The 72089-nt window shown below is 35.8% G+C and overlaps 4 protein-coding genes and 1 long non-coding RNA gene across 7 annotated transcripts; 4 read left to right on the top strand and 1 right to left on the bottom strand.

The window, feature by feature from the left end:
• The first annotated feature begins 2407 nt into the window (after window positions 1-2407).
• LOC110714632 lies at window positions 2408-4459 on the top strand. The gene has a single exon (XM_021893187.1). It carries the CDS (start codon window positions 2408-2410, stop codon window positions 4457-4459), a length of 2052 nt encoding a protein of 683 aa, XP_021748879.1.
• A 12320-nt stretch (window positions 4460-16779) lies between these two features.
• On the bottom strand, window positions 16780-23864 carry LOC110713398 (tRNA-dihydrouridine(20) synthase [NAD(P)+]-like). 3 transcript variants are annotated; one of them, XR_002509911.1, is made up of 11 exons: window positions 23706-23864; window positions 23409-23514; window positions 23174-23312; window positions 21076-21184; window positions 20773-20909; window positions 20408-20544; window positions 19904-20010; window positions 18979-19106; window positions 18312-18402; window positions 17794-17932; window positions 16780-17632 (listed from the first exon to the last, which is right to left on the bottom strand). XR_002509911.1 is itself a non-coding variant. In XM_021891858.1 (10 exons), the coding sequence occupies exons 1-9, from the start codon at window positions 23748-23750 to the stop codon at window positions 18351-18353; spliced, it is 960 nt and encodes a 319-aa protein (XP_021747550.1). In that variant the 5' UTR covers window positions 23751-23864; the 3' UTR covers window positions 16785-17632; window positions 18312-18350. The 3 variants fall into 3 exon arrangements, 2 of the variants coding, with proteins under 2 accessions (XP_021747550.1, XP_021747545.1); XM_021891858.1 differs by lacking the exon at window positions 17794-17932 and having other exon boundaries at window positions 16785-17632; XM_021891853.1 differs by lacking the exons at window positions 16780-17632; window positions 17794-17932 and having other exon boundaries at window positions 17960-18402.
• Window positions 23865-29688: 5824 nt separating this feature from the next.
• On the top strand, window positions 29689-38063 carry LOC110713391 (phosphoenolpyruvate carboxykinase (ATP)-like). Its single transcript, XM_021891847.1, has 13 exons — window positions 29689-29930; window positions 30099-30363; window positions 33105-33268; window positions 33718-33871; window positions 33991-34075; window positions 35327-35427; window positions 35733-36031; window positions 36176-36349; window positions 36448-36513; window positions 36589-36767; window positions 36858-37027; window positions 37149-37317; window positions 37420-38063. Exons 2-13 carry the CDS (start codon window positions 30101-30103, stop codon window positions 37561-37563), a joined length of 1968 nt encoding a protein of 655 aa, XP_021747539.1. The 5' UTR covers window positions 29689-29930; window positions 30099-30100; the 3' UTR covers window positions 37564-38063.
• Window positions 38064-62432: 24369 nt separating this feature from the next.
• Window positions 62433-65386, top strand: LOC110713381 (transcription factor bHLH18-like). Its single transcript, XM_021891835.1, has 4 exons — window positions 62433-62788; window positions 63606-64079; window positions 64252-64668; window positions 65080-65386. The coding sequence occupies exons 1-4, from the start codon at window positions 62747-62749 to the stop codon at window positions 65191-65193; spliced, it is 1047 nt and encodes a 348-aa protein (XP_021747527.1). The 5' UTR covers window positions 62433-62746; the 3' UTR covers window positions 65194-65386.
• A 4377-nt stretch (window positions 65387-69763) lies between these two features.
• On the top strand, window positions 69764-71075 carry LOC110713374. The gene is made up of 2 exons (XR_002509900.1): window positions 69764-70379; window positions 70676-71075. It is a non-coding gene; the product is annotated as an uncharacterized LOC110713374 (long non-coding RNA).
• The last annotated feature ends 1014 nt before the right edge of the window (window positions 71076-72089 follow it).

Here is a 72089-nt window from a genome sequence, read left to right as displayed (position 1 = left end):
AAGGCTAAGTGTTGCGATTATTACGAAATGGACGAACCTTGGCATATGAATAGTGCAAAATTAAATTTTTTCTTATATATATAGACCTTTTATTTTTTATTTGTATTTTGAGTTAATTGCTGTTAAAACTACTGCGTAATTCATAAAACCTGACCAAGGAGGTAATCCATCTATCTTAGATCACTCACAATAGTTTCACTATACAATTTTAATCGGTCAATTGATCATATTGGTATAAAAGTTAGCACCTTGATGACCTATTGGTATAACAATTAACACCGGCGACAAATTAGTATAAAAATTAACAAATAGTGACATATTGGTACAAAAATTAACAAGATATGACATTTATTTAACCCTTTTTTTTTCTTGTCGGAGTAAGTACTTAATTACTATTTTAGTTTTAATATTTGATATTTTTTCGTTATTGTTAATACTCATTATTAACAACAAATAATTCTCTCCTCCACGCTCATGCACCTAAGATTATCGGCAAATAATAACAAAATAAAATTGTTAGTCAAACAAAAATCTCAAAAATTGAAAGGAAAGTTGAACTCTTATGATAACCTCTTAAAAGTTGAAATTGGCCTTTTAGTTTAATAATTAAGAAGTTGGGAGAAAATTTATTTATATAATATTGTATATTGCAAAAAATTGAAAGCTTAATGTAATCTCAAATATATGTAATTAAAACTTAATCTTGTAATATTTCTTGATTAAGTTCTGTGCATAATCTTAATTATTCCTCTATCTATTTCCTCCTTTTTTTTCCCTTCTTTTTTATTCTTTGACTTTATTTCACTTTTAATAGTGTTTAAAAAATATTCAATGAATATTAGAACCAAAAAAAGGTATAGAAAAACAATAAAAATAAGGTAACAAGAATAAGAGTAAAACATATGTATAATATGCGCTTATTATTCTGGATAGAAAAAAGGTTAAATGTCGTCACTCGCTAACTTTTATACCAATATATTGTCATTTGTTAACTTTTATACCAATATGCCGCCACTTGGTTAACTTTTATGCCAATCTATTGCCACTTGCGAACTTTTATACCAATATATAGCCGCCGATAATTTTTATACTAATATATATGTCACAAAGGGTGCTAATTTTTATACCAATATGGTTAATTGGCCAATTTAACTTTAATTATTCCACTCCCATTTTTTTTTATTTGCAAACATCTATTATAGAAGGAAGCTAATAGATGAAACAAGTGTTATTTCTCCTTTTGGAGAGGTCATTCGTCTTTATCTCTTTACTTATCACATGCATGCTCTTTTTTCTCTCACAAACAAATTTTGTCTACGAAGTACGAATATATGGTGAAAATGGGAGTAACATTTGTAATCATATACTCCCTCTATTCTTTTTTACTTGATTTGTTTCTTTTATCATGCTTGTTGATGCAAAACTTTAACGATCAATAACTTTTAATTTTCCATAAGTAAAAATTATAATAGTTATATATTATGATAGTATTTATTGAGATGAATTCAAAAAGATTTCGCATGAATATGCTTTTCCTTACATATTGTTCATCGAAGACGGTCAAAGAAGGGGTGGTGAATAGTGTAAAAGTCAAAGCGGGTCAAGTAAAAAAGAACAAAGGAAGTATATTCATAATAAATATAAACGATAATATTAATAAAAAAATAGGACAAAAAAATATACATACTTCCTCCGTTTTATATTTATTGCACCAAGAGTGGTTTCACGCTTGCCAATGTATTACTTTGGCTATTAATATCTTTAATTATAGTTTTGTAAAAATTATAAAAAATTGATATTTGAAAAGTAGATTTCGAGACGAATTTAATTAGATCCCACGTGACTGTATTTTTCCTTACGGATAAATCACAAAAGATGGTCAAAAAAGATTATGTGAATAGTGCAAAAGGTTTTATAGTGCAATAAAAGTATATGAACAGTACAGAAGTCAAACTATAGTCAAAACTCAAAATAACTACTTCTTCGTTAAAAAAAAAAAAAAAAACTCGTAAAGCCTTGAATTTACTAGTTACCGCTACAGTGTACAGTAATTTACCAAGTAATCCGTATAATATACTGTAAGCATTAAAACCTACAGCTATGAGTTACTTTAATAAATCCACTCATCTCCTCCTCCTCATAAGGTCTGAGCCTAAAAATACATCTCACTTCCCCTCTTCTCTTCTTCTCTACCTTCCTCAACTCATCTTTTTCAAGCTTTTCAACATACAACCAAAACTAAATACTAAAACAACACACTAAAATTTTATTATTGATATATACAAAAAGTTGATCCTCCTTGATTAAACTTTTGTCATCTTTTACACCATACTAAGCTAGCACACTATCACATAAAATATCAAAACTGTTACGAATTGAATATTTTCTTCCTACTAACAACCCAACAATGGTTACCGGATGGCGAAGAGCCTTCTGCACTTCCATCCCCAAAGACCATGAATCCTCCAACAACAATAATAATGACATTAACAATACTCGAAGCCCCAAGATGGGATTCTCTAAGTTTACATTTTTCTCATCTTCTTCTTCTCCGTCAACTCCTCGCCCACAAACACCTAAAACACCCACTACTCTCCGGTGTAAAACCGTGTTCGAGGAAACCTCTCCGAAGCTTCATTGCAAAACTACCACCACTCCTCCTCCTTCTTCCCCTCATTCTCCTTCTACTTTCTCTTTGCTCCTTAAAAACTCCCTCCGACTTTCCAAGATGAGTCGATGCGGTGTTTGTCTTCATAATGTTAAAGGCGGACAAGGGACGGCTATCTTCACGGCGGAATGCTCGCATTCATTCCATTTCCCATGTATTACTGCTTTGGCGATGAAGAATGGGAGCTCTGATCCTAGTGCTTTACTGTCTTGTCCTCTTTGCGGATCTCAATGGAAGGAAGGTCCGTTTCTAGGAATGCCCCAGAAAAAACAACCCGTTAAAAAATCCATCCCGAGTGAACTCCGACTCTACGACGACGACGAGCCACTCGTAACACATGTTTCCTCAATCCAATTCAACCCGATACCCGAATCGGAGGAAGAAAATGAAGATTACAATAATACAGATGATGAGTTCCCGGGTTTTTTCTCCAACCCGGCAACTCCTCGGCCTCAAATTGCTGATAACAGTAGTAAAGGAGTAAAGGTGACAATCTCCTCCGAATCGGCAGTGATCGCCGTGGGACGGAGTTACGAGACTTACGCGGTGCTACTCACCGTGAAAGCTCCTCCGTTCCAGGCGAGAATACGCCGTCCTTCGGTCGATGTAGTGGTGGTCATTGACATCGGCTGTGAAATGAATGCCGGAAAATTACACGCTCTAAAAAGAGGAGTGAGAGCAATGATTTCTTCCCTGTCCTCTAATGACCGCCTCTCAATGGTGGTATTTTCATCTACTTCAAAGCGGCTGCTTCCGCTTAGAAGGATGACTCCTTCGGGGAGGCGGTCAGCTAGGCGTATTATCGACGCCATTAACTTGGCCGCTGAAGGAGCGTGTCTTAACGACGCGCTACGAAAAGCGGCCAAGGTAATACAAGATCGGAAGGAAAAGAATCATTTCGCGGCCATCGTATTAATGGATGGCCACGATGAGGAGAAGGAAAACCGCCCGATTATATCATCGACCCGGTTTTCTGAAATTCCGGTTCACACTTTCAAAGTAAGGGAGGATTTTCCAGAGGAGAAGTTTGTTAAGGCTTTGAGTTTATTCCTAAGCGTCGTCGTTTTGGATGTTCGGGTTCAGTTCGGTTTAGGATCTGGTTCAGCTGCGGCTGAAATAGTAGCGGTTTATTCGTGTACGGGCCGACCCGGTTTGCTTAGCCCGGGTTCAGCGAAACTTGGGGATCTGTATAGCTCAGAGGAGAGAGAAATTCTTGTTGAATTAAAAGTGCCGGCGAGTACAATTGGATCCCACCACATGCTGTCCGTTCGATCGTATCACAAAGATCCGTCGTCTTGCAAACAGGTAATTTACGGTGGAGACCAGTCCTTGATCGTGCCACGTCCCCACACCATCCGATCATCTGACCCGAAGATTCAAAGGTTGAGATGTCTTTTTGTTATGACAAGGGCAGTTGCGGAAAGTAGGAGATTATTAGCCGAGAGAAATGATTTTGTTGGAGCCGAACGGCTTCTAGCATCGGCTCGTGCTGTTTTGAGTCAGCCGAGCTTGAAAACGTCATCAGCTGAGGAGTATAGGAGGAGGGTGGAAGCCGAGCTAGCCGAAGTCAAGTGGAGACGACAAGCCCAACCGGATGAGAAGCGACGTAGAGAGAAAGATGGAAGCGGTCGTGGTAGTGGTGGAGGATGTTGTGTAGTGGATGAAAAAGGGGAGCCGCTTACGCCAACGTCGGCTTGGAAAGCAGCTGAGCGGCTGGCTAAGGTGGCTATGATGAGGAAGAATTTGAACCGGGTTAGCGACTTGCACGGCTTCGAAGACGCTCGCTTCTGATTTTTGCTTTTTTTTTTTTTTTATAAATTAATTAATTCTATTTTAATACTGTAGTAAGAAAAAAATTAAAAAAGAAAAAAGAAAAGGAGGAGAGATAAAAAAAATGTAATAAATGTAGAGAAAGACAAGGAGCACCGGACGGCTGGGGCCTTTTGGTGCATATGATTGATGAGAATTGGAGTATATGGATGAGCCCCACAAAATTATATTTTATTTTTGGCCTTTTCTTTGCATTATCTTTTCTCAGTGAAAAAGTAAAAAAAAAAACAAAAAAGAGTTGATACAGAGAATAAGTGGAAAAACAAAAGAGGGAAAGTGGAAGTGGATTTAGGTAAATTGTTCTTTTGGGATATTTAAAATTTGAGTCTGTCTTTTTGTTATTAAATTTAGATTAGAAAATGGATCTGATAATTAGAATCTGTAATCTGTAAATGTATATTTATGCAGAATAGTGGCAACTTCTATTATTCCTTGTACTTCCATTTTATTGTTTTTATAAGCTTTCTTTGTTGGTTACTTATAGGAATAACTAACATAATTTATTTGTATTAAGATAATATAAAAGAGAGTACTTTTTTTCGATCAAATAAATAAAGATAATATAAAGTTGACTAGTTGAGTATTTTTCCCAATTGAATGGATTAAGATAACACTCCATATATATCGTATTGCATATTAATTAAGTTAAACATTTCAAATAACAAGAATGACATATTTAGAAAATACGAAATACCATTTATTCTTATAATTATCTTGTGTGTCGTTGATCAAAATCGTTTTTACTGCGTATCATCAAACCTAAGGAAAGAGAAAGACACAAGATTGATAAAGACAATTCAAGTTCATATTCAATTCTAATGTAAGTAGTTCACTAGTAAGAAGGGTACTCTGACCTGTCTTGACATTGACAAAGTAACATAATGCTCAATAAAAAGATGTTGAAGTGGGTTTGGTTGTAGGAGTATAAATATAGTGGGAATGAAAGCATATGGCCAGAATAAACGTAAAGTTATTTGGAGGTGATCTACTTTTTTTCGTTGTAATCCTTCTTTTAACTAAGCAACTTTACTAGTACTCGTTGATTGTAGACTAAACAATGGGGAAACACACCCCTCCTCCTCTCCATATGCTTTGAATCATTTTTGCTTCGTGTTTTTTATATCTAAAATTATAAAGTTACCTTTTTAAAACAAACATAAAGTTTTAATATATACTCACTCTATGGCTCTATCAGTCTATAGTCTATCACTCTATCTAAATTTGTAGCTAGTTTCATAACTTCCACAAATTAGTCAGTTTATACATAATCTGTAGATTATTAGAGAGCTAATAAAATGAACTTGATAGTTTAAGGAAAAATTGCTATATATTATGAGTACTTTGTATAATAAAACCCCTATGTTTATGCTATGAAGTATTAAATATAGTTTCACTATCATCTTAGATTTACTAATTCGATGTAGAACGACTTAATTGTGAAAGTGGATAAAATAGAAATTGAAATGGTTCTTGTTAGAGTTGTATCTGAATGAGGTTAGCAAATTGGCTCCACATGCAAAACCCTTCATATATCTTATCTCAGAGGCACATATCAACTCGCTTGTTTTTAACTAATCAACTAAAAAAATTAAAAAATAATGGTTTAAAAAGTAGACATAATCCAACTATAGGTCAAATAGTATTTGAATCTCATTTATAAAAGATCAGCACGAGTCCAACATGACTGATATTGATCCAATTCCGGAGCACTCTGATGGACTGCCGTGTGGGGGCTTACATGGCCCATATCCAACTCTAATTCTTGTTCCATTAATATGATATTGTGAATTTGTTAGTGTTAAGAAAATACAATAATAAAAAACCCTTAAATAATCAGATAGTGCCAATAAGCCAGCTTTCAACTTCCATTGGCACATCCCAAATGATATATAAGGTACAAGTCTTACTAACTATGCGTATCAATCATTGTCATGGCCCTCCATTCTGATGATAATGCTAATGCTAATGGTAGGGACGTAGGGTAACCTTCTCCCTCCGCTAATCTTTTACAAGTATTTTTTTATCTCCCTTTAATCTCATCTTCCAAATTTTAACTTACATTATCTATTTCTTTCTTTGTTTTTAAGTGATACATTAATATTATACGGAACATTCCTTTTTATCGTTTGAATTTCACGTTTGACAATGTACATTTTATAATCTTAACTAGTTTTTTGACTCTAATGTTACCTCGAGTTAACATATCATTACTTATTAAAGTTTTACTTCGAAAGAATAATAACATCCAAAACTTCAAGGTGTAGCGGTTAAGCTTTTACTGAAATAATCTGAGGTAATGAGATTAAAATTAGTAAAAACTATGCTATGCACCTAAACTTGTTTACCTACACTTTCAAATATAAGTGTAGATAATATAAGTTTTATTTAAGTAAAAATTATAAAAAGTTGATAATTTGAAAGTATATTATGAGAAATTAGATTCCACATGACTCTATTTTATCTAACGTAAAAATCACAAAAGACAATCAAATGAGTATGTGAATAATATGAATTTCCAAATGCTGCAATTTAAAAAAAAAAAAACGAAGGAAGTAACTTACATACCTAGAGTCATAGGTTGTACCATCTAGCTACGTAGCTAGTACTTATCTTATATGAGTAAATTAAATAATTTTTATATGATTTAATGAAAATATACATCATATATATTGTGAACATTTGATTAAAAAAAAAGTCAAAGATATTATGTAAATAGTGCATATTAGCTAAGTATCTAACCTTCAAAGTGATACCATGTGGTATTACCTTAGATCAGTTTTGTACTTTTTAAAAAATCATATTGTGTCACTTTATGGAGGGAGAATAATCAAAACAATTAAAATACACATATAAAATAGGAAAATTGAATTTAATAATCTCAACTTTGGTCATTTTTCTTTTTAAACATCCAAATTTTTGATTACTATGTTACTCGTATTAAATACGTATATTAATTCTTGTATAAGGCAGACTTACGTTAACCTTATTGTAAGACGGTCAATATAAAGGTAACTTAAACAATTTATATGGTAACTTTAATCCATGTAATAGTAACTTTTAATTTTTAATGAACTTAATTGTAAGTTAATGTGTAATTTCTAATGGATACATGCTATGAAGCTAATATGATTAATCTAATATATTATAAATGCTTTTTAAGAAAAAAAAAATTATGTTAAGAAAATGATAACTTTTGTATATAAAAGTGTAATTTAAAATACTTTTAGGGTAATTTGAACCCGTCTTGCAATAACTTTAACAATTTTAGGGTATTGACTTTTATTATGCTTAACAGGTTACCAAGCTTAATATAATAGGTCATTGAACATGTGTTCTAATTTATTGGTAAAAAAAAAAAAAGGAAAAATATACTTTAATAATTCCAACTATGGGTGATTTACTTCTAATAATCCCAACTAAGGTTTATTATCTAATAATCCCAACTATGGAGTCAGTTTGCCTCCAATGGTCCCAACTGGTCAACACAAAGTCAACGACCTGTTATAACAAGTTACCATGACACGTGTCAACGCGTGATTGTTTCAAAACTAAAAATAAATTTAAAAACAAAACATTTTTAAAAAAAAAACCAAAAAATTCTCAGCCACCAACAACCACCGGCAAACCCTAACCCCAGCCATTAACAAGCTGGAAACCGGCTGGCCACCCCCATAAATCACTGAAATCGGTCTACCGGCTCTCTACGACCCCATCTAACCTACCCATGACCCTCGAAACCACCCACCCAACCATCTTGACCCCAAAAACCACCAACCATGACGACGAGTTTTCGCCGTTTTCTGGGACGAAGACGGTAGCGTTGAGAAGGAAGATTGAGGGGTCTTCCTGACCAATTAGTTTAGCCCCGTAGCTAAAATCGCCGGCACAATGATTGCGTTAAATTGCTTTTGTTGCGGTGATTCTTGGGCGTGCGTCGGCGGTTATTGGATCGGAGTGGCTGGTTTCAGGGATTGGGGGTAGGTTAGAGATGTTGGTAGAGGGTCGGCCGACCGATTTCGTTGGTTAATGGGGGTAGCTGGCCGGTTTTCGACGAACTTAGGGGATGAGGTTAGGGCTCCGACAATGGTTAGGGGTGGGGAAATGGGTGGTTGGAGTTTTGGGTTGTTTTTTTCACCTTTTTTTTAAAATTTTTTTTTGATATTTTTTATTTTATTTTAAATTTTGGACCATTCACATATTGCCACGTGACTACTAAAAAAAAAAAACCTTTCAGCAGGTCACCGGTCATTGCGACCATTGGAGGCAAACTGACCTCATAGTTGGGATTATTAGATAATAAACATTAATTGGGATTATTAAAAGTAAATCGCCCATAGTTTGGATTATTAAAGTGTATTTTCCCAAAAAAAAAAAAAAGCTTAAGCACTGACCAACCACTAGCCCCACCGCCGGTGGCCAAATCCCACCCCCAAAATGACCTCTCCCCAGCTCCACCATCGGAAACTACCCCCTCTCAAAAACCACCTCCCACCCTGAAAACTACCTCCCATCATTTCCCCCACCCAAACTTAGCTATCTTCCCTTCCCCCACCCACAAAAACCAGCTCCGATCCTTCCTTTATTCCCATCCCGAAAACCACATCTTCCCATTTACCCCGCACAAAAATTGACCCTTTCTCTTTCCCCATGCCTCGAAAATCACCCGACCCCCTCCCTTCCCTCCACCCAAAAATCGGCCCCTCTCCCTTTTCCCCCACCCCCAAAACTAACTCCATCCCCCATTTCCCCAATCTCGAAAACATCCCTTTTCCCTTTCGTTTTCTTTCACCCCGAAAACCTCCTTAAAGCCTTCCCCCCACCTTTGAAAAATTCCAATCTCAGCCAACCAAAGTCACATGTATGATTAATTGGGGAAGAAAATTTATTTTTATCAACGTTAGAAACCTAGGCTTCCTCTAGAAAACAACAAATTCTAAAAAGTGATACTCTTTAAAAAAAATTTGGGGAAATGATTTTAGCACACCAAAATTGATTTTGGCACACCTTTATGTGAGAGTTATGTGAGAGCACAATTTTCAATGCAAGTGGGTTGCGGAGGTTGCTGGCAGCCGCATGGGGGTTGCGTAACCAGGTCGCGGAAGGCCACAACTGCGGGAGGTTGCGCACAAGACTGCCATACCCCATGATGTTTGTGAATCGGGTGATGGTGAGCCTAGTTGTGTTGATGATGAGCCTATTATTGTTGGTGACATTGAGTGTGTTACTCCTTTACAATTAAGGGGGAGTGAGGTGGAAGTTCGTGACACGAAAACACTTGGTCGGGATCATCGTGTTCTTAAGCCAACTACAAAGCTTATCAATTATTCACAGATACAGTTTCTCACACGATAGACCCCCCTACTACTTAGCTTCTGTTGCTTTGCCCCCTCAATCACGTTCCTCTAGTAAACAATTTAGTATAGCTTGTTATGTTGATTATGAACAATTTTCTCTACGACATAAACATTTCTTAGCAGCAATTACAAAGAAGAAAGCAATTCAAGAACCGGCTTCCTTTAATGAAGCGGTTAAAGATCCAGGTTGGAGATTTGCTATAAAGTAAGAAAACGATGTACTTGAACTTAATGGCACGTGGATACTAGAGGATTTGCCCCTGGTAAGAAAGCTATTAGCAGTGGTTAGGTGTATAAAATAAAATATACCTCTACTGGTGACATTGATCATCTCAAAGGACGCTTGGTTGTGCGTGGTAATCGCCAGGTTGCAGGGATTGATTACAATGAAACTTTTGCCCCCGTTGCGAAAATGGGGACAATTCATGTATTTCTTGTTGTAGTTGTGGCACGTAATTGGGAATTTCATCAGATGGATGTTTGCAATGCTTTTCTCCATGGTGATTTGGAGGACAGAGGAGGTGTATATGCAACTTCCTCCTGGCTATCACGTTTGCTAAACTCTCAAATGCTTTACGCCAGTTTGGTTTTGTTCAATCATATGCTGATTATTCTCTTTTCACTTACACCAAAGGAAGTGCGTCCTTGCATGTTCTTGTTTATGTGGATGATATGATCATTGCAGGTTCTTCTCATGACGTGATTGCTACTTTTAAGCAATATTTGAGTACTTGTTTTCAGATGAAGGATTTGTTATGTTTTACAGTAATTCAATTAACAAAGAATTACTTAAAATTGTGGGAACAAAGCCTAAATAGTGTATAATAATAAAATTATACAACAACCAAACACTTAATCAAAGTATTACAACCAAGCACCAAAATTATAATGTATTTCAGAAAATTGAACATGAGAAAATGATGACCACTTGAGTCTCAAACCTTGATACACTGTCAAAGGCGTGTATACACTTTCCTAAAGAGGTTTATTTCCCCCACACGGTGCTTGGGTTAAACCGGAAATCCTCTTTGAGATACAATTGACAGCAAAACTTCATTCTTAGCACTAGAATCGAAGTACGATAAAAAATTCACAAAGAAGGCTAAATTTCAAGAAATTTCTCACAACAGTTTGCAAGAAAATTGAGAGAAAAATGTGGAGAATTCTTTCTTGGAGAGGATGAGATAAATGTTAAGTCTTCTTTTAGTTTTCACGAAAATCACTTTTATAAGAGAAACAACCGTCAGCAAAAAACCGTAGAACTGGGAAGTAGCGCGAGCACGACATAAATAGGCTCGGGAGCGCCACATGTCGGCGCGGGCGCTCCTCCCAAAAATCCTACAAAATCAAATTGAAGACAGTAAGGGGCGCGATTTTAGTGCGGCCTGAAGTGCGGGCGCGCTGCCTAGTGGCGCGGGCGTGCCACCAACTGTCATCCAAATGCTGATTTCCAGAGAGGTGCGCGGTTTAGGAGCGCTCTCATCGCGGGCGCGCTTTACATAGGCGCGGTCGCACACCATACAACACTCTAAATCACCAACAGGATTAGGGTGTATTGAGGTACTTTTTGCATGGGCATTGAGGTTGTTAGGGGAAAGGATGGCTTGTTTTTTTCCCAACGCAAATATGCCTTGGATATTTTGAGAGAAGTAGGTATGTTGGGGTGTAAGCCTATTGAGACTCCGATGGAGCAGAATCACAAACTTGCCCATGTTGACGGGTGACCGTTTGAGCATCCTGATCGATATAGATGGCTAGTTGGTCGTTTGGCACTACAAGAAAATTGTCTTTTCGTAGCGATTATGCATTCGCTACAATATGCACCTTTGTTTGTGAAATAGTAGAGGAATCCATATCATTTAACAATCGACATAGTAAACCCATATGAAATCTATACGAAAAACATAATAATATATACTCGGCTTTTTTCTGCACATTTATAAAATTATGAAAAAGTGTATCGTTTACAATCGCCACTGAAACCCAAAAATCGACATGAAAAGCCTTTTTTACACTATGTTTTAAAATTTTGATTGACAAAGAGAACATAAAATATGACATAGCTTATTGGAAAAACATTTAATATTAGAGCTTGAGGTTGCATGTTCGAATCTTGTATAAATCATATATATGTTTTTTTTTTTTTTTTTTTTTTTTTTTTTTTTTTTTTTTTAAGAAAATGAGTTCAACATTATCACTATAATAATCACCACGATTGGATATAGTTTTCCGTATCGATTAATGAGGACAACCCCATGGAAAGCGAAAAACACGACTAAAGGCTATGGTAACGGCGGATGTTGTATCGAATAACCATTCATTGGGTTTTTTTGGTAGCAATTACAATCGACACCAAATGTTAAAATAATCGCTACGAAAAAGTTATTTTCTTGTAGTGTGTGTATTTGTCTGTCACACATCACATGTACTGAGTTAAGTTATGCCGTTCATAACTTGGCTTAATTTCTCAGTACTCCACAGGTTGATCATTGGGATGCGGCGATACGTAGGTGTTTTGTGATATATTATAATTAAAGGGAGTCTGGGACAGGGTATTTTATTGCCTATTGTGAATGATATGCGTTTGTTTTCGTTTTGTGATAATGATTGGGTAGCTTGTCCTTTGACTTATAGGTCGTTGACTGCTTACTTTGTGCTTCTTGGTCGTTCCCCTGTTTCTTGGAAGACTAAGAAGCAACCTACAGTTTCCCGCTTGTTTGCGGAAGCTGAATATCGTGCCATGACAGTAGCTACTTGTGAGCTTAAGTGGTTGAAATCTTTGCTTCGTGTTCTAGGTGTGTTACGTTTTGCGCCTCTGAAGTTATTTTTTGATAGTCCGTATGCTTTTCATATTGCCTGAAATCCCGTTTTTCATGATCGAACAAAGCATATAGAAGGTGGATTGTCGTTTCGTTTGGGATGTGTTACAAGCAGGCAATATTTCTACTACGTATGTTCCCACTAATCATCAGTTGGCCGATATTTTGACAAAGGCGCTTGGTCGTCAACAATTTGGTTATTTGTTACGCAAGTTAGGCATTTGTGATTTGCTTGCTCCAACTTGAGGGGGATTATTAGGAAAGATATATTTATGTATAATTATCTTATTGTATTAGGGTTTGGTTGGGCCCTATCTTATGTAACCTATATATACGCTTGTGCATAATCGATGAAGGCTAAGCCGTTTACTCCTAATCTTTCCTCTCTTCTCTAAATTTAACAGTTTTCACATAGGGGTGTGTCAAAATCAATTATTGGTGTGTTAAAATCAATTCCCAAAAAATTGAATGGATTTGGCTTATAGTCGAAAGTTGAATGACGTCGAGCCCTCATTGGGTAAATCCTGCATAGCCACATAAGTGTCTCGGTCATCGAAGGGGCATGTCCGTACTGTGGATGATAACGAACATATCATATGGAATTTATGTGGCAATGAGTAGAAAAGGACGTGATTATTAATGGGACACCAAATATAAATGATGTGATAAGGAAATCAAATGAGAATGGAGTTGTCCATACTTCAATTAATATTCTACCTAACTACAATTTGAAATACAATGTCGTTTTCAAAGAGAGATCATTTCGGTCTTGAGTAAGACGACTAATTTCATTTTAATTCTCAATCATAATATAATATTAACAATTTAGAAAATATATTAATTGATATACAATTTATGGTCGGCTAATCGGCTTAAATCTTTAACTTTGCGTTAAAGTCGAGCATTTTCTCTTGCTAAGAATTTAGAATTAATGATAGAAATAATCACTACAAAATCCATGTTTGATCACATCCATTTCGATTATGAGGCTCCTTCTGGCGTTAATCTTGCAAAGGTCACAATAATTTCTTATCTTTTATGAGTTTTGCAAGAATGAAGGGATTGCTTGACATCACATAGCATCCTAGGAAACAACACAGCAGTTTGAATTCATGCTCTCTAATGTTGGGCTACTAAGAAGAAAAAAAAAACAATCATTAAACCACTAAGAAGAAGAAAGCCAACACTCACATTCAGCAAATGAACCATCACAATAACAAAATTATGTAGATGCTTATATATAAGCATTTCGTATTAGCATTTTCTATTGACATATCCAATATACACAAAGTATAAATTATTGGATGAAGTGACATCTATCTAGAGAAAGAGTTTATTTATTTATTTATTTTTATTTTTGAAAAGGTAAGGAGAAATAAATATTAGGAAGTACTCCTCACAAGGGGAATTCCTAATGTAATCTAGAGAAAGAGAATGATGAAGCATAACACATATACATAATTAGAAACGCTTTTTAATAAAAGGAAAAAGAAAAATACTTGTTTCATTACTTTTACGGAGTACTTTGCAACACATCTTCAAGACATGCAAATTTAGAAGCTGATTAGAGACGATAACTGAATACTTTAATGAAATTTTGAACATGTAGAATAATGCGCTGAACGATTTGACACTATGTGTTTAAATTATTTTAATTAATATGTCCGTTTATATTATTTAATTAATCTCTTTAGTAAAATGTGTGCAAAGAAAGCATACAAAGAATGTTGATAAAAACAACAGATTTACTATTTTGCCCTTGTGAGGCATTTCGCATGGTGAGGCATTAGGATTTAGGACTTCCTCTAGAAGTTAGCGCTTATAATTATAATACAAAAAGTACTTAATTAGTTCTCATTTTTACAACTCTTTGAACACTTGTATAATCGAAAGAATTTTGGAATTGGGATTCCAAAGTATCATGCGATGATTTTCTAGTACTTGTTGAGCTGATTTCAATTAATTTATATTTGTAAAACTAGTAATTCACTACTCGAGAAAGAACCCATGCAAGGCAATTGACAAATTGAAGGCTTGATATGAACACGCATAATAAAACTGTTGAACCCTTTAAAGAAGTGAACTTCTCTTATTTTTCTTTGTATTACAGTTCGAAAGAGTTATGCAGTAATTTGAAGGTCTTTAAGGTTGAAAATAGGCTTTTTGAATGGAACATTATTTGGTATTAGCAAAATATACATATGAACTTTTCTTATAAGTGTCTTCCTCTCATCTCTAACAAAGAATGACATAGCTATTTCCAAAATAATGTGTTTCATAGCTACTAGCTCACTTACTCAGTACTCATATACTACCCTCATTACTAAATAATTTGTCAATGTATATGTTTGACCATAAATACATGCAAATTTGTATTAGCGTGTGTTTATTCACCTGATTTTCACTGATATGAACTTATTAGACTTTATTAAACTTATTTTAGTTGTAATCTAAACTTAGGTAACCCTTATCAGAACTTATTTTTCCTGAACTGAACTTATCTGAACTTGAAATAAGTGAAAATAAGGTGAGCAATACAGGTTGTACAATAATACACAATTTTTGATATAAATTTGTGTAAAGAAAGCATGGTCAAATTTAATGTTGTATAAATAGTGTAAATGTTAACTTGTTGCAAGTGTTTGTAACACAACAAACTCAGTAAAAAAAAAAAAACCAACAACTATCACATATTCAATCATATAACTATAGGATCAAAGATAATGTTAATTTGACCATTAATATGTACCTATATTATAAAATCAAATCTCACATACATTATTTTCCGTAGTAACTTTTACGAAATATATAGTAAGGGATGTGTTTAAAATATGATTCTTGATACCATTTGTTTGATTTGATTGTGGAAGGAAGGTTTTTCTTTTATTTGATATATAGAAGTATTGATATGAGCCACTTTACCTTAGAAGTTTGAAGTATTTGTTTAGCCAATTCTAAACCCATAAATTATACCTTGATTCCGTGAACCAGACACCCCCTAATAATATACTTGTAATTATTTACAACGTTAAACGTTAAACGGTTAATCCACCCGATAAGCGGGTGGTTTAAAACGAAGCTATACTTCACTTTCGGAGCAGTCAATGAAAAACTTTCGCTAAATTTGCGCATTTCTTTTTATCAGAAGGGTAATGCTATTATTATTTTTTTAGGTGAATTGAAGGGAGTTGTATTTCTCTAAAGTCTAAAGTGCATTTTAATTTTGATGGTACTATTTGGTACCTTTATATTATTGTACTTGGAATCCCGAAAAAGAAGTGAACAAAAAGAAGAAATAAATCCCACTAACTTATTACCACTAAAATTAGCCATTATAAGTTAAACCAATGCAAATGGCCCAGGAAAAAAGGGCATGTTTATGTCTTAACCCTTTACCTTCTCAAAGTTCAATGCATATATTCTATTATTTGGATAAGGACACTCACTATCATCTATCAAATCTTACTCTACCAATACATGTTTTCTGGTATTATTATTGCATTTTCTATAGTCTTTTAATTTTCCAAGGTCTTTTCACACTTTATATAATACATAAGTGAGCTTAGTTGGTATTGGTAATAGAATAATTTGAATTTCATGATATCAGCAAAGATTATTTTTGTGTTAAAAAATGATACAATCAATTGTCATCACATTAGTTTATCGGGTTATTTGAGGTTTTTTCAAATATAGTTGGTTCTTACTATCAAGTCATTTTTAAAATCTATCATTGTAGGCCTTTTTATCCGTCAAAGATAATATGGCTACACTATGGCCTGGTTTATTTCAATTTTTTTTTTTCAATCCGAACAATTATGCATGGATGAAGAAGACTTATAAGTCGAAGAAAAATGCAAAATCATTGAATAAAGATTATTTAGAATTTCATTTCAATACTAGTCCATTCAGTTTAGCTCCATTCAGTCTAAAATTATAGCACCTAACTAACCAATTTATTCACATAATCACATTAAAGATTTAATTCTATAGATCATGAAAGGAGAAAAAACATAATAATTGCAAGAATTAGTGGTTAATCATCATTCATAATATACCTTAAAAACGATTATGGCACCGATTTAATAGGTAGGGCCACTTGAAGATGATGGGTTTAATTTGGAATGGTACTTCACAAACTTTGATCATCAGATGAGAAAGAGTTTGTGGTTTGGCATCTTTTCATCTTTTTCACTGCTTTATAATGTACGGACTACGGAGTACCTTTATTGGCTCTTTGCAATCAATGCAGTCGACAAGCACTGATGCGTCAATAATGGGCCAAAAACCTCGCTGTGGCATCGATTTGATTTGATGAGGCTTACAGTTTACCAAATACGCCTTCAATTTGGAACTAGTAACGCGACGATCAATTTCTTATTCAGTACTTCATACTAGTAATGTAAAAACCAAATTATTTCTTATTCAGTACTTCATACTAGTAATGTAATAGCCAAATTTCAATGGAGGTTGTTTTTAAAAGACCAAAAGAAATGCATCAGCAAGTTGCTACATTGCATTAGTAATGTGATAATTGAATCTGGATGACGGAAGAGTTTGTAAGATTCAATAAAGGCTTACCTTAGCGATAACCAATAGCATGCGTTATTGCCAGGGTGAAATAGCTTCAAATGCTAAAAAGTATCAACAAATGGCATCAAAGTGCAGAATAATTTTTACATTGAAATGATGCAAAATTCTTATATTCCATGAACGATACCATCTTCTCACTTATCCACAATTTCAATGGGAAAGCTATCACTACAAAGAATGTGGAATATCATCTCCAAGGCGAGTTGTACACAGGTCAAAAGCATATCACCACAAAGAATATCAATAGTAAGAGTTCATCACTTGTTCAAATCATAAAACACTCTTCAGCACAATCAATCGCTGTAGACAACTGCAGTGACGTAGAAATGCAATTTTCATGAAGGCTCTTTACGTTTCAGTAGTAGTCAGATCTGTTCAGTATACATCGGTTATAATCTACAAAAATCTACTATGATTAGGGTAAAAGTCTTAATCAGCATAAATTTGTACATGTAAGGGTTTTTTTTTTTTTTTTTTTTTTTTTTTTAATTTTTTTTTTTTATAAAAGTAAACCAACTAGTACCAATTGTACCTTGTCCACTGGCACGTTTTGGTTAAACTCATTCACTTATCAGACGCAAGTTGCAAGTCTATATATGTGCTTAATCAGGAGAAAGAACCCTGATATGCATCCTAATTCTCAAATTCGATGAGAATTTGCAGGAAAGGATCTGTGAAAAAATAATTATCACAACACGTAAGCCATAATAAAATGACTCTTTTTCTCTTAAATTTTCTGGAAAGAAATTATCTTTACAAATAGCAGCTTTGCCGATCAACAAAGTTTCATGAATAGCTTTACATCACAGTTCAAATTATGGCAGACAATGAATGATGATGGGAAGAATATGTGTGTTCAACGGGTGTCTTAGGAGCTCTCCAATCATGTTTCCAAACAGAGATATAGGAGAGCTAACTCTACCCCAACACGAGAGCATGAGAGCTCTCCAAGCAGAGCCCAGAGTCATATACCAATGTACTTGTATATTATCAATAGCAGTATATAGCTAATAACTAACAAATTTAAATTTCTTGGGAACAAAAACTCACTTGTGTTTCATTTTACAAAAGCCTTAAAGCCCTTATGTGTCATCTGTTTTTGTTGACAAACTGGAAATAATCCTCTTCCCCATAAAGTTTCCTGAAATGATCGATAAACATATAAATGTCACTTAACTTGCATTTCTCTCAAACAGAGAATACTATATGGACAATTGGACAAACGAAGAAAAGTAGTCTATTGAGACTCGGAACAGGTCATAGTTTGGGAAGCCAAAAAAGGAAGAGACAAACTAGCAACATGGAATCAAGTCAGTTAAATGAAAATAGCTGGTCATTTTAAATCTCATAATCCAGGTATATCTGAATGCATTGCGGAGACAAGAAATACATGTTGTCTAATACAACCTCCTCTAGTTCTATCAGGTCATATATGTTCTGTTGCTTAGTACACACTCTAATTTAAGTTATAGCACCAACAACATTTCAAATTAAAAGATCATCAATGACAGACAACCGTATCATTCCACCAGGCTCATATGATAGGGTTCCCAGTGACCACAATGCTTAACTATGGAATTTTAAATTTCTTTTCTGGAAAGGGTGGTACGAAATTTCAAAATTGAGCAAATAAGTATATGAATTAAGCTCATCAATTAGCCAAAGCCATAAACTTTACTTTCGAATTTCTGAGATGGATATGTAAAATCAAACTTACGCAAGATCCACCAAGGTTTCTGATTTGATCACAGCCTTCCCTTCTGGAAATTCTAGGCAAGAATGGTGCATTATCATTTCCTTCAAAGTGTGCTTAGTGCTTTTGACTTCATTATCCCACAAGATGCTCTAGTAACACGTGCAAGTTTATGTTAGTACATGACCTAAGTGAAAAGTGCGAAAAGCTTGAAGTTTGATCTACTAGAAAGCTAGCATAAATGTATACAATCAATCAAATCAATCAATTAATCAAAGCCTTAATCCCATAAGTGAGTTTTCCAGCTGCCAATTCCAAGCCTGGATAGAGGAGGAGGGTTTCGGTAGGCTAGTGACAGCCAGTGTAAAATTTTGTCACATCCCATGACATGAGCCATGATATAAATGCATACAGCAAGAATAAATCAAACGTGGGCTTAAACTGGGTCTCGTATGTAAGTTATGTTCTATCAAATAGACTTGAGAAAGTTTGAAGTGGTTTGTAACTTTTTTTGAATCCATATCTTAATACTTAATAGTTCGAAGAGGTGAAGTAAGATGCCAAGAGGGTACATGCTAATGAGAAATTAAACCGCTTAATTTCTTTAAATTTTAGTTAAACAGACTGAAAGTTTCAAGTACAGTAGATGAGATTGGATTTGGAATTACAACAGTCAAATCTATCCCACCAAATTTCAACTTTGATGATCCATCATTCCATCTTTAACAAAACCTAAGTGTTTTTTGCATTAATTTTCACATTGACCTACATTAGGAGTATAGTCAGACCTTACCAGTTTGAATAATTGGAGTTGCAAAACAAGTTGAAAATCTGAACTTAATGCAACTATGGCAATTTTCTATGTTCTATGTTTATATTTTCCATCTAGCTTTATAATGTTAAGTCAATAAAGACTAGACCCAGTGAATTTAGCTTCTTAAATATGTACCTTCCTGACATACTCTTTCTTCACCTCTTCCCATGGCAATTTTCCTTTAGGGGAGAAAACCGATGCATTCCAAAGAGCACCTCTTGCAACCATAATGGACGAGGCACCTACCATGTTAAGCATAATATTAGATAATAGACAGAAAAACAAAATACTCCCTCCGCTTCACAATGATCTTCTCATTTGGGATCATCTCAGATTGATGATTGAAATAAGTAATTGCATGTTAGACAAGCTACAAGCCTACAACTACATATGAAAACTCTATTGATGTAATGGTTAATTATCAACATTGAGCTGCATGACCCAAATCTGTTCTCTTTTCTCAAAATCTGACACCATCTAAATCAATTGTCAATTTTTTAGAAATCAATTTTTCTATATTTGGGAGTTGGATGGCTAATATTTACCTCATTGTCCTACTGCATTAGATATCACCTACTCTGTTAAGTTCTAATCTAAATATTCCTACTATAAGGATCGGAAGAGTCTTGATTTTTGAACCTGTAGCATTTTTTATGCGCTGAATATCTTCATAATCAAAGACATCGCCATTTGCTATTACTGGAACTGATAATGCAGCAACCACATCAGCAATCTCATTCCACTTAGCAGGATCCCTTGGTCTATCTGGAACTTTTCTGTAATATATTTGATAGATAGGGTAAAGAAGGGAAAAAAGGATTTAAAGGAAAATAATAAGTGAAATTGCCTTAATTAAATGTGTTTAGGCAATGATCAGAACACTTCAGAAGAAAAAAAAAAATGAATTAACATGCAAGCAAAAATGGAAGGCTAATGATCACATGTGAAATAGTATAATATACTCAAATAGGAGGGGAAACAAAAGCAAAGGAGGTAAGCACAACCTTCCATGGACAGCAAGAGCAGAAACACCTGTTTTCTCAATCTGTCTGGCCAATTCCACAGTGTCATGAGATGTTTTCAAAAGTCGTATTTTACATGTTACGGGGGTATTTAGGTTCCTCTTCAATGTTGTCAGAATCTGAATTAAGGAAATAAGCCAATCAGATTGTTGTATTATAGCCATAAATGAACAACAAAGACAAGGTGAGTGGAATAAGGGGGAAAAAACATTTATTGATAAATTGAAATATAACACACAACATAGAGACAACTGAAAGACTTCTGATTTTTGAAGAATGGCATACATCGTGAATAGTCTCTGGCTTTGATAGCAATGCAGCACCCATGCCCCCACTAATAGAAAATGACCTGGGACAACCCATATTGATATCAACAGCAGCAACATCATTGCACCTGTGAAGGAAGATCTACTTCAGTAAACCGCATGATCACAGCATAAGATAACCCTCCCCCCCCTCATTAAAATGCATAGAATCACCTCTGCAGCTTATTAGAACTATTCTAATTAAAATGCATAGAATCACCTCTGCAGCAACAATTGTTTTTTGATAATCAGCAATACTCAACTTGAACAAAACGGAAATCAAAAGATGAAGGCAAAGAGAGAACACGCCAAAATTATATGTGGGAACCTGAAATCCGGGAGTTAACCGACGAGATGCATTATGGAGTAATTGATAAATATAAATAGTGATTACAAGCATTCAAGCAACGAGCATGAATAACTAGTGGTACTTATCACATCCACCAAAGCATTTCAAAAGAACCACATGAATCTTCATGCTCCTGGCCCTTACAAGCAAAGTTATATTCATCCTTTTTAAGAGCCCATTTCGAAGAGGTCTATCGGTAATGGCCATCACCAAAACAGCATCACATTGCGTGCTAATGTCCTTGTAAGCTTCCAACTTATACTCATGGCCGAAACATTCTTGACTTGCCCTTCCGACTTCATGCGCCTCGGACAGTCGGACTTGTGCTTCATTACAGTAGCTTTGTAGTGCCTATAAAATAGGCCTTTATAGTGCATTGTTGATAAATTCTTCTTCATAATTTACTATCATATTCAATAATAGCAAGTTTTTAATTCCAAAATACCTTCATATCGACTAGTTTATAAAATTCCTCCAACAATCAGTTCATTAAACACAAGAATCACACATGACAAACCATTTCTTTGTTTTAATAAGCCAAGGGAAGTCTGAAACCATTTCTTTGTTTTAATAAGCCAAGGGAAGTCCGAAACCATTTCTTTGCGCACTGTTTTTATGTTTTTCTTTTCCTATGGGGCGGGGGGGGGGGGGGGGTGGGGTTAGATAGCATTAGATTTCAAGTTAACACTTTGTTTAAGAGAAAATGGATAGAAGACTAGAAATTACGGAAGGGATCAGGTTCCTCTTGTTTGGATAAGAGATTGGGGAAGGAATGAGAAGGCGAGGGAGGGGTCCATTTGCTTTCCCTCTTATATAAACAACATTCCTCCAAAATTGAAGAGATTTGAAGGGAAAATGAACTCCACGTTCCCCCTCCCTTTCTCTTATTACCTTCATTTCCCTTCTCTTGCTATCCAAACAAAGTGTAAATATTCCAAAGTATCCAACAATTCCCATGACCAAGAACATTGGCTTGAAGCCTTGATCAGATAAATTGAAGGAACGAGATACTACATTACTTAAGGATGGATCTTAGACCACTTAAAAGTTCATAAAGGGACAATATCAGGGTGTGTTATCGGTGCCTAACAGCTACTATATAATCATATAGCCAAGAATTTATTGCAGGAGCTTATTATTTACAGCCTTAAGCATCACACTACTCACTGAATAGATCCACATTCAACAGATACATGTTTCTTCAAGAAGAGATTTAAAGTAATAAACATTGTGCGTGTAAAATTTTCTTACAGGAGTTACAGCACATACAATGACAAAGTCTCTGCATCCTCTCTCTTTTATAAGGAAATACTAACTCCAGTGCTAAAACAAAAAAAATTAAAGTAAAACTAGGGGAATTGACTCTCCAATTGGTCATTTCATAGATTTCTCCCCAAGAGCGGAGAGTCATACTTCAATTATCTCCCTCCTCAAAGAAATCCAAAAAGGAACATATAAACAGCCTCGTTCTTTATTTTTCCCCTTTGAGGATTCATTACCTATTCTTTTTGTCAAGTGACATGGTATTAATGATATTTGAGACAAAAAGCATTGGTGTGATACATACAAGTGATTGTGCATCAAAATTTTAAAGCAAGAGTAGTGTAAGATAAATCTAAATGTAAACTTAGGATGCTCAAAACTATGTTCATTCTCAAACAATTTGTAAGTACTCTAATTTAACTTTACATCACCTAACAATCCTATTGAAAATGGTAAAGAAACATACACAAGTTGGGCAGCCTTGAGAGCTCTAACAGCATCAGAAGTCCCCATCTGAAACACGACCCGGTTATGCTCCTCCGGGCAGGTCCTAAATACCACACTTTGAGTCCCTTTCTCAACAACATCAATCGTACCCAAATAATCTGGCAACAATAACACATAAATCAATCCACCTAATAGTACCATAGTTTTACAAATTCACACCCAAAAAGTAAACAAATAGAAGTAAGAGTAAGAACCGTTAACGATACGATCGCACTTAACAAGCTTATGGTCGATAATTTCCTCCCCATAAGTGATATCAGCACCATATTCAGCAGCTAACAACCTCAAAGGCAGTGTACCCTAACAACATCATATTCATCCATGTAATTTCTTGTCAACCCATCATTATAACATGAAAAACTCTAATACCCAACTGATAAATAAAACCCAATATCGTCAATTATAAGCAGAATTGAAGTTGGAACTTATGGGGATAGAGTGAAAGCGTCAAATAATAAGTCAAAAGAGAAAGAGAAAGAGAGGAGACTTACAACTCGAACCATAGGAGCAAGAACAAGCTTGTTGTTGTAGTCCATGTTTGGCGGTTACAACGGCGCCGAAAACGGGGCCGGGAAAGTGTAGAGTCGTTTAATGTGGTGCGACAAGTGATGGGCCTGACTTGGAGTTTTTGATATTAAGGTTGTTGAATAGAATTTGTAACAGGCCAAGCCCATTTTAGAAATGATACAAAAGTGTAGTCTCGTTTGATGTTTAATTAAGGTCAAAATTTAGGCAAAACAGATTATTAAATCGGAAAATTTGTCAATTGCAGTTATTTAAAGTTTGTATTTTGTAAATTACAGTCATTTAAAAAAAAAAAATTGCAAATTGCAGCACAAAAGTACTAATAACTTGCTAATTGCCACCCAAATCAATTTTTTCTTCGATTTGCGTGCTGAAAAGTAATTCGTAAAGGTTATAGGGGTCATTTTAGCCCTTAAGACTCCGAATTGAGCTCGGAATTGAAATAAAAACATAAGTGTCTCGTCTTGCGCATAAAAAATGTATCGATTTGTGTGCACCTATTTTTGCCGTGAAAACGAGCCACTTACTTTAATTGTTTGACAATTCCGAGCTCAATTTGGAACCTTAAGGACTAAAATGGCCCCTATTAATGGAATATTTTTTGGCATGCAAATCGATGCAAATATTAAAATGGGTTGTCATTTACAATTTATTAGTACTTTTGGGCTGCAATTTGTATTTTTTTTTTAAATGGCTGCAATTGACAAATTTTCTTATTAAATCAAACTAGGCTTTAAAAAATTCAGACCGTAACATCTTATTTCATGCAAAGAGAATAATGTCTTAGCCATTATCAGGAAACATTTGAGAAATTATAGCAGCATCTTCTTCTTTTCAAATGCATTTTCCTTCCAGCTACAAATGCTTGCAAAAATTCATAAATTATTGGAAAAATTGATGTTACCAGTTTCAACTGTGGACATTCTTTTTTAAACAGTCCCAACTATTGATTAACTCATGACAGTCCAAACTTTGGGGGTGTCTTTCTTAAAACATTCCCTAGCTTATAATGATCAGGTAAATTATTTAAAATTGTCATGTGTTCAATTTTTAGTGGTCCGTTTTTTTTTAAAAAAATAACATTAAGATGGTGTAAAAGGGAGGGGATGGGTGTTTAGAGTGGTGTAGGATTAATTTTCTTAAATATGCCTAATGAAAACAAGACACGTGGCTCCATAACCGGTTAAAAATATGTTAGGGACCGTTTTGAGAAGGATCCCCTAAGTGGCTAAGTTAATCAATAGTAGGGACCGTACCTTTTAAATAAAACTTGTCATAATTGGGACTGCTATTGTCAATTTTTCCTAAATTATTTTCTAAACAATGAACTAACTATCACGCTACAATGAATCTGGACGAATTTTAAATCGTCTAGCAAGTTTCTTTAAGGAAGTTTCACCTCAAAACCATATGGCAATAGGAGGAGTAACCCTATAACCTTATAAAGTGCTTAAATATCTCTTTATTTTTCAATAAGAGACACTTACATGTATTGTTTGGGTAGTTTATTACTGCAACAACCTTTGTTGTTGCGTTAGTTTCCCAAACTGAGTTTCACTGCAAGAACTTAGCACCTGATCCATTTGCATTGACATTGTTTCATTTTCTTTGCTTCATGTTTTTATCATCCAAATTGACTCAACACACAAGGTTTCAAAAAAAAAAAAAAAAAAGAAAAAAAAAAGAGAAATAAATAACAAATGCCAAAAAAATAAATTAAAACACTACATTGCTAAAGGAACTACCCTAATATCTCATGAACATGGCTAGAATATAGTGTAAAAAATGATGCTCATTAGCTCACAATTAAGTTTCTCGATACGGTTTTTATGGTCAAGTTATTTTTAACTTAGCCTACTACATTCAAATGTATTTGTTGAAGGGGAAGTTATGATGAGGATTACATACATATTTCAAATATTCATCTACAATAATAATCATAGCTTTTATCGAGGAAAATTTGTTTGATCCAACATTATATTTATAGTATTTTTCAGATTTTGAAATCTACTGTATATTTCGTATGATTTTCAATTCAGTTTGATACCAATAAGCTTATACTAACTACATCTATTTCTTAATAATCATAACATTTTAACTAGCACATAAGCCAATAGATAACTTTGATCATTAGTATTTATAATTATACGAAGTATATTATTAAGAAATATATAAAGTTATATAATGAAAATATACATAAAGACTACTCCAAAAATATATTATATGGCAACATATGTTTTTTATACACGGGTAATAAAAGAAACATAATACAAATAAACATATAAATAGTGCAGTTTTCAAGAAAAAAAAAAAGAAGCATATAAATAGTGCAAAAGTTGAATTGTTACGATTATTACAAAACGGAGGTAATAGAATTTTAGATTTTGGTCATCCGCCATTTATGTGTAGGCTAATCTACGGCCTATGGGCAGCCAGGCACTCATCTTTATTAGGCAGCACAACAATGTTTAATGAATTAATTAGCTTAAACAGCCTAGTAATGCGTTGATTAAGCTTTGACATGGATTATCTTTACGTTGCTTCCACGATGGTGTAAAAAAATTGTTGTCATATTCATACAAATAGGACAAAACCCAAAATTTATAACCTAAAAATGTAGAGACTAAGTTACACATAATACACACTAAGGTGCTGATTATATGGAAATTAAATCATTTACAAATCACAACTAACTCTACATAAAATGATGTGGATATGAGTCCTTATCTTGCGAACAAATCAACCTTATCACAAAATTATTATATATGCAATCTTAATGTTAAATTCATGGAATAAACTTATAAACTTAACGGCTAAATCAATTATTCTTTGAATAAACTTTATTATATTCGGTTTATGTTATCAAAAATTACATTGCTTATCAAAACAACACGTGCTAACAGATGAAATTAATCATGTATATGAAGATATTATATTTCTATGTCAAAATTCTTGTGATTAGTGAGTTGTAATCCTTCCTATGTTATTTGATTTTCAAATCGTTATTTTTATACATTGTCAACAGCTGTGTTTAGGGTTGACTTTGTAACTCCTTACGTCAAGCTTGAGTGTTTGCGATTTTTACCTAATGCCAAATTTCTTTTTGACTCACCGTACAAGCAATTATTTAAGCTCATATAGTTCTCGATATCATTTTCCTAAGTTTGGTGGGATCAGAGTACGTGAAATTAAATCTAAGGTCACGTCGAAGATAGATGTGAAGAGTGTCAGGTCATGTGTGCCGAGCGGCTTGAGCCTGTGCGTTTTGGATAGAGGTCATCAAAGTTAGCCCGGTCTGTTGGTCTGGTCCAAAAATTTATATTTTTTGGGCGGGTTTGAGAATGCGTTTTTATGCATATTTAATTGATTTTTAGGCCCGGTCCGAAAAGTCCGCACGGTCCGACCATTTTGAATGGGTTTGGGCACAAAAATTCCGGCCCGAACCTTGACACGGCTCGAGAAGCGGGCATAATTTTTTAGTTTCGGCCCGACCCGCCTAATGATCACCTCTAGTTTTGGACTACGATCAAGCTTACTACATACGTGTTGTGCCGAAAAAAGGCCTAGACGCAACCCAATGCCACATCTATTGTGTTGTAACTTGTCAATTTCACTTATAACAAGTGTACTTTGTCATGTCGGACCATATCATTATATCGTGCTTATTTTTTGGGTCTTTCTATTAAAAAAAGTGGCAGAAGCTCGACCCGCAGGCCACAACATGACATACATTGTAATTTGTTGTGCCTATGTATCTTGTGCTCGAGCATGGTTAGATTATGATAATTTGGAAGAAGTCCAGCAAATATCATAAGGTTTATTATTACCAACTTATTAAAATGATTGACATCTCTAATCTCTTAATTAGGTATATGATTAAATTTAAGATTATGAATAATTATCAACCATAATATCGCATTCAATATTTTTTTTTATTTTTCGATTATCTCTCATATAGATGTGTATGATGAAGATTAACAAATACTGTATTAATTTTTTCCAAAATGGTAAAATAGTATGTTTGTTGATCGAATATTTACTATGTCTGTGGCATGGGTCTCCAATTGGCCAATCTAGCTTTTTAAAGGGAATTTTTAGCAACCATATAAGTCTGAAGATTTGTAGATTTTATCAATTGAGGTCTTTAGGTAAAGGTGTCAATTTGGGTAGTGTCTGGCTTGGGTCGGGTTAGGTATGGCTCATTTTAAATTTAAGTCATGTTAAATTATTGTGTTCGTACAAGTTAAAATTTAAATGTGGTTGTTATCAGATCGGTGGGTTGAGTCAATTTTTGACACTTCTATTCTTGAGGATATAGTTGATTAGTTGGTGAGTATTTAAAAGTAATAGTATAGTTCATATAATTCATTACTACAACCAAAAAAAAAAAAACAATATTGCTTTTGTAAATATATTTAGTACAAGGATTTCTTATATATATATAGATGAAAGGGTATACTTCTAGAGTTTTCATTTAGGGTGTGTTTGGTTGATATAATTTAATTGTTCTAATGAAAAATCACTTTTATCAATTTCCTTATTTTTCCTTGTTGGGTTTGTGAAAGGGTGAAAAATAATTATCCAGATGGTGTAAATTAAATTCTCAATGGTTGGAAAGATTTTCCTTTTCTAAATAGTGGAAGCTATGTTTCCAATTTTTACGGTCTTCGATCTTATCTATTTTCACTTTTCCACTCCTATTTTCAATATATATATTAACTTTTCTGAAATTAAAGGAAACAAATAAATGATTTTTTTTTGCAATTGTAGTTTCCTTACAAAAATGTTTTCCATGAAAAATAATTTTTCATTGAAAATGTTTATGTCAAACCCAACAAAGTCTTAGTTGTAACTTTATGTTGTTGTACCATTCACAGATGGAGTAATTTACTTTGAATATCTTTGATGATCCATGTCAATGGAATGACCATGTAAAATTTTGTTAAATATGTCTTAAATGATATTTTGATACAACTTTTAATACTCCATAAATTTTATGGACCGATCGATGATAATAAAAAAATTGAAACAGTTTAAATAACCTATTAACAGGAAAAAAAAGAAAGTGTCTTGACTTAATAAAAACCAGCGCATTTTGTGTGCGGTTGACCACACCATGTGACGCTTGACGCTTGTAAAAGAACAAAGTAACCCCTATTACTCTGCCCGACTAACCCCTATAACACTGACGGAGTAATTCCTATAATACTGACCGAGTAACTAATATTACAACAAAGTAACCCCAATGATGGCTAGCCACACGGTGTGACCAGCCACATGCGAAAGTTTTTGAACAATAACGAAGGAAGTTTGTAACAAGATATAGCTAATGACCTATTGATTGCTCTTTTAATTTGGTTAATAATCAACTTGTTTGCTAATTTTTTTTTTTTTGAATAATGCTAATTGTTTTCTTATATTATGATGAATAGTGTAATTTAAACTTATAACATGATAAATTAATTTCGAATAAAGCGAGTAGAAAAGAAGTACAAGAGTTTAAAACTTTTTTACCCCGATTCGTATAGTTTATTATTGAGTATATTCTTCTTATTAAACATAAATTAAATTGGTAAAGATTATAAAGATCTCTTTCTCCATTAAAAAAGGATCATCCTGATTTACTATAAATCTATGATCGTATTAAATACGCCAAAATCGAACAGGACAATGGCATATGAATATATGATCATAAATCATAATTAAGGCTTATAACCCAAAATCAAAAAATGACTTTAAAACAACTCAAAGAGACAAAAAGTCACTTTAAAAGCGCGTTTATAATCGTAATTCTTAACTCCAATATTAATTAATAATAAAATCAAAATAAGAATAATAAAGCCTTAAAAATATGGACTTTTTCCATATTGTATCAATTCATAGAAGAGCTGGAGATCAAATCATGGATAAGATTTCAACCATAAGTTATAATATAAACTAACTATAGTTAAATAATATCATAGGCCCCACCTATTATGGCCCCACTAAACCCGGAAACGTTCACTATATAAAGATGCCCTTGTGCTACTTCAACACTCATCCTTCTCATTTCTTCATATTTCTCCGTAAACTCTTCGTTTTTATGCTACGCTTTTCCTTTATTCATTAATTTTCTCTTTTTTTATTTTCTTACTCATCAACCATATTCTGGTGTGTATTAATCAGCCTCTTAAAATTTTAGTTACTAAGCGGTACGTTATGTATACATATTGTTGTCATATTAGTTGTTCAAATTAATAACATCATGTTATTAAAAAAGTTGATAGTTTTATTGAGACTAATGAATGAGCTACAAGCGTATTATTACAAATTATATCGACATTGTTTATAATATTATTTGGATGTCGTGTATCATACAGATATGGAAAACGGGAACGGAAACAGAAACGTGGTTATGCCCGGGAAGGGGCTAACGAGAATACAAACAAATGGAAGCGGGAAAAAGGGGAATGAAGTTTGCCATGATGATAGTTCATTACCGGTGAAGGCTCAAACCATTGACGAACTTCATTCCTTACAGAAGAAAAAATCAGCGCCCACAACCCCAATCACCGGTTCCTCGTTTGTTGCCACTTTTGCCATGTCCGAAGAGGAACGCCAACGACAGCAACTCCAATCCATTAGGTACTTTTCTAATTCTCGTGCTTTAAAATTAACGTCATTCGCATCGATCGTTTTTGATTGCCACGTCATGCAAATGATTTATTTACACCAAGTATATTTTTAGGGTTGTGGTGATGTTAATATTCATCCCGTTGCTAAATATTGTTCTTATTTTGATTTTTTTATTTTTATGAGTCGCCCAAAGTCTCATACTAATTACGAAGTACACTATGATGTTTGTATACGTGTAACTTTATGGGTTGTGACTTGTGATTCTTGTGACATTGTACAAGTTTATATGCATGTAAGCAATTACAATATATTTCGAATATTATTATTCGGTATTAATTTGGACATGTATAAAAAAATCAAATCAATGTAATTAATGTTTGATTTGATTTAATATTTCCATTTTAAATATAACACTTTCCATAAAAAAAAAAAAAAACAAATAATAAAAATGGCGAATGTATCATCAAAACTCAAAATTGTAAGATAAATGTAATCCAAAAGGTAAAATGTACATACTATCCTTATGTAATACTAACCCATAAAATATAGTAAAAAAATATCATTCCAATGTACGAAAGTAATGATATTATCCTATAAATAAGTTTGTTTGATTCTTAAATATCATTTCCTAAGTCACCCCAAAATTGATTACGAAGTCATTTATAATGGACATTGTATAATATGGACAAATCTTATTTCATACTTATGGATGGAAATTATACGGGAATTAGTTAGGTAGCACAAGAAATCCCCAGGAAACAATTACGTAAAAAACAATTATAATTGGTGAATTTGCCCCCAAGAATAATAAAAAACAAAATTTTGAAGAATTTTGGCACGTGACAAAGAGTCTACTGGGTTGAAAATTTGTAATCTGAAATTACAAGAAGCCGAAAGATAAAAGGAAGCAATGGCGGCATTTACAAGGGCATTGCATCATTGAATTTAATTGTTACCCCTTTATCTTTTGTAATGTACTGAGTAATATATGACATTAATTAACATATTTTAATTATTAATAAGTCTCCGTCTAATTTAATTGACCATGTCTAACTTATCCAATCCAACAAAGTCATCAAAATGTCCTTTTATCGTGCCGAATGATAATCGTAAATTGATAATCTTGGTCTATATTAACTTCAATGGGTTGAGATTTTCATCTTGTAACCATGACGTTATAAGATGATATCTCCTAAGTTCTAATCCCAACTCCTAACTCCTAACTGTATAGATTTAGAGGGGAAAATCCCTTACAATTCTCGCTTACAAGTGTTTAAACAATGATAATGAACTATAAAAAATACTCGTGACCAAGACAAAAGCATTGCAAATGGCTTTCTTTGTGGGGCCATCCAAAATACGTGTCATTTACTAATTCAAAATCTGCTCCAATGCAGAACAAATTTTCCGTATCATTTGCTATGTTAGATTTTCTTTAATTTTTGATCATGTCCTACAGAGTAATTCATATTTACTTCTATGATGAAATATTGATTTTCTCATCTCTCGAAACTCGACTAAAACATTCTACTAGTATAAAAGATTAAAAAATCCGTTATCTAGAGTATTGAATACTAAGTACAAACTACAAAGTACGAGTATATATATTGTATAACGTAAAACTACCTACCTTCAACATTTTTAAACCCATATGAACCTTGATTTGTATCTTATAATAGAAAACCGTAATCTAAAGATTACAATGGTTTTCTATAGACTCATGGATGACTCTTAGTTTACAAAAGTATTTTGAAAATTGTGAAATTACGGGCTAACATTGATGAAGTTGCTCATCAGAAGCAATGTAGGAAGCGGAAGCAGGGGAAGGTCATCAAGGGTAAACCCAATACTCATAGATGAGAACCAAGCTGACACATGTTCTGAAAACTTCACCTCTTTTTCTGTTGCTGAAACCCAACAACCTTCTTCTACATTGCCAAATAATAAGCCAAAAAAACCCATTAGTTGCTTTGGCATCAACTGTTGCTATTGTGTACAAAAAGACACATCAAGCAGCAATTCTAACCGCACCAAGTCTCAACCCGTTTGGCGCAAATGGGTTTCGTGCTTTAATTCATGAGGGTCACATTGTCCATGATCATGGACTGACCGAAGTGAGTCCTAGGGAGATTGAGGATTTGACACCATCATCCGCTCTACCCAAGGATTCTTTATGGTCAATAAGGTGTTCATTTCTTTTCTTGTTGATCCAATATTGTTGACATAAGTATAGGTAATGTAGTTTGCTAAGCAACTTCAGCTCGTTTGAACGAAATAACAAGTTACCACATGCTAAAAATTGTGTGGTAAGATAATTAAAATTAGGACAGATCAGAATTTCTTGAGCAAACTTTTTATTTTTTATTTTTTATTTTTGTCAAACTAAACTTGGGTGGAACCTTTTCAATTTATCCCCCATCCAAAATTTTGTGTTATTTGCTTCATCTAATACGATGTACATTTTGTGCCATCTAACATGATTTTTTCTTTTTTTTTTTGTCGTTCAACAAACCCTTTTTAAACAGTTCTTGTACCATCTCTTTCCAACTTTCATATGCAACAAACTTCTCCAATTTTCGCAATTCAACTAACAAATTTTCGTTTCCCGACTAACATTTACTGTATAATTTTAAGCGGCAAGTAAAATAAAACCGAGGAGTCTCTACTATTACGAGTCATTATATTGAGAATTCATAAAGCCATGTCAATGATTGACTTTTTCTTGTTTGGGTTTGAAACGTGGCTATTAGTGCGTCATTGGCGTCTTCGGCAAGAGAGACAGGGCCAAAGGTGGTAAGAGGAGACCCGGGAAAGGCTTTTAAGCATGTGCATCATCACCCGGTTGTTCCGACGATCAGCGTCAGTGACAGCGCTCTCAAATTTACTCATGTCCTCTACAACCTATCCCCGGCGGGTAGTACTTCTACTCTCAATTTTATCTTTTATAATTCAAGATATTCAAACTTATATTGCATAACTAGTTGTACAATATTTATCACCCTTTTTTGTTTAAACTTCCATTTAGTGATTTATATGTAAGGCACGCATGCATGATTTAAACATGTAATTTGTAGTTCATTTGGAATTGGGTGAGATTTGTCTCAGCTAACATGTCACGGCTGACCAATGTATGGACTATAAAGTAATAAGTCATGCGTCAATAATGTAACAAGTCGATCACTTGTACAACAAATCACCCTATGAACCGCTGGTGTTGGTCACACCAATATTGGTGCAACCACACAAACAACCGAACATAATGACAGATTTTAGTGCTACAATAAGTAACTCAAGATCGAATAAATCCAATTATAGAATTTTTGTCAAGGAATTGGAGTAATTGAATTGGGGTTGTTGGTGCAGAACTGTATGAGCAGGCAATCAAATATGAAAAAGGGTCGTTTATTACATCAAATGGTGCATTGGCAACATTATCAGGAGCAAAAACAGGGAGAGCTCCTAGAGACAAGCGTGTTGTAAAGGATGAGACTACTGAGGATGAGCTTTGGTGGGGCAAGTAAGACCATATTTGTCGTCTCATCCTCTTCTATCTCGCTTTGTATACTTCATTTAGCTACTAATTTTATAACAAAATGAGTTTTTAATCATATCTTGTGTGCAATCATAATGTTGCAGAGGTTCGCCTAACATTGAGATGGACGAACATACCTTCATGGTTAACCGAGAGAGGGCTGTTGATTATTTGAATTCTTTAGACAAGGTTATTTTCTTTCCATTTGTATCTCTTTGGATGTTATTCCAGTAATTTGTCAAGTTCATTAATGTTTAAGAAATAAAAAATATTTGTTTATGTTAATGTGAAGCCGTTGTTCAATTAGAGTGACATATTTTGGTGAAAAACCTTATTACCTTTGCCTTTCTCCCACTAGTATAATGCTAACACACTCACAAACTAAGGAACAAATTAAATATGGTATTTTATTTACGTGGGACTCGAGTTAGGAAACTTTGTGTCCATCTATTAAACCTTAGTCCTTGTATAAATTTCAGAATCAAGATGACAAAATAATCGGAGGAAGCGTATAAAATAGTCCTAGAATAACATTATTGAGCGAGGGGGAGTTATGGTGTGTGAAAGGAAAACAAAATAGTGATGTAATAGGCAGGTTGAACTTGGAGTAAAATATGGGGAAGTGAGGGATGTGACGATAGGAAGAAGTTTTATGTTTTGCCGTATGTTAGCAGAGGTGCTTCCTCTTCTGAGTCCTATCCTTTACTTGGGAATATCACCTCTATTTTATTGTCTCCGTTTTGGCATGTTCGTTCATGTTATTTGGATGTATGGAGACTTTCCCATTCAATAGTTCGTTGTTGTCTTCCTATATACACAAATTAAATCAGTCCCTTTTGCTCTCCGAATCTGAAATATGGCTGTATAACACCTCTGTGTCGTTACGGATTTGTCGTGTGCTAGATGTATGCCAATAATGTGTGTGAGAGAGAGAGAGGAGATTTGTTGTTTTCCACCCGCTTTGTCTGAATTTTTATAGTCACATGAATATAAGCTACGTATGGAGTGAGTTCATAAAGACGAGAGTAGAGGCGGTCATGGGCTAGGCCGATATATTTCTAAAGAAGTGAACCATTTTGTGTTAAACTTCCAGGTTAGAAAATTTATGCCCAAAACTAATTATATTGGGCCGGGTTGATGTGGGTTTTTCAGGCCAAAAGATACAAATTGGGCCTTATAATGCCCATATTCTGATTTATTTTTTCCTCAAATTCGGGCTGAATTGGAGATGACTTGAAAATTTGGCTGATTAAATTTACAAAATGTACTTTGGTGTTAAATGTCTTTTGTTCACAAGAATTTCATCACGATCAAGTTTACTGTGGGGACTGTCTTTGAAGTTCTATTGCAAGAAGCTAAGCATAATAAGTTGACATACTAGTGATGAACGTTAGAATTCTTATTAAATGGCTGTTAATCAATGTGAAAAATATATTTCAGGTATTCGTGAACGATCAGTTTCTCAACTGGGATCCACAGAACAAAATTAAAGTAAGGATTGTATCTGCAAGAGCTTATCATTCTCTGTTCATGCACAACATGTAAGTATCTAATCTTAGTTGCAGTTTTCTTACTTGCTTGTGCTCTCATTTGTCAAAAGGCTTAATCTCCTATATTGGCTTCTTATTCTAAGATGTCTATACTGTATGATTTTAATTTTAAAAAGTTTCAACAAAATGAAATATATACATAAGGTGATAAGGTGGTTCTTAGCAATAAAAATCCTTTGCAAAAGAAAGTGTACATGTAATAATAAGTACTAATAACACTGAAAATGGATGTATCAAGCTTTGTGTGTGTGTGTGTGTGTGTGTGTGTGCAAATTTAATAACTGGATGGGTGACAGGTGCATCCGACCTACACCCGAGGAACTAGAGGATTTTGGTACTCCAGACTTCACTATATACAATGCAGGAAAGTTCCCATGTAATCGTTATACCCATTACATGACATCCTCGACTAGCATAGACCTTAATCTTGCTAGAAGGGAGATGGTCATCCTCGGCACTCAGTATGCTGGGGAGATGAAGAAAGGTCTTTTCAGTGTAATGCATTATCTCATGCCTAAGCGTCGAATTCTTTCTCTCCATTCTGGCTGCAATATGGGAAAAGATGGTGACGTGGCCCTCTTCTTTGGCCTATCAGGTATAGTAGTATTCCCTGATTTTTGGATTGAAGGACAATTAAGATGTTGCGCTAGCTTGTCACACTGTCATATTTGCTATCTACCTTGCCACTACGCTCTTTGAATACAAGTATGATACATAATTCCATGGCTTTTTTCATTAGGTACTGGGAAAACTACTCTGTCAACCGATCATAATCGTTACTTGATTGGTGATGATGAGCACTGCTGGAGTGATAATGGTGTATCAAATATCGAAGGTGGTTGTTATGCTAAGTGTATTGATCTGTCAAGGGAAAAAGAGCCTGATATTTGGAATGCCATCAAATTTGGAACTGGTATATATTTTTCTTACCAATTTTGTAAACTTAAATTCCAAATAATTACCATACTTGAATGATAAAACCTGAGGCTTCTGCTTTTCTAAATGGATCAGTGCTTGAGAACGTGGTATTCGATGAGCACACTCGTGAAGTAGATTACACAGACAAATCCGTTACAGGTTAGAAAACAGATTGATTATCCTACTTATTTTGGCAGAACATCATTTGAGGCAAACCTTGTTTTTGTGTTTTAGAGAATACTAGAGCAGCCTACCCTATTGAGTTTATTCCAAATGCTAAGATACCGTGTGTTGGACCTCACCCGAAGAATGTCATACTGTTGGCTTGTGATGCTTTTGGTGTGCTCCCACCTGTGAGCAAGTTGAACCTTCCTCAAACCATGTACCATTTCATCAGTGGTTACACCGCTCTGGTAAGATCAAAAGTAGTCCAACTAAACATAGTAATGAGTGTAAATTACATGGCATAATTGATCTGTAACTGGATTCCCTTGAAACTACAGGTGGCTGGCACGGTAGATGGAATAAAGGAGCCAACGGCAACATTCTCAGCCTGCTTTGGTGCAGCTTTCATAATGATGCATCCTACTAAGTATGCTGCGATGCTTGCTGAAAAGATGCAGAAGTACGGCGCCACAGGGTGGCTTGTCAACACTGGTTGGTCTGGTGGAAGGTATAATGCAAAGATTTGTGTTGAGATTATTTGCCTTTTTGTAATATAATGATAGTGTAGAATCATTAGATTAGCTAGTTGATACACAAGATGATATTGTAATTTGTTTTGGCTTATGTAGGTATGGTGTGGGTAGTCGTATCAAGTTGCAATACACACGTAAGATAATCGATGCCATACACTCAGGCACCCTGCTGAATGCAAACTACAAGAAGACGGAAGTCTTTGGGCTTGAGATCCCAACTAAAATAGAGGGAGTACCTTCAGAAATCCTTGATCCTATTAACGCTGTTAGTTACTTTTTTCTCTATGACTCTCCACCTTGCTTTGTATAGTAAATTCTAAATTCTTGTGATATTAAACTCAATTGCCCTTTTTCATTTGTGTTGTAGTGGCCGGATAAGGATGCTTACAAGGACACACTGTTAAAACTGGCTGGACTATTTAAGAACAACTTTGAGGTGTTCACAAACTACCAGATCGGCAAGGACAACAAGTTCACAGAGGAGATTGTTTCAGCCGGTCCTATCTTCTAATTTGGTACTTGAAATGATCAAAAAGCTTGGTCTTAGGGCTAAGGTGTTGAGACTATGTATGGCAATTCGGAATATGATTTTTGTCATTGCTAGATAGAAGAGAATGTGATGGTGTAACATTCAAATGCATTTATAATTTACTAACTAGAAACTCCGTTATTCTATACTCTATTATGAAGTTGTTAGGAAATACAGGGTGTAATTGTGTTTGATTAATGCGGAACAAGTCAATGAAAACTAAGAACAAGAAAAGCAATAAAAAAGATAAACAAAGACCACAAGGATTTACGTGGTTCGTTGAAATTAGACCTACATCCACGGGTGAGGGATTCGAGAGCTTCTTCACTATATTGGAGAAAAAAAAAAAAGAGAGAATAATACAAGGAGTCCTAAATCTAATGGCTCAAAAGGTATGATCTAGGGTCCTTTTATAACACAAAGAAACCCTAATAAAACTTTAAATTGTTCTCAAGTATACTCAAATAGCCGTCATAAAAAAGATATAATTTTAGGAAATATCCATAATTTATCCCACAAGAACCGAAGTGCAGCTAGCTCAAGCCTGCCGCAAGTCTACATAGGGCCGAGCTATAGCTCACTCGCCTAGAGCCATAGCTCGCCTGCTCGTCGCAATTTTTCAGCTTCGTCAGGTTTTCGTAAAACGGCCATAACTTTCTCGTTTCTTATCGGAATTGGGCATATGACCTATAGTTGGAAAGCTCTTGAAACCAGCTATCACTTCCAACTTGAATCACTTCAAAATAACTTGTAGTTTGGGAGATATTTGCATTTAAAGTCAGCCCTACTAGCTTTTGAGTTAAAATTTTACACAAGTAATATATGCAGTAATTGATCTGAACTAGTTTGGGCTGGTTCCTTCCAAAATAATCAATTTTCAATTTGTGTATACAATCCCACCCTCTCTTCTCTCCTATACATACCTTAAGAATAAAACAAAAAGTGCATGTTTCATAGTAAAATCCCGCTTTCTCAAATAGGAAAACTCCCAACTTTTTGTTGCGCTTCTTAAAATATTACATCTTTTGTTCTTTTTTATTCCTGTGAGAGTAAGAAAATTCAAAACACTCCTTTTTTTACAAAAATAAATAAATAAAGTAGTGTAAGATCTGTCAAAGATTCAAATACAGGAGTTAAATGTACGTAGACATTGCAATAGTAAACAAAAACAATTAACTAAAACTTGATTATTCCAAATAATTGAGTGGATGATCAAATAACTCAATTGGTTAAAGCCATGACTCATGAGGGTGGAATTCAAGAGTCGAGATCAAATCTGATGTGTGAATCCCTCAATACTTACAAGGCTCGTGGATTTTTTCGAAGAAGCAAGGGGAGTATGATGCAGGGGCTATCAATATGGGTTTTTCTTGAAGATTATTGGAACATTCAATTGCTTGAGAACAATATTGAAATTTTCTTGTAAATCTTGAAGATTTGTGGAGTTTCTTGAGAACATACAGTATCCTTTAGTAGTTTAATTATTATTAACAATAAGTATTGTGTGTGGCCAGCCACATGGTGTAGCCACATGGCGTGGCCACATATGTTTATAACAAAAATCATCATTAGTTAATACGGGAAACCACAACTATACAGGTGGGTAACCTTAATTTACCCTGTAACCCCAATTATTATACGAGTAACATTATTAATTAAATAATTAAGTAGCCCGACCCCATTTGTTTAATTGAGTAATTCCACTTTTTTATTTTGATTATTATTAAAATAATAACTTCAGTTGTTTAAAAGGGTAACCCCATGCATTTTTCCATTGTGGTATTGTAACCTCATTTGATCATTGCCATAACCCCCATTACTTATATATGAAGTGGTCACGCCACATATAAGAATTTGTTTACTAATTATTACGATATTTTCCTATACGTCTTTACCTTTCACTTAAAAGAGAATTTCCTATTTTTAGGCTTTAAGTGTTTCGGTTATTAGAATATTTATTTGTTTAATTTAGTTATGATATGATAGAATTAATTGTTGGTTACAAATATGATTAGGAGATAATTATGATTAAGATTCCTAGTTTTCTATTAAATTTTATGATTATGATTATTAATTAGTTTCGTATCTTATCTTTGTACGATTTTTCAATCAATGAATATGGGTGCATATCAATAAAGTTATTTATTAGGTGTGTGTTTTGTTTTGGGAAATAAACTTTAGAGCGTTGCTTGTTTGACTATAAATAAAATTAATTATCACTTGTTGCGACTTGTGATCATATTCTAGTTGCGATTAGGAAGAGACCATCTATTCTTGCAAGGATTAGAATGCTATCCTTTTGATTTTATATGTAAATTCTTTAGTTTTCATTAATTCGAAAATCCAATGTTATTATATCTTGTGAGTGGGTCTTGAGGAATCTACATCAATATATATATATATGGGGACTATATCATATTTAAAGAAAGAGTGGGGTTTTGGACTTTTAGGGGGACACCTTTATTACCTCACCCTTCACTTATAGAACAGAGATTATGTAAAAGTTATGCCTTGTTCTTTTGGACTAATCTGCTAATTATCAGTTCAGTTTAGCGAATTTCAGTTCAGTTCAGTTCGTTTCAATTGAGTTTAGATATTATTATTATTATTATTATTATTATTATTATTAATTTTATTGATATTAGTATTATATTAATTATTAGATATATATTTTATTATAATAATAATTAGTATTACATTATTCTTACATTAATAATTTTTATTATCAACCGTTTTGAACAGTATCTCGGCTTCCCACAATTTTTTTGTAAATTGTTTGACTTTGTCAATTTTTTATTTATAATAATAAAAATAACACTAACAACAACAACAATAATAATAATTACACCGAACGACATGTTTGGCGGCAACGACAACAAGAGAGAATTGCTAATGCTATTCGTACTTGGAGTGAGCCAGGTGGTGATATGTTGCTTTTACGGGAAGCATTATATGTTGCTTTTACGGGAAGCATTACAGCTAGGTCCCCCCTTTGATGGATGCTGACTAGGACCTTGATTTGGAAGAGCTAGCGTAATATCAAGCAGTGTTGTCGAAAGATTTGTAATGGCCATTGCATTACACCGCCGCAGTCCGGGTTCTTTCTTCTGCTGGCATTGCTCCTTACAATGAGGCCACTCTTGCGGATTTATAGTCAAAACACCCTTCTTCTCCAACTCCATCCTTGCCTGATATACATGTTGATCACCTTCATCTCGTTGTTAGTTCTGCTATTGTTTTGGATCAGATTAAGAGTTTTCCACGTGGCACATCATGTGGTAGGGACGGTTTACGTGCTCAGCACCTAATGGATTGCTTGAGTGGTGCTGCAGTGGCTGTCTTAGGTGAGTTAGTTGACTCTATTTCCGTGGTGGTGAATCTCTTTCTAGCTGGAAGATGTCCTATGGAACTGGGAGAGTATATTACTAGTGCTCTTCTCACATCTCTTGTCAAGCCAAGTGGTGGTATTCTTCCTATAACTGTGGGTACTGTTTGGCGATGTCTGGTTTTGAAGGTGGGTGCTGTTATGGTTGGTTAGTCTTTGCGAAGTTACTTTGATTGTCTTTAATTTGGTGTTTAGGTTTCTTCAGGTGGTGAGGCAATTCTTCATGTTGTGAATCGGTTGATTGCGAATCGTGGTTCTGATGTTGGTCTTCCAATGCTGTAAATGGATTTTCAAAATGCCTTCAATCTAGTTGATCGTGCGGTCATGTTACGTGAAGTTCATTGTCGTTGTCCGGGCATTTCGTGATGGGTTGAATTATGCTACTCTAATCCAGCCAGATTATATTAGGGACCACACCTTATGGTCGTATCAGGGGGTGCAGCAGGGTGATCCCCTTGGTCCTCTGCTTTTTTCTTTGATTTTACAACCCCTGGTGTGTAAAATCAGAGATTTCTTTTGAAGTATGTATCTAGGCGTGGTCTTTGGATGACGACACTATTATTGGTGACACTTTGGTGGTGGGGAAGGTTCTGTTTATGGAGGAAGGGCCTCGTTTTGGGTTACATCTCAACGTGGAAAAAGCTGAAGTTTTCTAGCCTACAGAAGACCCTCGAAGCAGGCTGGTGGGTGTCTTTCCCCCTAATATAGCTTGACCTTTGCATGGTATTAAGTTTCTTGGCGGTCCCGCTAGTTTGATTCCGGTTTTAGTGGTGAGCTTGTGACGCAGAGGGTGACCAAGACCATTGCGCTTACGGTTGCTAAGCTTGATGATCCTCAGTGTGAATTATTGTTACTTAGGGCATGTACCGGAGTTTCTAAACTCTAGTTTGCTTTGCATACTTGTCCTCCTAATACTTTTGAGGTGGCTTAGCGCACATTCGATGTGGCTCTTCTATTATCCTTGGAGCCTATTGTTACTGATTCGGGGCCTGGGTTTGGCGATTGGTAGTGGCGGCTTGCCACCTTACCATTTGCGTTTGGAGGGCTTAGTGTTTCCACGGGTGATGTTTGGTGTTATGCTTTTCTTGCTTCTTAGTTACAGTCTGTTGGGTTATAGACAAAGCTTCTAAGGCATGCTGGCATCGTTGGTCTTGGTCGAGCCTTTGAGATGCATTGAGTCTGTTTAATGGAACGACGGAGTCTGACATCTTGATTAATCATAGTGAGGTCGCTGCCCATAAACTAATGAAGAAATTGGCAGATATACATTTCACGAAGATTACCGCTTCTACAGAATCCGCCATTTCTTTATCTCCTCGACAATCAGCATTGTGGAAATCACAGTAGGGAGATCACACCTCTGCTTGGCTTTGGGCACTCCCTATTTCGGGGTTGGGTCAGACAATGAACGCAAAGAGTTACCGATGTGTGTTGTGCTACCGGTTGGGTGTTCCATTGTTCTCTATCTTGACGTCGTGCTCTACTTGTTCAAAGGTTTTTACTCGGGATATTTTTGGTGATCACGTGCGGTGTCGTGCGGTGGCATTGTGGGTATTAAACATCGACACAATGTTGTTCAGGATACCTTTGTTGATGTTTGCTGTCAATCTGGGATTTCAGCAAGAAAGGAGGTTGACATTGGATTGTCTGGAAGGAATGATAGGGCCCTCAGACCTGCAGATGTGTTACTTTATTCCTGTGATTGTGGTCGCGATGTTTGTGTTGACTTGACGGAGTCTTCTCCTTTGACACAGTCTAGGATATCTGACTTTGTTCCTGGACGAGTTGTGGCTGATGCGGCTCATCGAAAGCAGGTCAAGTACGAATCTAATTGTCAAGCAATTGGATATGGTTTTTTTCCATTCTCTTTTTCTTCACTTAGGGAATTAGATAAGGAGGCTGTTGCGTTGCTGAAGCGGGTTCAGAAGTTCTCGACAACTTAGGACATTGGGGCACGTGTTGCTGCTCATATTTTCACTAAGATAGGCTTTGCTATAGCTAGAGGAGTAGGGGCCCAAATTGTATCTCGGCTTCCCACTAATTTTTTATAGGTTGTATGACTTTGTCTATTTTTGAGATATAATAATAATAATAATAACAACAACAACAACAACAACAACAACAACAATTATTATTATTATTATTATTATTATTATTATTAAATTTAATATTTAATTTCAGTTCAGTTAAGTGAATTTCAGCTTAGTTCAACAAATTTCAATCTAGTTTAATTTAGAAAATTTCAGTTCAGTTCAACAAATTTAATTTCAGTTCAACAAATTTTAGTTCAGTTTAGCGCGACAAATTTCAGCCCAAATAAAGTTCAACAAATTTCAATCTAGTTTAATTTAGAAAATTTCAGTTCAGTTCAACAAATTTAATTTCAGTTCAACAAATTTTAGTTCAGTTTAGCGCGACAAATTTCAGCCCAAATAAAAGAACGGGGTCTTATTAATAATAGACGAAATATCATTTGTAAAATTATTAACAATATAGTATCTATAATAAAATACAAAATATGGTGAATCATGATGGATGTATATCATAACTTTAAGAATTAGGTAAAACTTTAAAATCATACCAATGAATTTTATGGATCCTTTAGAAATATCTTTTTAATTTTTCAATTGGTCATTCATGATAGAAGTTTAAAAAGGGTTAGGGTGCATCCAATTATTGATGTTTACATGTATTTTAAAAACCTCATAAAAGACTAGTACAATATATGTATAGGCATTGTAGATAGATGTTTCCAAAAAAATTTCTCATTCTTAAAAAGTCCATAAGGAGATTCATTTTCTTCCAACTCCCACATCGATTTGTATTTAATGATACTCCATTTGTTTCAAAATAAATGCTTTAATTTACTTTTATACTATTCATATAAATTATTTTGACCAATATTTAAATTTTACATATTATATTAAACATAGCCATGATGAGGTACTTGCTAGTTTCTTCTTAGTGTATGTCTACCAATATCTACTTTTTATCATTTAGATTCATTGACAATTAAAGATATTATTAGTCAATGTTACACGTTGATAGATATTTTATTTTGAGATGGAAAAAGTAACTAGATATATTTACGGTTAAAATTATACACTAACAAATGTGATAAAAAAATGTGTCAATTAAATTTGAAACGATGAAAGTATATTGTAGATTGTGTCTAGGGTGCTAATCGAGCGAGTCGATCACGAGCTAAGGGGTGCAAAACTCGACTCGAAGACTTTATACATGTGCTCAACTCGTGCTCGCTAAAGTTTTGAGCCAATAAAACCTTCTCGACTTGTGCTCGTTAAAGTTCGGAGTTGAGTCGAGTACCTCACGATTTGCTCGTTAAAGTTTCTATAATTATATGCCTTTATTTTTACATTTTTTTGTTCACTTTATATTATTTTATTTTTATATATTTATTATTAAAGATTTACTCCTTTTTTGATAATATAAATGAACACTTATTGTAGACACCTGATTGTGTCTCCCCAAAAACCAAACCCAGAGATAAGTACCTTTCACGTCTTTGATTATCGAGTTAGGTGAAGAGTTGAAGAGTCTCGTGAATTTCCTTTAGCCTTAACCATTTCTAACCTTTCCTTAAATGTTTTAAGCCAAAATCATTTATTTTGTGCCCTTAAACCCAAAATCATTCATTTCGTGTCTTTGAAAATCATTCATTTTATGACCACTTTATAACGTCCAAACCAGATTATTTTGGTCCATAATCCTGGTTCAATTGTGCTTAGTTTGATGGGGGCTTGAAAAGAGCTTTCCAACGATATATTATGAGCCCAAATCCGACTTAAAATAAATAAGTTATGGTCAAAATACTAAACTAAGCCCAAACCGAACCTAGGTCCACCTTACCAACGACCCAATGATCATGTGGAGGGTCCATTAACCTTAATCCCAATCCTAAACCAATTAGGATTCATTAGGAACTTCTAAAAGCATCTAGAAGGTTCTAATCTATCCTTTCCGAAAGATAAAGATAAAGATAAAGAGTTTGAAATTGAACTATATACATAAATACTTCGTATTATCTTTAATCTATTTATTGGTCTCATTTAATGATAATTACTCCATACCTTTATATCGTTTGTATTTTAAACTAGCAAAGTTTAAACTGGCTGTATTTTATTTCATCCACTTATTAACCTTTATCTAAATTTATTTATTCAAAATCATTGGAAAAAGAGTGAACAGATCGAATATGGTTTTAGATTTACATTATCCTTGATATGCAAAAACTTAAATGTAATGATTTTGATATGTTCTGCGTGAATCTTTTCGATTTCTTGCATCTTGCTTCAATTCAGTTAAGAAAGAAATCACAAACTTAAATAGACTAGACACACATTTATTATCTTGTTCTATTGTGAGCAGGTATACAATAATTGATCCATTTTATTTATTATTTTCGTCTTTTATTTTATAATTTCAATCATTATTAATTCATTTTAATCTATTATATATATATATATATATATATATATATATATATATATATATATATAAAGTAGGTATTTTTAGAGAGCATTTGGAGCGCTACGTAAGAAATATACTTATTTTGACCAATAAGAAGAAATATTTGTATTTTATTTTTGAATTAAAAATTATGTCGCCACCTATATAGAAGTAATGAATAAGATTTGATATATCTAAAATTTTAATGCAACGTAGATTAGAATCCACGAATTAAATTATGTTATGAAAAAAAAAATAAAGTAAAAATATAGGAAAAGATAAATTTATTAATTCAATACCACGAGTATAAGAAATCCAAAAAAAATTATATTAAAAAATATTTAAATGGTAAACGCTTATACTAAAGTTTGATACCTATCATTATAAGATAAATTTTGATAGTATTTATGATAAGAAATACAAATTGTTCGTTAATTATAATTAAATTAAAATTTGTAATACCTAGCATTATAAATTGACACATCATACAACACAAACAAAATTTCGTATTAATAAAAATCCCCATCAAGCGAATTTTGTGTTAGTAATTTTGTGTTAATTTTTGGTCATCAATGGTCGGATAATTTTTAGCTTAATTTTTAAAATCCTATGTTTAAATTAGTATTTCTAATTATTACTTACATTGTATTAATTTGGGATACTCAACTATTATATGTTTATGTTTTATTTACTAAATGTTTTTTTACATGCAGATTTAACACATCATGCGACACAAAAAAATTCGTATCAATACAAAATCCCATCAAGCAAATTTTGTGTTAGTAATTTTGTGTTAATTTTAGGTCATCAATGTCCGGGTAATTTTTAAAATCTTATGTTTAAATTTATATTTGTAATTATTAGTTACGTTGTATTTATTTAGGATACTTAACGATTATTTGTTATGTAATGGCACACGATTAGATGTTGTATACTTAATATACGGATGGCTTTGGTTATTTTTGGAGATGATGAAAAAATTCCAATGCATATATTTGATTTTATATCGCAATAATTTTTCATTTATTGGTAAATATATTGATTTATTTTATATAAATGTAAAGATTTAATTTATATCAATTTTAGTTTGGCTAACATTTCACGGTTCAATTTATCCATTGATGTAGTAGGCTGGTTGTGGACGAGGTTGGTGATTCTATTGAAATAAAAGATATGGTAAAACAATGAATAAGGATTTAGGATTTAAATTATTAAAAATTTATCATTTCACATTAAAGATTTTACATAACGGAAAAAATATCATATTTACAAATTATTTATATTTAATAAATTCATTTTAAATTTTAGTAAAAAAAATAAATATTAAACTTTTGTAATTTTGTCTGAAATTATTAAATACAATAAATCAAATAATTAAAAATCTTAGATGAAAACACTGTGCATCGCACGGGCTTCCATATAGCCTGATTCTAATTGGGTTGGAAAGTAGATTTTCAGAGCTTTCCAAGAATATATTATTTATCTTATTCCGATTTTTGGATCAAAAGTTATGATAAAAACAAAAATCGCAAAAGACTATTGTGTATCGCGCCGCGATGGAGCCAGCGCACCGCGATACTCTTATCGCGCTGCGATGGAACCTGTTTTACTCCGAGTCGAACTCTGACTCTTTTCTTATCTTTCGACCCTATTTTTTCTTATAATAGAGGTCGTTTAATCCCGTTTTCGATCATCAACAAGCTTGATCACCAACAATCATCACCTAATCCCCTTTCTAAGCTAAAAGCTTTTCTCTCTTTCTTTCTTTCTAGCCTTAGCCTTAGCCTAGCCTAAACACATCCCAACACCTTCTTGGTATCATACACCATACTTCCTTCACGAGCTTCGCATACTTCAAGCCAATCTCGAAGTTGCCTTCGACCTCGACGTGAAAGATTGATAGTTCTGAGGGTTTGGTCCCAAATCTATATCTCAATTCTTATTTGATTTATTAATTTGATTTAATATTTCTTGAAGTTACTAACTTGTGTATTGTTTTGATAGAAAGAAATACGAGGCATCAAAGTGAGTAATTTGATCTCCCTAATATTTATTATTTTGATTTCTAGTATCATGTTAGGATGTTGATTTTGATTCCTAGTATCATATTTAGGATGTCCTTATGATTTCTAATAATATCACGTTGGTTTCTAGTATCATGTTTAGGCTAATGCTTTGATTATGATTTTTTATTTAGTGACATGATAGGATTTGTTATTAATCTGTTTAGTATCATGCCTAGAATCTTGGTATTAATCATGTTTTGATTATGATGATGATTTGTTGTATCAATTAATTATTATGTTGCTTGATTATTCATGATTTATTGTTATTGCTTGGTCACACCCCTTTTTTGCAGGTTTAAAGGGAATTTGTACTTGAAATCATGCCTAATAAGATAATTAATAATTTGATTTAGGCTTAATATGATTTTAATTCAGGTGATCGCTGTTTCGGGGTTTTTTGATGTCCTGCGGGAGAGTTACAAATCCAAGACTGACCTCTTGACACCTGTACCTGCAAAATAACGGAGACTCCTGTTGGTGGGAGCTCCGCCTCCAACGATCAAGTTAGAACGTGTATGAGGAGTTTAAGTGCGGAAAGTAAAGTCTCTCTTGGGGTCTAAGAGAGGATCTGCAATGTGAATTGCTCAGTTTTGAGGTGTCAAGTGACTGACTAGTTCTCTGCTTTGAGAGTAACAGTAGGTGTGAGAGTCAATCAGGGTTGATCTAAAGCTCTCTGAATGTGTTTAGATATTTATGAATAGATGTTTCCTTGGTGGGAAACGCCTTATTTATAGTCTAGAAGACTGTACCCAATACTAGGTTTCTGGAAAACCTAGGCCTGATTGGGCTTCCCTAGGAAACTGGGCCGCTGTAGACTGCTTTTCCTGACAGGCCTTTCTGCCTGCCACGTGTCGTGGCCTGATAGGTCCTCTTTGGACCTATCACGAGGTGACACGTGGCGGACTCTGATTGGTCCACGTGGCGGCCACATGGCAGCGCATGATTGGTCCACGTGGCGGGGGAAAATCCCCTAATCATTTTCCCCTCACAGGGGTGACGTGGCGTGCCACATGGCGCTTGTGACAGATGTCACTTTTTGATTGGCTAACGATTTTTACGTTTTTTTTTTTTTTTTTTTTACCCTGACCGTTGGAATTCACCCCCCTATAAATAGAGGATGTCCAAATCATTTCAAATGATTACCGAACTTTTCAGACAACCAAAAACAGGATGCCTGCTCTGTCTTAAGAAGATATTCTACTGATTCCCTTGGACGACTGCTAACAGACCGACTACTTTTTAACTGCCGACTGTTTTACTGGCCGCTTGATTTTTCGACCTTCCAGAGTTGAACAATTTCCAGAGTTTTTCTAAAGGTAACCGACTGTTCCCTTTATTCTTCTTTTCTTTTATTATTTTTCGAAAATGGTATCCTAAAAGCACCCGGCACGACCCAGGTTAGTGATCAGCTGGTCACCGGGGACGGATGAATCTAGAACTAGGAGTGCCGACTGCCCCTTGCTGGACCACCCTTTGCGAACTAAGAGTCCGACTGTCTCTGTGTCTGTGCAGGACACCATGGCCAGAACCAAGAGAACGGTAAGAGTATCAAATTCAGACGGCTCTTCATATTACGTCCCTTTAAGTGAGATTTCGGACATACCGCCTGGTGCACCCAGCACCCCAAGCGACTAATCTTAGAAGAGTCCGAGGGGGTCAAGGATGTGCCCCTCACTATTGACCTATCAGAACAGGCGGCGGGTGCGTCTGTTTGCTCTAGTGACTCAGAGACGAGCACTTCCAGCCGGCTCTCAGCCGACTCCGAAGAGAAGCACTCTCGGCTTCGTGAAGCGAGAGAGAGTGTTGCTGTAGAGAGAGGAGACGGGTGGGCTGAGCCGGCTGCTTCGCGAAGGGAGTCGCATACTCCCTACTAGTGCCATGTTCCAAGAGGCAGAGCCAAGACAATGGCTGAGAAGCATGGGAGCTTTGCGTCTGAACATTTTATGGGCCATGACTATATCCTTCATGTGCCGGATGCTGAGGACACAGTCGTCTGGCCAGAGGGGGCCAATTACGGGGACGTCTGCTTTGGCTGCTACGAGGCGGCTATCAGAGCTGGTCTGAGATTTCCTCTACATCCGGTTGTAGAGAGGATCTTGCACGGGTACCAGCTTTGCCTATGGCAGTTGGCCCCAAATTCCTGGTTCAATATTCTCGGCTATGTAGCCACATGTGAAATGTATGGGGTGAACGCCAGTTTTGAAGCGTTTACCCAAATGAATTATCTCAGACGGACCCCAAAAGCAAGCGGTATAGTCTGGTATCAATTTTCCAGCCATAAAGGCTTTGTGATAACATTGGGGAAGGAGAATAAATGGAATGACTGGCGCAACACCTTCTTCATAGTCTCCAGTCCCAATAAAATCCAAAACAAAAAATACAATAGGTGGAACAGAGATCCACCCTTCCTAGCAGGCGCCTCGGATCTGCCGCCTGTTCCTCAAAAGGCGAAGGAGGAAATCCTAGACAGTGGCCTGTTCCAGGTGATAATACAGGCGCACCCTGAAACAGGGATAAGGGAGTTCATTCCCAAATACTACATCCCCAAGTACAAATGGCTATATGATGGGGTGTACTTGGCCGCCTGAGGCCTGAGTGAACAGATGCCGAGAGGTAGCAGACCGCCTGTTTTTAGCGTCTTACTATACTTAGAACTTTTCTTGCTTACTAACCGATTTATTCATCTTTTGCAGATATAGCTATGCAAAAGATCTCGGCATCAAAAAAGGCAGCCGTCCAGATTTGAGCAGCCATTCTTGGCAAGAGGACGGCTAAAGAGTCGCCTGCGAAACAGGCGCCTAAGGTGAGCCGTTGTGAATCACTTAGCTTGTAAGTACTTGCCACTTGTTTCAAGCTAATTGTTTTAAGTGTTGCATTTTTGTAGGGCTACGTTCCCAAACCATCCTCCTCCTCCCAGCCTGATCCTAAAATAAGGAAACAGGCGGCAGGCGACGTGTCGACTCTTGGTAATTCCTGGCGACCCGGGTCTGAGAAGCATGGAAGGACTCCCCCAAGTGGGGCTAAGATCCCTGTTACCCCTGGTAGCAGCCGGATCCAAAAAGAAAAGGAGGCGGCCAGAGGTATGTTTGAAGTTTCTTTCATATTGTGGCCGCCTGTTTGAAACCATGTGGTCTCTTGTTTTTACTGATGTAAACTAACCAGTGTCATTTTGCAGGCGCCCCTGAAGAGCCTGACTTGGTCCAGATGGTGAAGGCCATGCTGAGAGCAATCCCTATTGAGGACAGGAAGGCTATTAAGGGAGTTGGCACCCTTAACCTCGAAGCCATCCTCGCCCTCCTCGCCGAGGTATACTTGGCGAATTTTTGTCGTTGCAATTTTTTCTTTGCTTATGTATTTGGTTGCCTGTTTTACTGACGACTGCTTTTTTTTGGCCGACTGTAGTCCATACTGCGAGTGTATGGTCTCCGCAAGCCAATCAATGATAAAAACAAAGAGGTAAAAGATGTGAAGGCCATGGCCGCCTCTGATTCAGATAAGGCTATGTTTCAAATAGCTCAGAATGAAGTCTTGACAACTGACATTCTGTATTCTCAGGCGTCAGTCAATATGCAGGTTAAGAAGGATCTAGAGGTGGCCACGAAGAAGATCCTGGAGCTTGAGAAGGCCGTCTTCGCCCTTAACGAAGAGATGCCAACTCTTAAACAGGCGGAAAAGGATGCTAAGGATCTCCGCGAGCGGGTCGAGAAGCTCAAGGGCCGCCTGGCCAGCCAAAAGGCGGACCTCTCCCAGCAATTCATTGAGAAGGCCGAGGGGGAGAAGGCGGCTCTCGTCCAGGATATGATGGAAGACAGCACCGCCATCATGAAGATGACCTGGGCTGCTCTCTTCCCTGATGCCGACTATGAAAAATGGGATCGCCAATTTGCCGCCTGCTCTGATGAATACAATAAACAAACCATAGAGGAAGCAGGTGGCGATGAGGACGCCGAGGGCGAGGAGTCCGACTCCACTGCTGGGGAGTCGGACCAGGAGGAGGCGGCTGGTGAGGAGGGGCCGGCGCAGGAGGGAGTGATTGCTGAGAAGGAGCCGTCCCGGTCTAGGTCCGAAGGTCATGACCAGGCGGCTGTTGATGCACAACCTCCTGCTTAGATTTTAAGCTTATTTTTAAACTTTCCTTCGGCCTGCGTGCCGCATGTTTCATTACTCGACCAAGGGGTCGGGGTGTATTAACGATTTTTAATATTTTCAACATTTCAGTCGGTCATATGGCCGTCTGTTTTTATCATATATCCGACTATTTTGGTCGGTTTCTTTGGAATTTTGTTGCATGTTTGCATTTTTGCTTTTCACGAATTTTTTGCTAAGTGTTTGTAGTCTTCATGAATGTTTAGCATACCGACTGCTTAGTATACCGGCTACTCTTGCTCCTGGATGACTGGGCCCTGGTTTTCAAAGGCGTTTGATTGACTTGGAATTTTGATACCTAATTCTGAGTCAATCAATCACTATGGTGATTGCCTCAAACCAGGCGTCCAGTCGGCCAAATATTAGGCGTCTGGTTTCGCCCAAGACCAATCGTCCATGCGGCTACGAAACAGGCTGATATTCATCCTTATTATGCGCACAAGCTTTAATGGCCTACTTGACTCATTATTAGAATAGGACGACTGCCGAGCAAAACTCGATGTTGATCCTTGTAAAAGAAGTCAGGGGCCGCTTGTTCTCTTATCACTCGGTTGTCGGCCTTAGCAGTATACTGAGATCAGTCGGCTAAGGACCATGCGGCTAGTTTGGTGTAACTAGCCGTCCAGTCGGCCCTTTAAGCGATTCTAGTATACCTAGTTCATGTTGATTGCTTAAAATTTCCCTTTACTTGGGGCTTTTTGTAAAACAAGTGCCAATCAGGAATTTTTTTTTAACCAACTTATGCTAGGGCAAGAGTGAACAAGAGTTGTGGCCGTCTACTGCTTGTTGCGGAAACCAGGCGACCATTTTTCGGTCTTTCAAAGTCCAAATAATTCAATGTATTGACTATGAGTTAACCTTAGTAGGTTAAATCAGTCTTCGCCAATTTAGAATGTAATGTAAATAAGAGAAGTAGGCGGACATGGTTCGGCTGTTATCTCTTGTTACAGTCGTTACGCCGTTTATAGTTTCTTTTGTGGAAACAGGCGTTGTATATTCCCATTTGGGGGTGCTGCCTATAGGATTACAGGCGGTCACCTGGAAAGTTATATTTGGCATTATGGCCGAATGCCGACTGTTTGACAAAAAACAGTCGGTCTTTCGCGCTCTTTAGGTAAGAAATCTGCATTGAGTATGAGGCAGGCAGCGTAAGCCACAAGTTCCCTTTTATTTACCAAGTGTTGTTTTGATCTTTACTCAACTTAGGACGATTGTTACCTTATCATTTAGTACCAGGCGATGTTACTGGCGGTCAGGAGCCGCCTGTTTTCCACAAAACAGGCGGTTGCTCTGGCTCTGAAAAATTTGGTGGTCATATACCGCCTGTTTTTCAGAAAACAGGCGGCTTTCAGACCTTTGTATTCCCACTAGGATAGAGGCTCTGGATTAATCTTGAGATTTGATCCATCTATGCCCCTGATTTGAGTAGTAGAGGATGCAGGCGGCAGAGGCCGCATGATCCCCTTAATTTGCCAAGTTTTATTGGATTTTTACTCAAATGAAATTCCGACTGCTATTGTCTCAAGCAAATTCAGCCGACTTCTGACTCAGACTTGATGTACCGCGTGTTTTCCAAAAAATAGTGGTTCGTTTGTCCTTGCCTCACGTCAAACAACCTCAAGGTTCAGGACCACTTTGGTGGGCCGTTTGTTTTGTTTATAGAGCAATGTTCCACCCGGAGGGGCGTTGCTCTCTACGACGAATTCCCCCGGATGGATGTCGCCGGACGCCTGCTTTGTTTTGGGACAGACGTATTTTTTGATTTTTTAAAGGATCATCCGGCCATAGGCCTTAGGTTGATCATTCGGCCCGTGGCCTTGGTGAGTTGTTTAGAGAACAAAAGTTGCTAGGTTGTCAAGACTTAGTAATTTTTGCTCTTTAAGTTCGTAATAATAATTTGTTCTGGGAACAGTCGGCTTGCCCCACATAGGAGACTTTTAGGACGACTGTTAAACAAGCAAATTTGTCCAACTGGGAGGACTAATAAGGCCGACTGTAATGCAGTCGGATTTTCTTACTGAGATGGATTATTAGACCGACTGTATTACAGACCCGACTGTAGAGAGTAAAAATGATAAGTTGCAAATTCTTATTGATATAATCACAAAATTTGCAATTCTCAGAAGTAGTATTTTTTCAAATTGTCTACGTTCCAAGTTCTAGCTATCTGCCTGCCATCTGGTGTTTCCAGACGATAGGTGCCACCTCTGATTTCTTCACAGGTTTGGTAGGGGCCATCCCAGTTAGGGGTCAGCTTACCCTGCTCGTTGGCCCTACCGACTGCTTCCATCTTTCTAAGTACAAAGTCCCCTACTTTTAGGGGCCACTTGTGCACTCTCCTGTTATAGGCTCTCGTCATTCGCAGACGATAGATTTCGTGACGCGAGGCTGCATTGCCCCTGCGCTTAGGAAGTTCATCTAATGCTAGGCGCATGGCTTTCTAGTTGGCCTCTTCGTCATAAAGCATGACTCGAAGAGTTGACTCATAATGCTCAATTGGTAACACAGCCTCTGCCCCATAGACCATTAGAAACGGAGTTTCACCAGTCGCCCCTTTTTCAGTTGTCCTGATGGGCCACATAACATGCGGTAGCTCGTCAGCCCATAGGCCGCCTGCTTTTTCTACTTTCTTTTTTATGCCATCAGAGATCAACTTGTTGAAGGCCTCCACCTGACCGTTTGCTTGCGGACGGCTGACTGATGCAAAGCACTGAGAGATTCCTTGGTCTCCCAACCAGTTTGTGAGAGCAGGCGTCTCAAATTGAGGTCCATTGTCAAAAACCATTGACATGGGAACCCCATAACGAGTGATGACATTTTTCCAAATGAAGGAGATGACATCTTTGGTCTTGATGCCTTTGACTGCCTCGGCCTCTACCCACTTAGTGAAGTAGTCGACTGCTACCAAAATATATCTTCGTCCGCCTGTAGCAGGCGTATAGGGACCAAGTATGTCCATGCCCCATTTGGCGAATGGTACTGGACTATGGATAGCCGTCAGGTCAGTAGCTGGACGATGGATAAGTTTGCCAAACCTTTGACACTTGTCACATTTTTTAACCATCTCCATAGCGTCTGCTTCTAGGGTAGGCCAGAAGTAGCCTTGTTGCCTGACTCTCCTTGCAAGTGTCCTGCCGCCTATATGGGAGGCGCAGAACCCAGAATGAAAGTCCTCTAGGACCTCTCGGCCCTTTTTTGGGGTAACACATTTCAAGAGAGGTTGTAGATAGCCTTTTTTGAAGAGTTCCCCTTGGTGAATCTCAAAGTTAGACGCACGCTTTTTTATTACAATCATTTCTGGATAAGTATCCGGCAAGGTGTCGTCTGTTAAATATGCCTGGATGGGATCCATCCAAGTGGATCTGCGATCAAGGACTCCAATGGGATCCTCCTCGGTGCTTCTCTTTTCCATTGCTTCCCAAAAAACAGATCTTGGTCCATCACAGGAGGCGGATGATGCCAATTTGGAAATGGCATCCGCCTGGTTATTCTCTGACCTGGGCACTTGAATCAGGTTAAATTCTTCAAGTGTCCCGGCCTCTTCTTTTACCGCCTGCAAATACTTGACCATAGCCGGGTGGGTGGCTTCATAGTCAACATGATACTGGCTTACGATCAACTGTGAATTAGAACAGGCGTCCACTTTCTTTGCCCCGACCGCCTTGCACATATGGATGCCGACAAGTAGAGCTTCATACTCGACCTCATTGTTTGAGGCTTGGAATTTGAAGCCTAGTGCATACTCATACTTTTCCCCTTCAAGGGACTGACATATGACACCTGCACCGCAGCCGGTCATTGTGGAACTCCCGTCCACATAGACCTTCCAAACTAGGTCTGAATTGCCAGGATCAAGCGGCCTGGTCATTTCAACAATGAAGTCGGCAAGTGCCTGCCCTTTCACTGCTTTCCTTGGCTCAAATGTGATTTCCAAGCTTTGAATTTCAATCGCCCACTTTATCATCCGGCCGGACGACTCCATGGTTGTTAAGGGACGTTTGATTGGTTGATCAGTGTATACCACGACCGAGTGTGCCAAGAAGTAAGGTTTTAGCTTCTTGACTTCCATGTAGAGGGCCAGGCCAAAATTTTCAACCATGGGGTACCTTAGCTCAGCGTTTTTCAATACATGGCTGATGAAGTAAACAGAGATTTGACAGCCGTCCCTTTCAGCAAGGAGAACGGCACTGACCGCATGATCAGAGACGACCAAATACATGTACAACACTTCCTTGGCCAGAGGGCTGACAAGCCTTGGCAAAGAGAACAAATGTTCTTTTAACTTTTGGAAGGCCGCCTCTGCATCCGGACCCCATTCGAACATAGCCTTCTTTTTTATTGCTTGGAAGATATAGAGGCATTTATCGCCTGACTGGCTGAGGAATCTCCCCAATGCCGCCAGACAACCCGTCAATTTCTGAACTTCTTTTACAGTGCGGGGCGACTGCATGCCTATAACCGCCTGTATTTTTTCAGGATTTGCCTCTATCCCTCTTTGGTTAATCAAAAATCCGAGGAACTTCCCAGACTCAGCACCAAAGACACATTTTTTAGGATTTAGCATGACATGGTGCCGCCTGAGTGTGGTGAATGTTTCTCGGAGGTCTGCTAGGTGGTCCGTCTGAAGTTTGGATTTGACTATCATATCGTCGATATACGCTTCCACATTCCTTCCAATTTGATTGAAGAAGACAAAATTAATCATTCTCTGGAAGGTAGCAGGCGCATTCTTCAGACCAAACGGCATCACCGTATAACAAAATAGCCCCTGATCAGTGACAAAAGCTGTCTTTTCCTGATCCTTCTTCCATAGGGGTATTTGGTGGAAGCCTGAGTAGGCTTCCATAAAACTCATCTAGGCATGACCGGATGTAGAGTTGACCAGGCTATCAATCTTTGGGTGAGGATAGCTATCTTTTGGACATGCCTTGTTCAGGTCCGTGTAGTCCACACACATGCGCCAAGTTCCATTTGGCTTCTTTACTAGAACAACGTTGGCAACCCAGTCAGGGAAGTAGCATTGCCGAATGAACTTAGCTTCCAAAAGCTTTTTAACCTCGGCGGCGGCCGCCTGGCTTCTTTCCTCGCCATGGTTCCTTTTCTTTTGCCTTACCGGCTTCTTTTTAGGATCCACAGCGAGTTTATGTACGGCAAGATCCGGGATGATGCCTAGCATCTCGTCCACTTCAAAGGCGAATATGTCTTTGAAGTCTTATAACAGTCGGTGCAAGTCTGCACCAAGCTCAGCAAAAGCAGTCGTCCCAACCTTAACGATACGGTCAGGACGAGAATCATCTAGGACGATGTCCATGTGTTCACCAGCCGGCTGGGGACGAAGTTCATCCGGCCTTTGACCGGGCAGTGACTGCTATTTGTCTTTTTTCTCGGCCACCAGTTGGCTAACCTTTCTCTTTTTGCCGGCAGTTGTTGCAGCAGGCGCAGCTTCTTCACAGGGGCCGGCGACCGCAGTGGTCTTGACATCAGAGAGATAGCACTCCCTGGCCATTTTTTGGTCTCCCCGTAGGGAGCTGATTTTTCCATCATCCCTCTCAAACTTAAGAAGCATAAGAGATGGAATGATCACAACCTTAGATTGATTAAGGGTAGGGCGCCCCAAAATCATGTTATAGGCCGTCAGTTCTTCAACAACTAAGAACCGGACCACCATGTGGCGTCCCTTTCCCTTCTAGCCCAGGCGGACGGGTAGGTCTACCGGACCTACCGGATGTACTACACCACTCCCAAATCCCACTAAGGGATGAGAGACCTGGTGCATACTTTCAGATTTGTACCTGAGCTTGGTCAGGCACTTGAGACTAATGAGATCAGAAGAACTCCCAGTATCAATAAGAATGCGGCCGACTTTTTGGTTGGCCACTTTGCATTCGATAACCACGGGGTCATCATGTGGTCTTTTGACCCATCCTCGGTCCTCTTCAGTAATTATGACTTCGGGGAAGGGGTCCTTGGACGACTGTCCCTCGTCTACTGAATTAATATCGAGGCCCCGGATGTAGTCCTTGTTACCCCGAATGGTCGGGCCGCCTCCTGCAAAACCGCGTGCTATTGTATAGATCGGGGTTTCATCCGTATCCGAACTGTTAGCAGAGCTGGACTTCTTCTTAGGGGGCTGACCAGCGTTTTATGTAGGGTAACCTTGGACCTCAGAACATAAGACTTTAATACCCCCTTATCGGCCAAGCGATCCAACAAACGCTTGAGACTATATCATTCATTGGTATCATGACCGATATCCTCATGAAAGTGGCAATATTTATTCTTGTGCCGATTTTTTGCAGAACCTTTCATAGGAGTCGGCTTATCAATGGAGACCCGGTCCTTTATCTCCATGAGGATGGAGTAGCAGTCCTTATTATATTCGTACTTTGGGGAGTACGTCTTCCCTTCTTTCTGTTTCTTCTGGGATGGTTGTTCAGAAGTCTCAACCACCCAGACTTGCTTTCTTTTCTTTCCTTCTGTTTTAGCCGGCTACTGAGGCCGACTCTCTTTCTTGTCGAACCTCTTTGAGTCCGACTGATTTCCGACATTGCAGAGCTCGGTCGCCTATATATAGGCGTCCGCCTCCATCAATGCCTCTTGGAGGGTAGCAACCCTCTTTCTGACGAGGTCGAACTTGAAGGCCGAACCACTGCTGGGCGACACCCTTCAATGTGGCCGGGAAGCATTTACACCAAGTGGCGTCGTCCAACCCTTGTAGATACATAAGGTTGATATAAGCCATTAGGTGGTCCTCAGGATTGGTGGTACCGTCATAGGTGCCTACCAATACATTTTTTACCTTGCCCGACTATGCGGACTAAGGAAAGCCGTAGGCTATTCCCCAAGTCTTTGCAGCCGAACCTGCCAGTCTAGAGGCTGGACTATAGGTGCCGCCTGTCCCCCAAAAAGGGTAGGCTGCACGTAAAACTTTCGATACGGCCCGTATGGCTGTTGAGGCACATACGGGGCCGCCTGGTACATTTGAGGAGTAGACTGGGCGGACATGCCGCCTGTCTGACCCCCCTGGGGTAGATTAAAATACCTCATTGAGGTATTCTGAAAACTATCATTAAAGTTTTCCGTGGAGGCCGACTCTGATAGTTGCATATTCTTCTTTTGCTGGATTATCATCCGAGCATCGGAATTTGTTTTCTTGGAACCATCCAGCTGAATATGTCGGATGGCTTTTCTGTTTCCTGTCGCAGGAAATTTTAAGTCCGACCAAGATTGTCGAGGGCTTTGGCCCTACCCTTGGCTTAGGGTAAGGAGTGGGCTCTCGGTCCTTGACTGGCTTGCTTCTCCCGGAATGAGAGGTCTTCTTGGCCGACTGTTCCTTGGTAGAAACAGCCATCCGCTCAGCAATGAGATCCTTGATCTCCCCTTTGAAACTTGCCATGAGATTCATGAGCTCGTTCCTGGTGATAGGGGTGGATCCCTCGGCCTCCTGGGAAACAGTCGGTGGACCGGCTGTTTCACTGGGCCTTGCCTGGCTGACGGTCCATTCCTTCCTTTCGGTGGGGCGGACGCGCCGAGTCCTTAGGGTCCCGTCAGGTGCCGTGTGAGTGACGACTTCATAGTCGTCATCTGTGTCCTGGTCTGAGGTGACCTGGACGTCGGCCATGGGCCGCTTTTCACTTAGACTCGGTACAGGTTCTTGTGAAGCCATCTCAAATGTACTCTCCCCACAGACGGCGCCAAATGTTTCGGGGTTTTTTTGATGTCCTGCGGGAGAGTTACAAATCCAAGACTGACCTCTGGACACCTATACCTGCAAAATAACGGAGACTCCTGTTGGTGGGAGCTCCGCCTCCAACGATCAAGTTAGAACATGTATGAGGAGTTTAAGTGCGGAAAGTAAAGTCTCTCTTGGGGTCCAAGAGAGGATCTGCAATGTGAATTGCTCAGTTTTGGGGTGTCAAGTGACTGACTAGTTCTCTGCTTTGAGAGTAAGAGTAGGTGTGAGAGTCAATCAGGGTTGATCTAAAGCTCTCTGAATGTGTTTAGATATTTATGAATAGATATTTCCTTGGTGGGAAACACCTTATTTATAGTCTAGAAGACTGTGCCCAATACTAGGTTTCTGGAAAACCTAGGCCTGATTGGGCTTCCCTGGGAAACTGGGCCGCTGTAGACTGCTTTTCCTGACAGGCCTTTCTGCCTGCCACGTGTCGTGGCCTGATAGGTCCTCTTTGGACCTATCACGAGGTGACACGTGGCGGACTCTGATTGGTCCACGTGGAGGCCACATGGCAGCGCATGATTGGTCCACGTGGCGGGGAAAAATCCCCTAATCATTTTCCCCTCACCGATTTAGGGTGGGTTCAATCCTTTTAAGTTGGATTTGTACCATTATCCCCGAATATCCAGTTATGGTTCCGGACCACTATGGAGTTAGCGATCTCTGTGATCGTGAATGGGGTGTAACCTTCACCTTCACACCCGTGAACGGTTTACAAGTTTTTAAAACTTGTTGGCGACTCTTTTATCTCTAGCTTTCTTTCCTTTGGACGCCAACATGCTTAAATGCATGATCACAGTGGGGCTTAAAGTTGATGTTTGAAATATTCCTTACACTTATTAAGTGTCAAATTTGTTTAAACATAGTAACTTTGTTTGTGAATTCTATATTAATAAAATATATCATCGAGTCGAGTTAGAGCTTGCTCAACTCATACTCATTAATATCTCTAATCGAGTCGTATTCGAGTCAAGCTAACTTGAGCTGAATTTTGACTGAGTCAAATTTAAATTACTGGTGAGCTACTCAACTCAATTATCACCCCTAATTGTGTCAAAGCCAAGAGTCTAGATTCGATAAAGGTGGACGAAAATGACACAGGTATGCATTATATAGTTAAATATATTTATAAATAAAGAGACAGGTATGCATTATATATTTATATTAGTACAATACAATATCTACGGATCGCTAAGATGCCGCTAGGTTTCTGTGTGGAATCAATCTCACTGTCTAGAAAATCAGTCCAGTACAGGTATTGATCAATGAGCCTTAGGTTATAATATATTAAGAAAAATATTATTATTATTCACATGAATAATGCTGGTCGGTATATATTGACATCATTCAAAACCCAAAATGATTTAACTAATTCTTCATCTAACAGTACACCTAATTTAATCATGCAAATATGTATCCTGCATAATGTATATTGTATATTTAAGCCAACTTAGGTTAAGATGAAGGGATCATTAATTAGTCATTTACGACATATTTGGATTGAGGGTAATATATTAAGGGGGTAATAAAAGTTAAATTTGAAACAACATAAGTAATTAGAAATGTTGTTGTAGGAGACAATGTGTTTATAAATAAAATAAGATAGTTGTGTCATGAGGAAAAGAGAGATATGGAGGAATTATTATCCTCATAATGAGAGTAATAGTTTCCCATCCTCCCCCTAGTGTAACTATTACCCTCAAAATGAGGGTATTAGTTCCTCTTTCTTCACCTCATACCACACCATCACTACATAATTTTCCTTACAATCACACCATCACTATCTCCTCCTTCCCTATATTCACTTTCATTTTGCTTAATTTGACTTTTATTACCCTAGTAATACATCTCTCTCAATCCAAGCATGCCCTTAGTGTATATTTTGTTCATGTTATATATTCTAAAATATTATTTAGAAAAAAAAAAGTTTGGATAACTTAATACTTTGTATAAGTTCAAGAAAAACTCAATAACATTATATAGAATTGAATGCATGTATCATTTACTAAAAATAATGGGGATTGAAAGAAAATAGTTTTTTATTTCTTTAATATAAAAAAAAAGCTCTTAATTTCTGAAAAATATACTATAAAGTTTTCGGTTTTATTTCAACATAAATGAAGACATAAGTACATATATAGTGCTATACTTTTTATTTATTTTATTATTATTATATGAGCAAAAATAATGAATATTTAATTGAATTTATGAAAAAATTGAAATGATAATGTTTTATTTTACATGTTAGTAATTTAATAAGAAAAAAAATATAAATATGAAGAACTTTTTTTTTTGAATGGTAAATATGAAGAACTTGATGAAGTTCAACATTGTAATATATATATATATATATATATATATATATATGTGTGTGGATTTGCTAGAATGGATTTGCTACTTAAAAATTGTCACGTGTTCCATATAAAGTACAAAGTATATAAGAAAGGAATATTTGTTTTTTAAAAATTAGGAAGTGGGACATGCGTCAAATTTTAAGTAGTTTTCTTATTCTCATTCTAGCAAATTAAAGGACCTTACTGAACCGACAACTCTCACAGGTTAACTCAACCCAGGTCCGCAGGTCAACGCTTGAGAGAAAAGGGGGGGGGGGGAGGTAAGAAATCCCCCTACTCCCAAGCAAATGTAATTGGTGAGGTTCGAACTTGTGACTTCAAAGCCACAAGGTGAGTTCCCCTAGCTATCAACTCCACCAAACTTTGCTTGGTTCTTTTAAGGGTATATATACAACTAGCTAGGATAAAAGGAGTATTTAGTGTAATATACTCCCTTTGTCCCTATTTTTTTGTCCATTTGACTTTTTACGATTTTCAAAACGCGTGTTAAATTGTATAAAACTCAAATTCTATACACGTAAAAATTATAAAAACTTGTTAATAAAACTCCACATGACTATATTATCTCTAATGGATTAACAGAAATTTAAGATCAAAATTGTCATGTCAAATTTTAACCAATATTAACAATGCGTATGCGACAAAAAAAAAGTAAGGGCTTGGGGATTAGGTAGTAAATGCTTCATTCAAAGTCAACACGTGAACAGAATATTGATTGATGGGAAGGAGATTTCTTGAGAAGCCACCCTTTTGATATCGTCATATCTCCATACCAATTATTGTTCAATTACTATTAATGAAAAAAAAGATCATTTATTATGTGGATCCCGTATCGCGTTATTTGCTAATAAAAAAATGGAAGAAATAAACACATGAATTTGGAAACTTCCCTCTATATAAGTAACGAAACTCTAAACACTGAAAACTCAACAGCACTACTTTTCAATCTCTCAAATGCTTCGTTCTCTTTAATTTGTCAAGCTTGAATTGGTAAGAAGAAGTAACAATGTCGTCGATCATGACTATGGATGCGTGGTTAGCCGAGTTGGTAAATACTCTAATCACTATTCCATTATTAATTACATACGACTTCTATTAGTTACTTCGTGTGTTGCTCTTTTGTTTAGCGTTATTTGAAATTTTGTCTTCCTTACTATTATGCGAAATCATTTTTATATCCTCGTAAAAAAATTTAAGTGATATATACAAGGTTGTAACCTTGTATTAGTTTTTTTTTTATTATTTTTTTTTAATTTGGTTAATTTTGTACTCCGTAATGAATGACAATATCATGAGTATATCGATGTAATGAATGTTATACTTTGTATTTAATACTTTGTATATAGTTTCCACTTTTAACTCCTTATCAACTGTTTGTATCATTTTTATTTTAAAATCTTACTCCTACTAAATTACTAAAATAAATATTAATAACACTTATTATTCCGTTATTATACATACATTCTTAATTAATAAGAGTATTATTTTAAAAAATATTTTAAGCAATTATCTAACGTCATAGGTCGTTTATTAGTAAAATTATTGAAAAGATGGCCGAAACCAGCACATTTAATCCTCATTATTTCCCAATGCACCATCATGAAGTGATATGGAGTATTTTTTAATTTTTATAAGATGCATTAAATTTTATTTCAACTGTTTGTGCATTTCAAGGTGAACTCTATCAACTTATAAAATTTAGAGCTAGTATTAAATGTCATAGTAACGATATACGTGCCCTTTGACACTTTTGGCATCATCAACACTGTAATAATATTTCTAAGTTATTCCGTACTTGGCTACTTGGAGTAATATAGCAATGTGTTATGTAAATTGTAATTTGTTGCATTATTTATTTGATGTAGGAAATGGAAATGGATACAATTCCTAGTTTAATCAACCACCCTAGTCACCAAAGTGGTACAATGGAAGCAGCTTTCGACGAACAGCTCGTAGCTACACTTGCCGACGATTTCCCTTATAATCTATATGATACGAGCGAAGCAACCTCTCCTCAAGGAGATTTCGAGTGTAACAATGTCATTGAACAATTTATATCAACTCCTCCTATTTCCGAAACTAGTGAAAACAACACCGATAACAATAACAATAATGACAAAAATGATAGCGATAATATTGTAAGCTCCGATGTTCAAGAGAGCCAACCGTCCAAAACTAAGGAAGAGACGAAGAAGAAGCAAGGAGTGAGTAGGGCTGGTGCAAAGAGGAAACGACAGCCAAGTCAAGTGCAAGATCACATTCTCGCCGAGAGGAAACGTCGTGAATTACTTAGCCAGTTGTTCATTTCGCTCTCTGCGATTGTTCCCGGCCTCAAGAAGGTGCACAAATTCATTTTCCCACCTTATATATTGTGATTTTTAATTAAGGGGTTTTTTTTTTTTTTTTTTTTTTTTTGGTAGAAACGATTTGATTAGTGAAAGTTAATTTCATGGAACACAATAAATATGATCCTAGAGATCTAAACTATTTGTTGTAATAATTTGTATACAGGTAGACAAAACATCGGTCTTAGGAGAGGCAATCAAACATATGAAGGAGCTTCAAGAGAAAGTAAAGGTACTTGAAAGTGTGATAGCAAAGCGTACCATGGAGTCCGTCGTCGCAGTTGTCAAAAAATCAAAATTGATAATCGACAATGGCAGTAGTGATGATAACGTTTCTTCATCGACTGTGGATGACCATTGTGGAAGTGGCAGCAACGATGATGGTGATAGTAGTGGTGATTCACTTCCGGAAGTTGAAGTAAAGATATTGGGGAAGTCCCTTCTCTTAAGAGTGTACTGTGGACAACAAAAGGATATTTTGGTAAAATTATTCGCAGAGATAGACAAGCATCATTTGAGCATTACTAATTTTAGTGTGATACCATTTGAGAATCTAGCCCAAGACATCACCATTGTTGCACAGGTCATGATTCCTCAGCTCCCTTCCACGTCTTAACATCCTTTCATTCAGTTTTTACTTTGAAACTAGTTCTGTTTCATAATGTTCTTAACATACCATTTATTTGCATAACAATTATGAAAAATAAGAGATCGACTGTGTGCAACAAAGTGGCAACTGTAAAAGCAAGAGACCATTAATTATAATTAAAAAGGAATAAAGTAAAAGTGTTAAGAACATTAATTATAAATCAGGCTATAATGGAAAGGTTTTAAAACATTCTGGAACAAAATAAAACAGATAGTGTGAGGAATATTATGAAATGAAACAAGATTATTACTAGTTATTGCACTTACTTCTCTTGAACTTGAGAAAGTGATTTTGTAATACTTTGAAATACAACTAACAAATATTTTCTTACATTTAATTTTGCAGATGGAAAGGGGCTTCAACAAGAATGTAAAAGATTTTGTTAGAACTCTACACAACGCCCTTCATTTAGCTAGCTACCACCGTTTTGATTTTAACGAAAATGAATATTCCTCATAGTTCAGTTTGTACTCGTTCTTTGGATTTTCAATCTAGATTAAAGTTAGGGAATAATTTTTGGTTTTTCTTTCCTTTTATCATATTACCTTTAATGATGAATAATAGGAATCATATGCAGGACCACATGCGACTGCATACAATAAGTTATATTAAACATTTCTATTTTTGGCAAGTCCATATATGTTAAATTATATGACGATAAATTTAAGTAATTGAATCTTTTCATTTCAAAATTTATCAGTTTATTCATGAAAACCAGCCTAGCTATTTGCCGCTGATTCCTGAATACCTCCCTCCATTATTTTCTTCATCCCTTTTTCTATTACTACGTATTGTCTAGCTAAGTATCGAGCTATGTTAAATTACTAGGATTGTGAGTGCATATATATCACAAGCTATGAAGTAGAAATTGAGAAGAGTAATTATATATGAGAATGAGTTCAAAAATCTTAAAATGAGATGAACATTTAATATGAGAAAAATCCTCAACGAGAGGCGAAAATACCCAAGAACAACTAACAACTGAGCAGTGAGTAGTGAGCCCTTAAATTTCAGGTTTGAATATTACGTTTCTCATGTAAAACGTTTTTATAATTTTTATTAATATTCAATTATTTATATTTAGTGTCAAAATATTGCATTAGCAATCAAATTTGACTGTATTAATTTAATTATTGTCGTGTTAATCTTATATTTTCGAAATGTCAAATTCTTATATTTTTTCAAAAAGTTATTTTGTTATTTAGTGTGAAAGTCAAAAAAGAAAGTATTGGGTGCAGACTGCCGCACACAAATTTGATGCGGACGGCTTGGCTAATATATTTAACTTGTTGGCTGAAATATTTCATTTGTTGGCTGATATGGTTTTTGTGTTGGCTAATATATTCTTTTTGTTTGCTGATTTTTTTTTTTTAATTTTTGATAGGTTCCTTTTGTTGACTGATATCAGACATTATTTGGCTTATATGTTTCTTTAGTTGACTGATATATTTATTTTATTGGTTGATGTGTATATTTTAATTGTTGGCTTATATGTTTCATTTTGTTGGCTGATATGTTTATTTTGTTAGCTTATCTGTTGCTTTTGTTTGCTGATTTCATCCTTTTGTTGGCTGATATATTCCTTCTTTTGGCTGATAAGTACCTTTTGTTGGCTAATATACTCCTCTTGTTGGCTGATATGTATCTTTTGTTAACTGATACGTTTTTATTAATGTTTTCAATGCTGACTGATACGAAATATCAATTGGATGATATATTACTTGTATTAGCTGATGTGCAAAGTATATACAAGTACAAAGTGTTTTTATTTCATTCTCTCTCCTCTTTCCCCCTCTTCTTCTCTTTCTTTCTCTCTCCTGTTAGCAGATTCACAATCACGCCACCCCTCACTCCCTCTCCTTCTCCTTCTCCTTCGTTCCTCACTTCCCTTTCCTCCTCAAATCAGTCCGGCCACCGATCCTCGCCACGCCGTTTCGCCGCCGCCGTTCACCGAACCCAAGGCCACCGCACCCACAAACCACCAAACCCAGGCCACCGCACCCACCACTAGCGAATCACACCACCACCAGCGATCTCCACCAGCGAATCGCACCTCCGCAACCACCTCCACCAGCGAATCGCACCTCCCCTACAATCTTGAATCAGAGGACGCTCGCCGTCGCCGGAGAATTTATTCTTCATCTCCTTCGTCGTCGTCCTCGCCTCTAACAAGTATTAATTCTCTCTATTTTTTTTCTTTTTTTAAAATTAGTTTGGTTTTGAGTAATGTGGAATTTGAATTGGATTGAGTTGAATTTGAGTAGATTGAGTTGAGTTGATTGAATGCAGTTCAATTTGATTGAATAGGATTTTGTAGTTGGTGAAATTTGGAAGAATGTGAGTTGCCGCACGAACTATTAGGTGTGGACGTCCGCACCCAATAGTTTGTGAAGTCAAAATTATGCATATATTTTTCGTAAAAAAAATTAAAAATTATGCATATATATATATATATATATATATATATATATATATATATATATATATATATATATATATATATTACTGTAAAACGTGAAAGTATTTTTTGCCTAATTGTCACAGCAAATGGCCTACTTTTTTTAGTTGTCACCCCACGTAGTGTTGAAATTATAAAATAAAGAGATGAGAGAGAGAAAAGAACACTTTTATACATTCAATCCGTTTAATAAAGAGATTACAACTAGCTTTGAATAGAGATTGCAAGTTAACTGAATATAAAACAACAATGCTAAACTTAAGGGCCATATTGCCCATATCCCACGATTCATGCTGGAAAATGTTTGGATGATTCTAAGGGTTGCCAACCCTCCTAGACACAATAGAATAAAATAATAATATATGTGCAATAAATTAGAAAGAGATTAGCGTAATATTATTGTTTCAATGAATGCTTGACCAATGAAAAATCGGTTGGCAACCCTTTGGGTTAGCTGAATCATAATTTACCACTAACAAAATAATTGCTTTATTATAGAAACTAACTAATTAATTATTTGACCACTAACAAGCATGACTATGAATCACTGGAAATTAGAAATCATAATTTGAAGTCCAACAGGTAGCATATGTGCTTACATTAATTAATTGTCAACCCAGGAAGCATATATACTTATATAGTTATATGAGTATAAGATACTCCGTATTATTTAGTCGTAATCAAAATAGCCACAACACATTTACTTTCACGATAATGCCAAACGAGACCATATGTGCTTGAAATCAATTATGTATAACTGTATAAGTCATCTATTCAACTAAATAAACTACGATATACTCTTCGCAATACTTTTTCTATGTACCATAATATTCTTTTATGGAGTATTTATTTAAGTAAGGAAAGAAAATTTATGCAACACTATTAACTTCATAGTACTTAACGAAAATACAAATCTCAGGCACTTTACAATAAGAGCTACATTGGATATATATAAGGCATGTTCGGCAATAGTTTTTGATTAGTTTTTAAGTAGCTTTTAGTGGTTTGACTTATTCAAATCGTTACTTAGTAAAAAATATGAGTGTTTAAAAACGTAGTGGTGGGAGTAGAATTTAGTGGTTAAAGTAGCTTTTGTGAAAAATTAATATTATTAGTTTTTATAAAAAGCTAAGTAGCTGTTGGAATTTTTTTTTCTATATATTTAGAATCTTACAGCTAATAGCTAGTCAACAGCTACTTTACCAAACACTCATACTTAGTTATTTATTTTCACAACTAACAGTTACACATACAACTAACAACTATTATCACATTTAACAGTAGCTACCTCTACGACTACATTTTGCCGGCACGCATAATAAGAAATCTAATAGAGTTACAAATTCAAAAAATATTAATACTTGTAACAGCTTTTTTTTGGTTTTTTTATGAAAGCACTCCTTGTAAGAGCTTCAATCTCCTATTAATTCATTCTTACTAGTTACTAGAATTAGTTAGGAGTTTCCCTTAAAAAGAGGGTCTGCTAATATATTTTCTTCTTAACTAGAGTATATAAAAATCAGCTAAGAAAATAAAATTGTTGATCAACATCTAGAGAATATACTCGTATATACTACTTCCTCTATTCTTTTTTTACTTGACCTGTTTCTTTTATCACGCTTGCTAATACAAAATTTTAATGGTCAATAACTTTAATTCTCCATAAATAGAAATTATAAAAGTTATATATTATAATAGTACTAATTGAGACGAATTCAAAAGATCCCACGTGAATATGTTTTTCCTTACCTATTATTGACAAAAAACGGTCAAAAGAAGTGGTGGTGAATAGTGTAAAGTCAAAACTGGTCAATTAAAAAAAACGGAGTTAGTATTACATAAGTATATAGTAATTTTTTTTTTAGGTAAGGAGAAGAGCCCTACTGGGCCGAAACCTCTCCCAGGTCCAACCTGACCCGGATTAGCGGGCTAGACAATTTGGAAGTAGGGGGAAGGGTAAGGGAATCCCCACCCCAAATTGCCTGTAGTAGGGTTTGATCCCACAATCTTTTGATTATAAGATGACAAACCTTACCACTAGACCAATCTTAGCTTGGTACACAAATATACAGCAGTAGATTGATAGTACTCTAAAGTATAATATAATATATACTCGTATATACTATAACATAAGTTTATTAATTATTATTATTATTATATACACGTGAATATTGCTGGCCGGGACTGAATGTCGCTGAAATGGTTGAATTCTAAAATTTTAGATCAGCTAAACAAGAAGGTGAGTTAGCATTTTATATGAACTTTAATTGATTACGTCAGTTGAATATTTAAGTGAAGGCAAATAATATGGAGTAACTGCTCATATTGGACTCCTAAATAACTTCATTATAGCTTTCTTAAAAGGGAAGGATTAGATTTTGTTTATATACATAAGCTTTAATATAATTTCTTTACCTTTCCCGTCAAAAAAAAAATACATATGGAGTATATCTAAGTTTAATAAAATTAGTGAATTTAAAAAGAAATATAATAGAGAATCATAAAAAATAATTTAAATTTTATAAATTTAATTTATATTTAGCAAAAATAAAGTGAAGAAAATAGAGTCTTATTCTCTAAAAGTATACTATTGAGTATTTTTTTTATTTTTTTTGTCTTCTTCATAGTTAAAATGAGACATCATTCTGACTAACTATTTCAAAGTATACTTTTCATTTCCAAATTAGGTAATACTTTTTTGTTCTGTTTTACTTGCAACATGCTCACATTTTACGAAATGAAGGGAAGTATTATGTAAGAATATATAGTATCCTTTCAAAAAAAAAATAAAAAATAAAATAAAAAATAATAATTGAAGTATATAGTATTAGGTTGATAGTACTATATTGTGTCCAAATTTAATGTATTGGTTGCAACCTTTCTAGTGAGCCGAGCCCAATCATGTAAAAATAATACACCCTCCTTTGATGTAGTGTTAGCCCAAAAAAATATACAAATTCTAAAATAGACCTGATTGTAGACCAACTGCCTTTGTCATGTATTCTCACGTGAGCTTCCCTTTAGACAAGCCAATTTATTTTCACAAAATTTTTGGAATATAGTTATCCTCAGGTCTACCATTTTCTCTCTCTTCCCAACTGCAATACTCTCTCAACACTTTCAAGCTCTCTGATCTTCTTCTTCAATGGTGAAAATTATACGCGATGTGGTGTTTCACAAAATCGTGGTAAATCCTCTTATTTCAACTTGATTTTTGAACTTTCTAAGCTTATTATGATTTTGTTCTTCTTGAATTGAAGCTCTTTTAAGCTTATTAATCGACGTTTTTCTTGAATTGAAGCTTTCTTAGAGGGTTTTTTTTTTCTTCGATCTTGTTTAGTTTTAAGGATCTAGGGTTTCAATTTGTTCAATTCATGTTTGTTATGATTTCGTATCATTATTTTTGCTCTCGTATTTTGTTTAGAGTATTATAGATCTTCGATATCAATCTGAATATTATGCTCAATTTTTGCTATTGACGAGGTGGAGGTTAAGAATTTTGCTGCTGCTTTTGTCTGTTGGATTGGTTGAATGGAGGGAGGGAGGTGCGTATGGTGTTGTTTTTTAAGGGGTTTGTGGTGTATGATAAGATTGGGCAAGCTGACTTGTTTGTTGGTGCTGCTCTGTTGCTTACCACGGAAGTGCTCTGTTGCTTATTATGACTTTGATGAAGAGTTTTAAAAGTTGTAAATGATCATGTAATTCTTTGTATTGTATAATGTGTTATTGTGTTGTATTTATACAATAAAGCATAAAAAAAAAGGTAATTAATGATGGTGTTAGCTAGGTTGATTTACTCTATTCAATTTCTTCTAAATTTGGATTATTGATGTATTTTGGATTATTTATGAAATCAAAATAACTACAAATTGATTTTAAGCTATTTAGATATGATAAGTGACGATGGTGTTAGCTAGGTTGATTTACTCTATTCAATTTCTTCTAAATTTGATTTAATTAGTTGTAGTATTTGCTTTTTTTTTTTTATTTTAATACTCGTATGAGTTTTATCATGTAATCACGTTATATCTCGTCTTTTGGAAAATAGTGAAAATTGTTTTATAATGGTAAAGCCTACTAGCTCAATTGGTAGAGCAGTGTGCAAATGCACAATGATGTAGGTTCAAATCCTACATAGGTTATGTAAAGATAAAAACATTGTATATGGACTGAGAAGTATAAAACGGGCTGCTTGTGTTGTTGCTTGCACGTGAGACCATAAAGTCCACAATAATTTTATTGTGGACTAGGTCCACACAAGATCTTTTGAAAAAAAAATAATTCCCACAAGGATTGTCATAAAGAAACCCAATTCAGCACTTAGGCCATATCAGATTTAATGATGGATGTATCCCAAAACAGATTTAACATGTCTTCATAGCAATAAATCTTACCGCATCCTATAAAATAAACATTTATTAAAAAAAATATGAAAATGTAAAAAAATGAACATTTAGTGATAAAAAATAAACACGTAAAAAAAATAAACATTTAAAGTATTAAAAATGAACATGATTATCATATAGTCATAAAATTGTTGGACCACAACCTAAAAAATGAACATTTATTAAAAAAAATATATATATTTTGAACACGTAAAAAAAAAATGGACATTTAGTAATAAAAAATGAACTTGTAAAAAAAATAAACATGTAGTAATAACTAGTGAACACGAAAATGTATATGAATATTTAGTATATTAAAAATGAACATTTATCAGACAATCATAGAAAAGTGTACTATACCTAATAAAATGAATATTTCATAAAAATATATGAACATTTAGTATATAAAAATAAACTCGTAAAAAAAATGAACACGTTAAAAAATATTATAAACTTTTAGTATATTAAAACGAACATGATTTTCATATATTCATATAGGTTCAAATTCATTG

The sequence above is a fragment of the Chenopodium quinoa genome, unplaced genomic scaffold, assembly GCF_001683475.1.
Source record: "Chenopodium quinoa cultivar QQ74 unplaced genomic scaffold, ASM168347v1, whole genome shotgun sequence".
Taxonomy (NCBI): Eukaryota; Viridiplantae; Streptophyta; class Magnoliopsida; order Caryophyllales; family Amaranthaceae; genus Chenopodium; species Chenopodium quinoa.
This window is presented reverse-complemented; position numbering and strand designations above follow the sequence as displayed.

Coding starts and splice junctions, on each gene's coding strand:
- LOC110713381 (XM_021891835.1), top strand. CDS start 62,747: ATGTCGTCGATCATGACTATGGATGCGTGGTTAGCCGAGTTG. Junction 62,789..63,605: donor ATGCGTGGTTAGCCGAGTTG/GTAAATACTCTA, acceptor TATTTGATGTAG/GAAATGGAAATGGATACAAT. Junction 64,669..65,079: donor ACATCACCATTGTTGCACAG/GTCATGATTCCT, acceptor TTAATTTTGCAG/ATGGAAAGGGGCTTCAACAA.
- LOC110714632 (XM_021893187.1), top strand. CDS start 2,408: ATGGTTACCGGATGGCGAAGAGCCTTCTGCACTTCCATCCCCAAAGAC.
- LOC110713391 (XM_021891847.1), top strand. CDS start 30,101: ATGGAAAACGGGAACGGAAACAGAAACGTGGTTATGCCCGGGAAGGGG. Junction 37,028..37,148: donor ACTGGTTGGTCTGGTGGAAG/GTATAATGCAAA, acceptor TGGCTTATGTAG/GTATGGTGTGGGTAGTCGTA. Junction 37,318..37,419: donor TCCTTGATCCTATTAACGCT/GTTAGTTACTTT, acceptor TTTGTGTTGTAG/TGGCCGGATAAGGATGCTTA.
- LOC110713398 (XM_021891858.1), bottom strand. CDS start 23,750: ATGGACTACAACAACAAGCTTGTTCTTGCTCCTATGGTTCGAGTT. Junction 23,515..23,705: donor TTGCTCCTATGGTTCGAGTT/GTAAGTCTCCTC, acceptor TGATGTTGTTAG/GGTACACTGCCTTTGAGGTT. Junction 23,313..23,408: donor GTGCGATCGTATCGTTAACG/GTTCTTACTCTT, acceptor TATTGTTGCCAG/ATTATTTGGGTACGATTGAT.